The 72,089-nt window shown below is 46.2% G+C and overlaps 1 protein-coding gene across 1 annotated transcript; it reads right to left on the reverse strand.

Annotated features, from left to right (window-relative positions):
• Positions 1 to 13,198: 13,198 nt before the first annotated feature.
• Positions 13,199 to 53,897, reverse strand: LOC146075191 (prostaglandin reductase 1-like). The gene is made up of 10 exons (XM_083184172.1): positions 53,750 to 53,897; positions 33,195 to 33,310; positions 32,374 to 32,419; positions 29,825 to 29,884; positions 27,492 to 27,659; positions 26,520 to 26,637; positions 25,758 to 25,913; positions 24,604 to 24,709; positions 17,402 to 17,520; positions 13,199 to 14,889 (listed from the first exon to the last, which is right to left on the reverse strand). Exons 2-10 carry the CDS (start codon positions 33,298 to 33,300, stop codon positions 14,779 to 14,781), a joined length of 990 nt encoding a protein of 329 aa, XP_083040298.1. The 5' UTR covers positions 33,301 to 33,310; positions 53,750 to 53,897; the 3' UTR covers positions 13,199 to 14,778.
• Between the last annotated feature and the right edge of the window lie 18,192 nt (positions 53,898 to 72,089).

The following is a 72,089-nucleotide window of genomic DNA, read 5'->3' on the forward strand; positions in this document are numbered from 1 at the left end:
AGCAGCCCGGTTCTCATGTGCGTCTCAGTTTCCGTGCGGCGGGGCGACAGGACCCTGTCCGTCTCCGCTTCAGGGAGACGGACATGGTTAGGGGGGGTTGCGGGGAGGCGGTGAGGACCCCGGGTGACTGCCGACAAGCTGGCGGCGACCCGGGGGAACCGTGCGAAAGGGGATGTGTGTGCATCTCGTGTGCGCGCATCCCCTTTCGCAGATACAAATGGCGGGTGGCGGGGGATGGCGGCTGGCGTCGCCATCGCAATCCCCTGCAAAGACAAGCCCGGCTCCATCTGTATGTCTACACTACAGAACATACAGTCATGGCAACATGGACTGATGAGGAGGGGAGGTGGTTGCTTAGAATACAGTAATACCCCTTTCACATCACAACTAATTACCGGGTACAAGCCGGTTTGACCCAGTTATTAGTGCAATGTGAAAGGGGTTACCGTGTTCTGTAAATGGGTAGCAACACGGCAATACTAACTGGTAAAAAAGCAGAGTTCTTACCGGTTCGTTGCCGTGTTGCTTGGTAGTATGAACGGGTAAACGGGTCAAGCATCCCCTTTCCCATTTATACTATGGAGGAGGCAGCGCTTGGAGCAGCGCCAGCTCTAAGCGCTGCCTCCTCCACCACCCCCGATGACGCGCTGACTCCCTGCTGCACCCCTGGATGAAGTCAGCGAACTGGCAATAATGTCGGTTCGCTGTGGGGATGTGAACATCCCAAAATACAAGTTCGTTCCGGGACTGAACAGTTTCAAAGTCCCAATGTGAACCTGCATTTTGCGATGTGAAAGCCGTATGAGAGGCAGGGGCAAACGCAGGATTTGTGGAAGGGGGTTTCCACTGCGCAATCCTGAAAAGGGGGCGTGGCCGTGGTAAAAGGAGGTGTGGCTTTTCGGCAATGCCTCAACCTCGTCTCTTTTTGCAGTCACTGTGGGGGCATGGCCAGTGCTCTGTGTGCTGCTGGCATGTCCCACTGTCATGCTGTGCACATGTACACAGCAACTATTCACTGCTGCGGTCAGGATAGCATGACAAAAAGATGATACGGGCAGCTGGCGATGCGCCAGTAACAATGAAAACAGCCCCATTTATTTATTTATATATATATATATATATATATATACACACACACTTGTTTAAAGCAGGAGTTCAAGTGAGTGCAGACAGGGCCATAAAAGCAGTTACCAAACAACAGGGGGGACATTGGAGACAGTGCACCTGATTGCACATCTCACCATTCGCATGCCTTTGAAGGGGCGGGGCCTAATGCCGGCGGCAGCGTTTTTCTTAGCTTAAAAAGAAAACTCGCCAGTCAGGGGGGGGGTTCTGGGTACTCAGAACCCCCCTGCGGGCGCTAATGAGAGGGGAGGCAGAAATTACCAGACAAATCACTGGCACTGTAAAGGATTCTGTAATATATATAGAAACATTTTCAATTGGCTCAGTACATAAGCATCAACAAACAGGTTTGTTTTTAGCTATAACACATTTATGTGAGCCATAAAAGTCCATTACAAATGACATTACACTGTTTTCTATGGGTGAACCGGGTCCACCATGCAATGTGAAAGGGGTTTGCTCAGACCCATTTCAGAAACATTTTCAAATACCAGGTCAGAGCAGGTTTTGCAATGTGAAAGCAGTATGAGTGACAGGGGGACCCCCAACTGCCACCCTAACTGAGGAACACTGCTGCCCCTGGGTGGGAGAGTCCCTCCCCAAAAAGGGAGGTATACAATTGTATAACAATGATATTCAAGAAATGTGCCAGGTGCATTGCTGCCTCTACAATAATATTACACTTTGGTAATCAGTTTTTAACATTTATAATATGTACAATGGAGTAAAAGTTTTTTTGTGGGATTTTACAAGCTTCATTTTGGGTATCTGCTTTTCTGTCTACATGCACCAAGCATGTAGACATAATCAGACATGTTTTCCTTTGTAGGCGTTTACTTATATTCTTTACAATGAGTGAGTCATGAACTTTGTAGTCACCATGAGAAGGCAACTATTTCAGCAGGCAGCTATTGATATCCTTCACAGGCAAATCATCTAGGCGTGTCAGTGTGCAAGAGAAAAGTGTTGTACAATATGCAGTAGTTAATGGCTATTTGCATTTTGCCTTCTGTGAATTTACAACTGAAGGCAGATAACTTGAGCTCTTGGAAACTGTATCATATCTACATAAGGCGCCTAGAGAATTATGCTGCTTTTATCTTATCTCTATATCTAACACTTAGGCCTAGAAATAACTCACACTGACACCTTAACTAATAAATAAGACACGGACACCAACTGCGTAAGTTTAAAGGTCATCTAGGATATTTATTTAAAGATGGTATGACCCTAAATTGTTTAGGGATGGCAAGAAGAAGCACTTGAGACCAGCACCCTCACAAAACGCGGATGCCCCTCATGGCGGCGACCAGGTCGCCCCACTCGCTGGCATCACTCAACAACTTGTGAGTACAGCCCGCTCCGCAGCGGCATGCCACGCCCCTCCTAGGGCCAGACGCGGGCACTTCCAGGAAGTGTCCAGCGCCCCACCGCGTTGAGTCGGGACTCGCCTACCTTCTTGGCAGAGGGGCGGGCCATACCCCACGGAGACCACCTGACACCACACTTGAGTGCTGGTCGAGAGCGCTCAACCGCCGATTGTAAATTCACACTAAATTCAAATTTGGTGAAGGCTCAAACAGCCATTTAGCACTTTAAAAGGTGTAGGGAGGGTGGGAATCCAGACTCAAAGAGGAAGTCCTTCCTGCTTGCTTTCCTATAAGTACCCCTCTCTAAGCTGACGCCCCCCAGCTACCCGATAGGGCAGATCTAACTGCCACTCAATATTTGCCTCCGGCCTCATCTTGATGTTTACAACTTTATTTAACTTCTGCAAATTCACAGGCTCTTAATTACACTCGGGCCTATGCGGCCCTTGTTACATCTAAGGCGCCTAGAGAATTATGCTGCTTTTATCTTATCTCTATATCTAACACTTAGGCCTAGAAATAACTCACACTGACACCTTAACTAATAAATAAGACACGGACACCAACTGCGTAAGTTTAAAGGTCATCTAGGATATTTATTTAAAGATGGTATGACCCTAAATTGTTTAGGGATGGCAAGAAGAAGCACTTGAGACCAGCACCCTCACAAAACGCGGATGCCCCTCATGGCAGCGACCAGGTCGCCCCACTCGCTGGCATCACTCAACAACTTGTGTGTACAGCCCGCTCTGCAGCGGCATGCCACGCCCCTCCTAGGGCCAGACGCGGGCACTTCCAGGAAGTGTCCAGCGCCCCACCGCGTTGAGTCGGGACTCGCCTACCTTCTTGGCAGAGGGGCGGGCCATACCCCACGGAGACCACCTGACACCACACTTGAGTGCTGGTCGAGAGCGCTCAACCGCCACTGCCTTGGCACCCTTACCCCGCCGGGTTAACCTGTGCCACAAGGCCCGCCACCCCAAAACAACTACCTACGCCCTAACTACACTAGACTAACTAGAATGTCCTGCAGAAAAATAGCCATACCAGGGTCCGATAGGTGAACCCCGTCCGGCCTATACAACTTGGGGTTGGTTTTCACAATGGTGGGATGCCTGACTGCTTTACCACCCTTTGCCACTATGTATCTGGATACGGCGTGGTTCACTTTCTTTCTGGCCTTCTCAACAGCCTCTATGCTCCGACACCCCCGCCATGTGAAACGGGGCACTATGTCAGACCAAACCAGCAATACACCTTGCCAACGCTCCTGTATCCTCGCCATGTCCTTCTCAATTTGAATGGTTAATGCAATGCCTGTCCGCTTGACCAAGTCATTGCCTCCCAGGTGTATGACTAAGACATCAGGTCTGCCTAATCTCCGGGCTTTGGAGACTAGCAGGTCCCACAGGCCATCCCACTGAAAACCTCTAATGCCAAGCCAATGCACCTCCCGTGCCTGAGACAGCACCGGGGCCGTGGCTGCTAATGGGTGCCTAGCAGCCCAATATATGTAGGAGTGCCCCACTAACCAAACCCTGCCCAGAGTCAGTGAGGAAGGGGGAGGGGCTGAAAAAGAGAAAACCTAAGGTTAGCATATAACATTATACTGTAAAACACAACTGGAATGCATTGACTATAGACCCGAGTGAAGGGGAAAAATCTTAAAAAACCTCTGGTGGACTGATGGGGGAAGGCCAATTGTAATTAAGTCCCCTGCAGAGGAAAAAGTAAAAAAATTCCCTTCACACCGTCGATTCCGGAACGCTAAAGTTCCAGAACCGATTGTAAACAGTATGTTTTCGGGTCAGCGCAACAGGCGCTATCTACAACTTATCTAACCTTATATATTTCTTATATGCGGCTGACTTCCACCTCCCCACCGCTTGAACTGAGGATGGTGGAAGCCCCGCTGCGGCTGCGCAAGTTGCCGCCCCGATTCTGAACGAATGCGTTCCGTACTCTTTCTCAGGGAGACCCAAGGCCGCGACACATCTCCGAAACACAGCCGCAAACTGGAATCGGGTAAGTGGCCACACCTCTTTGTGTGCCAGGAACTGTGCCGCGGTACCCGGTCCGCCCGAAACATACTCCTCAGCCAGAGATACAGGACATATTGCCTTATTGCAGTGCGCCCTCAATGTTATCCAGGTGCCCTTACCCGCTTGGTCTGTCTTAGACCTCCCTATCTTGCAAAGTATCTTCCCTTCACGGAAAACTACATTTTCTTTAAGGAGCCCCGAAAGCGCGTGCTTGTTAGCTGCCACTAACTCGCTTACCCTAAAGGCTCCAAAAAATGCGAAGGAAAATGCCACTTTGAAGAGCGCCGCCTCGTATCTATTCTCCGCTACTGTATTTAAACACTGCATAAGGTCACCCAGCATGCCCTCATCCACTGGGCGCCGAGAGTCTGGAACCCCTGGCTGTGCCCTAGCCCACCCTTTTAGGGCTTTGGTCAGTACAAAAGACCTAGTGGGATCTGGTTCGCCTAGCAACTTGGCATGGAAAGCTATCCCCGCCAAAGCCGCCGCCATAGCCGACTTGGACCTGCCGTTTTTATAGTGCTCCCAGAAGAAGGCTAGCAACCGGTCCTCAACCGACTTACCCTCTGCCTCCGGTGAGACCTGAAAGGCTGACCAATCCCTCCAAGCCGCCCCATAAGCTCTACGTGTGGACGGGGCCAAAGATAGCAGGGCCAGTGACTTCATGCCGACTCTATGACCTGCCATACAAAAGGGGGACAGCTGAGCCCTGTGATAGCCGCCTCAGGTGCCAGCTCGCGAAATCTCTCGAACTGGAACCTCGAGAGTGCGTCTGCTATGCTGTTGTCGACACCCGGGACGTGTCGGGCCCTAAAGTGTATATTGTGTTGCAGACAATGTAGCACTAGGTGTCTTAGTAGGCGCAATGCCTCTGGCGATGTGGCCCTCTGGTTGTTAATCGCATGAACAACTCCCATGTTGTCGCACCAGAACACTATGTTCCTGTCCGCCAAATGGCTGGCCCACAACTCGACCGCCACAATTATGGGAAAGAGCTCCAGCAGTAACAGATTGACCGTGAACCCACGGTCGATCCATGACTGTGGCCATGGCGCGCAGCACCATTCCCCCTGCAAGTAGGCCCCGAATCCCGTAGAGCCTGCCGCGTCCGTGTAGAGCTGTAGCTCTACGCTGGAGGCTGGTTCCGCCGGCCACAGCAGCTCCCTGTTAAAATGCTCTAGGAAACTGGACCAGACCGCTAGGTCACCCTTTATCTCTTGCCCTAGCCTAACTGTATGGTGGGGGTCTCTCACCCCCGCTGTGGCCCTCTCCAGCTTCCTGCAGAACACCCTCCCCATCGGAATGATGCGGCAAGCGAAATTGAAAGATCCCAGCAGCGACTGGATCAGCCGCAACCGGACCCTCCCCTTCCGCCGGCACTCCTCAATAAGCGCCTGTAACTTCGCCACCTTATCCTCCGGCAGCCTGCAACATCCGCCCTCAGAGTCTATTTCGATACCCAAATACGATATCACCCTGGTGGGACCCTCTGTCTTGTCAGCTGCTATGGGGACACCCATGGCTGTCAATATGTCTTTGGCCCGTTCCAGAATGCGCTTGCATGTGTCGTCATCTCCTGGTCCCACGAAAAGGAAATCATCCAAATAGTGAGCCACCCCTTTGCAGCTCGCGCCTTCCTGTATGCACCAATGCAGGAAGGTGCTGAATCTCTCAAAGTAGGAACAGGAGACCGAGCATCCCATGGGCAGGCATTTGTCTATATATATGCCCCCTTCTAGCCTAAAACCCATAAATCGGAATGAAGTGGGGTGCAAGGGGAGCAGCCGGAAAGCGGACTCTATGTCCAGTTTCGCCATTAGTGCCCCTTGACCAAAGCCCTTCACAATCTCTAGAACCTCATCGAAGAGCTGGTAATGCACGCTACACTGTCATTCCGGTATGGCATCGTTGATGGACCCTCCGGGGGGGTAAGACAAGTGTTGTATTAACCTGTACTTCCCCGGCGTCTTCTTAGGGACTACGCCTAAAGGGGAAAAGCACATGCGGGGCAAGGGTTCGGCCGCAAAAGGGCCTGCCATCCTTCCCAGTTCTATCTCTGCATACACTTTCTGTCTCACGACCCCCGGAAAGTCCCTCGCCGACTTGAGGTTCTTATGTGACCTCACTAGGACTGACTCAGGTATGGGCAACTGAAAACCGAACTTAAAACCTCTAAATAAGAACTGTGCCGCCTCCCTATCGGGGTAAGAGGCTAGGCGGCGAGCCAACTCGTCCAGGACTATGGGGGAGTGTGCCTTACTTGTTGCCAGGCCCTGCGTCACCCTGCTCCTGGGCTCTCCCAGACTTGCAGACCTTTCCAGAGTGACCTGCCCCGCACCAACGGCACTCGTGTCTGTAGCGGCACTTTGCGCCTCTCTCGCATTTGCCGTCGTTAAAGGCAAAACATCTACCTTTGCCCGGGGTCTTCGCCCCGGGTTTCCCCCCGAGAAAGGGCTTCCTGACAGATTGCTCAGTGGATGGCTGACCTTTTCCTATGACCTCTAGCCATATCTCCACATGCTTGCAACCCATGGGCATGCTTGCTGACCCCTCGTGAGCCCGGCGGAACTTCTCGTCATTGTCCCGCCAGGCCCCGTTCCTGTAGCTGATGAATGTTTCGTTCACCAAAAATAGGTAACGGAGAACATTCAAGTGCTCATCTGGCCTGGTGCTAAGGTAGCACGAGGAGAAGATGAGGAAACCCCTGAGCCAATTGTGGAAGCTCTTGAATGCGAGCTCCCCGTTGGCTGAGGATTTCTTGGCCTTGTCAAATTCCTTTTTCATATCGGCCGTTAAAGTGAAGAGGTCAACAAACTTCCCCTTCTTAATCCTCTCTTTCACTCCCCTGCGGAGCCCCCTGGCTATGGCCGTGTTGGAGCAGTGAACCTTGTCCCCCGCCGTGTCTGTAACGGGGGGGGCGCGTCCCTCTGTTTGCGCTTTGTGCCTCTGACCCCCTTAGCTACAGGTCGCGCAACCAACTTGGCCAGCTTGCGCGGGCGCCCTGACTGCCCCTCGTCCCCGCTACTGGCTGTGGAGTGGTAAGATGAGGATTCACATAACGAATTGTCAGTGTTCTCACCCTCCGTGGATTCAGCCCCGTCCTCAGGCTCTGCCTCTGCCTCTTGTGTCCCGGGTTGTTCTGAAGGCCTGGGCCTCGATGACCCGCCAGCTTGCCCATCTTCCCCGGAGACGCCCCCGGGGTCCCTGCCGCTCGTGACTACTGTGGCGGCCGGGGTAGATGACCTCTGACCCGACCCCGAAACTTGCAGGAGTCCTTGCGTGGCACTCAGTGTCGAGCTCATGGCCCTCATGGCCCGTCCGAACCTGTAGATGTTTCAGGAGACAAAGGCAAGGCATTACCCATGGAGCCTGACGCTGTGGAAAACCCCACATCACCCCTGGGTGCCCTACCCCTTTCTGCACTCCCTGTGGGTGTATAGTGCGGACGCGGAAGGGTGAAGGTTGGCTGTTGCCCATATGGGTGTGGCTGAAACCCGCTCTGATAGGGATGCTGCAACCCTGATGCCCAGCTAGCCGTGGGCTGTTGTTGGAAACCTGGCCAAGCATACCCGTAGGGCCCCTGTGGTGTCCCACTGTGCTGTTGGAAATAGGGGAAAGAGGTATGTTGGCCCCAGGTAGGCTGGTGTGCCATGGGTTGCTGTGCTGGTGGGTACCCCGGGTGGCCGGTCGCTACCGCCGTGGGAAAAGGCCAGACCCCCTGCTGGTGTGGATTGGCCGGGGGCTGCTGAAATTGCTGCAACCCCGGGTAGAATGATGTCTGGCCTAACCCTTGGTGCCCTTGCTGCAAGGGGGCCGAGGGAGGGAACAGCCCCTGTGGTGCCTGGGTTTGCCCAGGGCCCTGGTGCCATGCTGCTTGCTGCCCCTGGTAGAACTGAGCTGTGGTAGGCCCCGTGCCTTCCCCGCCGCCGCGGGTTAACGCTGGCTGCCCCCCAGTAAAAGTTCCCGTCTGCGGGGCGAAACTGCCTGGCAGTAGCGGCTCTACAGTGTGTGCCAGGGAGGCCTGCAGAGTGACTAAGGGTGGCCCCCTGAGTATTGCAGGAAGCCTCGCTGGGCCTCCTGTAATCACTTGCATGGGGCTGGCGCTAGTTGTGGGCGGGGTTGATGCCCCCCCGCTGCCCCCATAAGGCAGCGCATAAACTGGGGCACCAGGAGCTGGAGGAGGTGTACTCATCCCCCTTGGCTCCTCTTCGCGGTGTACCTGTGCTATGTGCACCCCCACCCCGTTACCTGGCGACCTGTCCTGAGCTGCGGGGGCCGCCATCGCCTCGGCCGAGGTGCCTGGCATACCCCCGCGTGTTGGTGTGCTGCTGACATCACCAGCCGCGCTATACGCGGCCTGGTGATGGTATCGCACAGCCGCCGGGGACCGCGTGATCCCCGCGACTGATGCGCCGCTGCTGCTGGGACTGACTGCTGACAAGGGAACAATTCCGCGCTGCAGCGCCGGGGAGAGAGGGCGCACAGAGTCGCGCTGGCGCTCTGTGGCCGCCATATACTGGGCCGCGGCTGGAGTTTTACCACCCCCACGCCCTGCTACAGTGATCAGGGGACGGGCGGCGTCCGCCAGCCAACGGGGGGGGGGGGGAGCGCTGCGCTTAGGACGCCCTGACATCTTTGAGGTATAGTAACTACCCGCTGGACCCGAATAAGTAGAAAGTACCTAGCTTCGTTTGTCCTTGCACTTGGTCACACAGGATTGTCCCAGCAGAAATCCAGACTCAAAGAGGAAGTCCTTCCTGCTTGCTTTCCTATAAGTACCCCTCTCTAAGCTGACGCCCCCCAGCTACCCGATAGGGCAGATCTAACTGCCACTCAATATTTGCCTCCGGCCTCATCTTGATGTTTACAACTTTATTTAACTTCTGCAAATTCACAGGCTCTTAATTACACTCGGGCCTATGCGGCCCTTGTTACATCTTACATGCACATCATATAGAGCATTTGTGGCAATACATTTCCTGTCAGTTAGTTAATAAATGAAGGCACATGGAGTTGACATAAAAAATAGTCACATTTCTTTTGAAAAATTAAAGTATGAATTAACACCTTCAGTGGTACTCCTGAGAATTTTCCAGGCTATGCTCCAGTGCCCAGACTGGCAAACCCAGAAAATTCTGCGCTGCCTAGTGCAGGACAGGGCCGCTGAGCGCTGCACTGAGCGCTGCACTGAGCGCAGAGCTGAGCGCAGAGCTCAGCTTCACCTGCTGCCCGGTTTTGCCTCCTTCTCCCCTCTGTGCAGCGTACCTTGCTAATGTCACACAGCCAGGGGCAGGGCTGGGCAGCGGCTGAGGTAGTGCTCAGCAACGCTGCCCAGCCCCGGGAGACTCAGTGGTTTTGGTGTTTTAGGGATCGCTTCCTAAAAAAAAACCAGGGTCAGTGACAGATTCAAGGGGGTGGGCACCCTATCATTTCTGACATAGCTTTGTAGCTGAGGACCAGGGCTTTCCAACCAGCCTCACGTCGCTAGTCCCCCGGGAACCGGGCAAACCAGGGACGTTTCCCCATAGAATAACATGGGACCCGCTAATTCCGACCCCCACCCGGTTCCAACAGCTGCCAGTAAATCACACACACACACCCTCTGGCATCAAAGAAGCTCGTGGTTGATTTCATTCAAACTCAAATCGCTGGGCCTTCAATCTGATACCAGGCTGGTCCATATAGGTCAATTGGTTCCAGAGATATTGCAGGTGAACTGATTATTTCTGGAATGTAATTTCATGGCTGTTCATGTTCTTTGAGGGCAGATTTCTCTGGAACCAAATAGCATAGTTTCACTGGACCAAAATCATTTGAAGCCCACTCAAAATGTCTTCAATATGATACTGGTCTCATGTAATGGGTCAGTTAGTTCCAAAGATATAGCTGGTTAAACGATATAACTGGTTAAATGCGGGTAGAGGGGGGGGGGGGGTTCTCTCCCCTTTACACCAGAAAATATGCAGGGACTAGGTTGGTGTAAAAGAGGCAAAACCGGGAATCTCACTGCATGATCCTGGACCATATTCTTGGGTAAGTCCCTGCCTTTTCTGGAGTGAAAAGGGGTATTATTTCAAATGGACGGGACCTGCAGTGCTCTGAATGCAGCCGGGCAGTTCCCCGCTTTCTGCCCAGCTGCCGGCTGTCAATGGCTGTTACTTCTGCCCGGCGGCTGCTGTCCCCCAGTTACCATGAGCATGTATTTACCCTTGGCAATGACCATGTAATTCCTCATGGCAACGAGCATGGAACCCCTGATAATGAATATGTAGGAAAGAAGCACTTATGTAGCATCATTTTTAATAGGCATTTTGGTGTTTGGCATAATACATAATGTATATTATAGTGTACATTTTTAATGTCCCTGTTTATGAAGCATATTGTGAATTTTGTCTCAATCACTGTGGCATTATGTTAATTTTTGCTCAATCCGTGTGGCATCATGTGTAAGGGCAAGTATAATGGGGTCTAGTATTTTGTTGCATAATGTGTAGAAGTGGTATATGGTGTGGTACACTACACTCAAGGACACGCCCCCTTTGGAGTGGCCATACCCCCTTTCCTTAACTTTTGACGCCAAGGTGGGTCTGTGTACTTTAAACGCCAGGGCCTTTTTTTAATCCCATTCCCACCCTCTCTCGCCGCTCTCTTAGCATGTACACTGGCACCACTAACACCCCCCTCCCCCTCTTAAAACCTCTCCTATCATGATGCATCCCCCCCTGTAATTTTTTCCTGAATCCGCCCCTGGAAGGGGTTAATAAGTACGGAGCCAGGTATTACAGTGTGTGTGTGTGTGTGTGGGGGGGGGGGGGGGGGGGGGCGGACGATTCAGGCCTGTTCGTTAGGCAGCATTTATTTGTTGCTTAGCAAGCAGGTAAATGCTCGCCCCACCGAATGCCCCCACCCCCCGCCAAGCGAATCCCTGCACTAGCATACGCTTACACATCTGCTCGCATGCAGCCGCAAGATGGAAACACCACTGAATGATTTTTTCATTCATTGATCTGCCCAATTGGTGGCGGCGCTGACATTATGTGATGTCAGCCGCCCACCCCAAGGAAGTATGGGCATGTCTGCATTCGCAGGGTTACTCTCAGCGTTCATAATTCAGCTCTGAATCGCACCCTTAGTTCCAAAAGCACTATTTGCGGGGAGGTGGAGAGTATAGGGGGAAATTTACTAAAGGAAATGTGTAAAAAATAGGTGTAAAAATAGGTGTATTTGTATCCAGAAATAGACTTATTTTTGACATTTTCTATCCCAAAAATATGGCAATTCGTATTGATGTGCTATCAATACGAATTGCCATATTTTCGGGATAGAAAATGTCAAAAATAAGTGTATTTCTGGATACAAATACACCTATTTTTACACCTATTTTTTACACATTTCCTTTAGTAAATTTCCCCCAATATGTCCATTATAAAATCCAAGGGGGGCCGGAGGAATCCAGAACCAACAGGGGTCAGGTTCGGGGGAATATATTTACTGGAGAGGGGAGATGGGTTAAATTCCCCCCTAGATATAATAAAATGTAAATAATAATTTAATATATAATAGTAAGTTCTGTGGATAATGGTGAAGAAAAACGTTATTTATAATACACACTGCAGCATATTAAGACCATCTCTCCAGTGATCATACAGTTCTGATTAAAGTGAAGGATAATCTCACTCCATATTAGGAATTGCATTATGTGAGACAATAATTTCCTTGCAGTTCCTCCAAAACATTATGAGGGTAATGGGTCGACCAACCCAAGGTCGACATGCATTGGGTTGACCACTGAAAGTTGACATAGAGTAGGTCGACACCTGAAATAGGTCAACCTGCCTAAGGTCGACATGGATTAACTTTCTTTTTTCATCATGAATGTCGACATGGTCAATATGGACACTGTATCGGTGTACCACGTCCCCTCGCATGGCTCACCATGCTACGCTTGACACACTATTCTATTCTACCTCCATGCCCTAGTGAATGATAGGGCATGAACTACAGATGGGTCTTGTCCCATCCTTGCTGGCGGGTCGCCAGAACGTCCGCGCTGGCGACCCGCCAGCAGCCACGCCAGCGAATACACTGAGGCGCGTGTGCGTCTCAAGCGCACGCGCGTCTCAGTCTCCGTCGCCAGCACGACGGAAACCCTGTCCGTCTCCGCCTCAGGGAGACGGACAGGGTTAGGGGGGGTTAGGGGGGGGTGCGGCCAGGCGGCGGGGACCCCGGGTTACCGCCGGCAAGCCGGCGGGGACCCGGGGGAACGGATGGAAGCGCCGTCGGAAGGGGACGCGCGCGCCTCTCGTGTGCGCGCGTCCCCTTCTCACCATCGCCATGGCGCTGGCGGGGGATGGCGGCTGGCGACGCCAGCGCCATCCCCTGCCAAGATGGGACAAGACCCATCTGTACTGTCTGTTGGCACATGTCAGCACAAACAAAAAGTGAAAAACCCATGTCGAGCTAGCCATTGTGAACCTAATGCTTGTATCGACCTTCCATCCATGTCGACCTATTTCAGGTGTCGACCCAGCCATGTCAATGCAATGTGTGTCAACCTTAGGTGTGTCGACTGTATATACCTTTTATGAACCATATACAACAAAAAGTGAGTACAACTTTTAATGATTAAAGTATACAATAAATAATGCAATAACTGAAGAGTCTTGTTCTTTACATGTGCATACTGTACTTTATTCACATATTTCTATACATTCACATTTGTCTCTTAGTTTCATGTTTTAAAGACAATGATAACATTCAAAAGTAAAAACCTCCATTTTCTCTATTATGTTTTAGTAATCAAAAGATTGGTCAATGCCCAGTGTCATTATAGGGTTAAATTAATATGATTTTTACATGCTTATGCATGAGATATTTTTGAAAAAGAGGCTTAGGGAAGAGAATCACATTGGCTGCCCACACATAGGCCCTTATTCTGATCGGTGCGGATTTTTCCGCATGCGGTCGTACCGCCGATGGTTTTCGACTGCGCATGTGCAGAGGTCACTCTGCGCATGTGCAAGCGGTTTCGCCGCACGTATTCTTTAGATGCCGCACAGGGGGCGGAGAGGGGCGTGAAGGGCTACTTAGCCTCATTACCCTATGCATACGCCCCGCGTTTCATGGGCGTTCCCATGCAAACGCAGGGCGTATGCATGGTAATGAAGCCGTGATGCATGTGTAGGGGGCGGGCATCTGACATCGCCGGATGTCAGCTGCCCGCCCCCATACATGATTTCATACGGACAAGTGTCCGTGTGGTCTAGGGTGGCGGGCGCTGGTGGAGCGTGCGGCCCTGCATTCGATGTTCGGCGACCATCGAATGCAGGGGCTGCTCCCAAGATGAAGGAGGCGTATCCCCGTCCACTTTCATGCGGACCGCCACATATCCGCGTACGGACGGAGGTGGCGATCCGTATGGAAGGCGGGGATTCGCCTGCACGGTCCTGGCCGCATATTCTGATCTGGCCGCACAGATCAGAATAAGGGCCATAATAACTAGAACAAAGGATGCATACTTACTACTGCTGGTACCAAATGAACTACATTGTAAAAACAGTACTTTGTTGCAGAGGGCGGAATAGAAGAGCATGTTACTTCAGCAGCCTCATTTGGGGCAGGAGAGCTATCATACCAAAAGACAATCTACAATGATCAAAGAATGATCAGCTTTGTTTACTCTCATGGTCCCACTAATTGAGACCCCAAGGCCAATACCCAAAGCACTGGGCCCTACCAGATCTCTATGGCTCTTATTTCCACTACCATCATTCAGTTGAGGAACTTACAGTACTTGTAAAACAATAGTGCCGCATGCCTGACAATTACAGATATGGGTAAACAATGCTCATACAGGCCCTATGGTGGGCAATGTTCTATTAAGTGACTTAAACTGACACTTACCCAATACCATTACAACATCTGTGAGCAATATACATTTTACTATGTTTTAATAGAAGTGCTTTTAACCTCCGTCTTCTTTATGTATCACCATGAATGCATACATTAGTATGAATAAACTTGCCCATTCTGTTTTTTTCTCCAAATTATCGATTACTTGAATATAATATCACCACCAAGTTGCAACACATCATGAAAAGTATGAAAGCTTAAATATCACTGGCAGAATATAAATTTCAACATAAAAAAAAAAAAACAATTGTTTTATAAAAAAAATTTCAGTGCAAACCATGCCATTTTTTTATTAATATAGAGTAAAACAGCAATGATGGTACAAAAAGCTAAACTTTTACTATTGCTTTCCCAATGTTCTCTCCTTTAAGCATCCCCATGAATGCGGCTGGCATGTTCTCAAAACCATTGGTGACGTGTTCATGATATTTCAGTTTGCCCTGGAAAACAAGAGTGATAAGGAACATTTGCCATAATAACACAATAAGAAGTATATTTACTAAGAATCATATTTGTCCGAGTTTGCAATCTCGGGTGTGTTTGTAAAAATGTATTAGAGTTGTACTGTCTAACGTGTGTACAGCTGTTATCATCTCAATATATCTTATACAGGGGAATTATTGCCACAAATTAGTTTTCCCTAATAGGATTAACTCCTTTTCCTCTGTATGTACTTGCTATACCAATCTTTCCCCTCTTCGCACTATAGGCCCCCATACATTATGCGACTTCCCCGAGAAGAAAATTTGCATCCGATCCTCCTTGAGCTGCCCAGGACCTTCTTGGGCGGCAGGAAAGTATGCGGTCCTTTTGCATGTTATGTATCGCAAGCAATCCGATTCCCCGCTGCTGGAGGGGCAACATCTGACCTCCAACTCCGGTCTGATGTGCATGGGACAACGCATGAGATCGGATGTCATACACATGCTATTTGGACGATTTCACATGATTTCTTGGCCGAATCCGCTGGAATCGGGTGAAATCGGGCCCAAGTCGCATAGTGTATGGGGGCCTTATCTTTAATGACGCAGAAAGACAGATGTGAATCTCTGGCCACCACATCTTCCTCACAGCTTTGTAGTTCCCTACACAGACTCACAGAGCAAGATAAACGAAGTGTCCCACCTGCTGTACCTGCAGAGCATGCTGATTAACCACAAACCCATCAGCCACAGTCTGTTCATTCCCTGTCAGGGACTATCAGAGTGCAGACACATTTCATAACTATGTTTTCATTTCAAGAAAATAAAATATGTAATTTTATTCTTTAGTTTTGTTTTGAAGATTTTGATTGTTTGGTACTTTATCTCTCTCCATGCTTTGATAAATTTCCTTCTTAAATCTGTCCACTTTCTCTCTTCAATGGGCCTATGTGCTAAGCCTTGGAGAGAGAGATAGTGTAGATGGAGATAAAGTACCAGCCTATCCACTCCGTACTGTAATTTTTCAAACACAGTCTATAACATGGCAGTCAGGAGCTGATTGGATGGTACTTTATCTCTCTCCTTGAAGCTTAGTACCTCTGGCCCACAGTGTTGTACAGAAAAGGGTGGATTTTCTACAGTAGCAAAGGGTGAGCAAATTTTAATTGCTCACCCTTCCCTATTGCAGAAAGCCCACCCTCTTCATACATCACAAGCACCATTTCAAAATACTGTCCCTTGTTCCCTCTTAGATATACAGGGGGATATTCAATCTCCGGCGAGCACCTCCCATCGGGGAGATGCCCGCCGGGCCCTATTCAATGCTGTCTTCCCCGAGCAGGGTATCTCCCCGAGCAGGGTATCTCGGCAGAACGAGCCCGACATCTCTAGCTGTCGGGCTCGTTCTGCCGAGAACAGCCGGGAAGTGACGAGCTGCCGGCTGCAGCTCGCCTCTTCCTGGCCGCAACTCACGGCCATGCCCCCTTTTCGCTCCCCGGCAGGCGGGACATTGAATCCCGCCTGCGTGTTCTCGGTCAAGCTGACCGAGAACGGGACTGGGTCATGGCGGTCGAGCAAGCTCGACTGCCGTGACCCTGACATTGAATATCCCCCACAGTATCTGATTTGTGCCTGGCTGGGTCTCTGGCAACCATCTCTCTCTCCCACCTACAAGACCTAGTGTCACTACCCACTTCCTACCAGGTCTTATTGGACGATTCTATTGTAATCTGTAAATATACTCTGAAAACTCATCCTCTTAATTAGAGCTTGCTCTTCTCCACCCTATATTACCCACACTAATCCCTGTCTGCTCTGAGATACACCCGCTCCTCTTATTTCAGTTGTGCTCTTTCAATTAGAACAGCCATGTCCAAACTATGGCCCTCCAGCTGTTGTGAAACTATACATCCCAGCATGCCTTGCCATAGTTTTAGCATTCCCTAGAAGCAATGCATGATGGGACTTGTAGTTTCACAACAGCTGGAGGGCCATAGTTTGGACATGCCTGAATTAGAAGCACCAGCCCCACACCAGCATCCAGGTTTAATTTTCATGTCTGCATCTCATAAAGGGCCGGACGCTCTAAATAAAAAATGCGGTAAAAACCCTGTTATCAGTGTTTTTACAGCATTTTCATATGCTCTAAACCTTCTTTGGTGGGGCGGTGGGAATACCTGTAGAAAAATACCCTGTAGAAGCCTATGGGCTTCTCTACGCCCTGCGGCTGGGCAGTCACTGCATGCGCAGAGGGACTCCTAGGTCTCAGACATGGAAGTCCTGGGACGGCGCTGCATTGAAAAGGACAGCTCTTATCACATGAGATGTCCTTTGCATTATTAATCGCATATGTTAGTGCATATGTAATTAGTAAGAATCCGGTAGTTGGCGGAGAGGGGGGGGTGGATGCTAGAGCATCCCGCCTCCAACCTGGTACAGTATATCCCAGTTTTACGTGTTTTATATTTTACCTAAGTAATACAATTATACAGTAATCGAATGATATCAGCCACATATAAATTGCATTTACCTCTAAAACCCACTGCAGGAGTTGCTTCTGTCCCTCTGGATATCTGTCTAGCCAGCGAGTCACAATGAATCCTTGCATGAGGAGTTGTTTAAAAACCATATAGGATTGTATATAGGGTCCTTAGAGATAAATATAAAGCAGAAGAGATATCAGTATATACAGTACTGTAAGAATAATAAACACAGAGATGCAGCATAGCATAGTCCTATAGTCCATTCATTGTTAACTAATAAACAATGACAACAAAATATGTCATCATTATATACAGTAACCGACTATTTGGCCTGTTGGTATCCATCCAGCTCTAAAAGAAGTTCTGCAACAAGGCGAATGTGGTCCTTTATTTCATGCTTGGACTGGAACATTCTAGCACTGTGCTGGAGAGCCAATCAGTTAAGTTAGCAATAGGAAAGTAGTAGACATGGAAAGAAAAAATTCTTTACAGTTAGGGCAGTCAAACTGTGGAACTCTCTTCCAGGTGAGGTGGTGTCGGCTGATACAATAAAATAAGGTTGGACAAACATTTATTGGTTAAAAATATCCAGGGGTACAAATGAGAATCATAACCTGTCTTTAAAAAAAAACAAAAAAAAAACATCTGAATACACTACATATAACAAGGGATAAGCTATAAAAACCTTGATGGACGCAAGTCTTTATTCAGCTTTATCTACTATGTAACTATGTAACTGACTCCGTGGCTTCAAAATCGAATGGAAAAATAGACAGTGCTGGCAACACTTTATAGTACAGATCTGTACTACTATATAGTTAAAGTCTAATGCATTTTGCTTGTCGTGCAATTCAATCTCAATCGAATACGGTATGAATAGCAAGGCAATCGCACCACATGTATACTATACCCCTAATGACTTTTAACTTACACGGGAAATGGAGTTGTGATTCTGTAAGGAGCTTCCTGCTCCTCTTCCTTCGTCAGACTGCATTCATTGAGTGTCCATGCTAGAATTCACTCATGCATGCACAATGGAGCCACTCACTGACAACTCTGAATCACATTAGTGCAGGCATTAAAGTGGGGGAACAGGGTGGAACTCCATTCCAGCACCTGTAATCTTGAGGTGGAACTAGTTCAACCACCACCTTGACCCTGCACGGTAATTGTAACAGAAAGCATTATAGTTTGCAGAGGGGCGCCAAACACCCTACTTCTGGCCTTAACTTTGCCAAATGGGGAAGGGGGGGGGGGGGAGTAACAGTGGCAAACGCAGGATTTTCAGAAGGGGGTTTCCAGAGGGGCGGAGCAAAGCACGGAAATGGACACTTAGGTGACCCAGTATATGCCAGGTCAGTTAAAGTATTATAGATAGACCAAATGTATATAATTAATAATAATAAAAACATATATATATATATATATATATATATATATATATACATACATATATATACATACAGGGGCATCAACAGCAGTGATGCCCAATGTATTGGGGCACCTACCGATCCTCCAGCGGTAGGGGAAGCTTTGATGTCCCACAGGAGGTAGGGAGTATTATATCAACAGCTCAGCATGTAGGGCCTGGATCAGTAATTTCCACTAATTACCCCTTTACTGCACAGATGGTGGGAGATGAGGGCATTGGGCTGAATAAAGGGGCCCTGATACATAACTTCCAGGGTGGTAGAGGATGTTTAATATGCAGAGGAGGGGTGTATAGTGGAGTGGGCTTATTATTCATAATTTTCTGGTGGGAGGACAGCTTGCTTGACTGCAGATATCTCCAGTTCCCGGAAATAGATTTATTAGATTTTAATGGAATTAAAAACTAGAGAATCCCACCTACCAAATGGTATTGGGGACTAGGGAATCAGAGTTCAGTAGGCAGAGGAATCTGCCAACAAGTATATAAAACTACATACCAGGTGTGTGGAGCTGGAGCAGTAACCAGCTGCTGGCAGGCTGATATCTCTGGTTCTGGGAACAATAGAGACAAGCTACTAGTGTCCATCAAAGGGGGAGAATCTCAGCTTTTAGAATATACCCTCAGAAAAACTCTACGTCAGACAGAACCTGAAATATCTGACTGGGAACAGCAATTAACAGGCTTGGATGGGGACCACTGCTTTGAAGTCAGATATCTCCGGTTCCCAAGGGCCGATTTTTAAAATTCTTGTACCCATGGAAAGAGGGGACCCTCAGCTTTCAGACTAGGACTCTTAGACTTCTGGGGAGGGTTTCTGGGTACTCGGAAACCCCCCCTGCGTGCGCTACTGAGTAAATAGGTGGCAGAATTAAATGAATTCCCCCACCTCTTAAAGCTACGCTTATGTGATACAGACAGTCAAGATTTTCACACTCCACCTCTCCATCTACGGAAACTTTGAATACATTTCAGCGCAAACATTCTATATTACAGTCATATATTGCTACAGTAGTAATGGTGTTAGTGCTATTTTTCAGCAGGAACCAGCAGGAATGGAAAATGTACTTTCCATAAGATAAGTTTTATTTTAAAGTCACCTGTGGGTGCCTTTGTTTTTAAATACAATATATACATCTATCTCTCCCTCCCTCTCTTTATTATATATGTTATTTTTTATTTAATTGATCCACCCCCAGACTTGGAGTTCCTGGACCTATTTTTCCAGAAAAATAGTACTGGTGTTAGGTCACTAGAACTAGTGAGCCAACATTGCTGAATTGCAAGGGATACAGTATATGGTTCTTGTTCCCCCCAGCACAAAAAAAATGTGTACAAGCACACAGTATTTGTATTCCTAGTTAAAGCAATGTTTGGTTATACTTTTTCTTTAAGTATATATTTATTGTATAAATATGGGAAATTAACACTAACCAGGAATATAGCTGCGCTATATAAGAAACTGTAAATAAATAATATATAATACACTGGGAGGAGGTGGTGTTAGGGAGTGTCAGGTGCATGGTCTATGCTATTCTATTTAGGGTGTAACTAGGGAAGAAATAGGAACAAATGGCAGAAGCTTGAAGTTTTGTTTAAAAGTTATGTACATAAATGTGACCTTTATTATATATGGCATCCAGGGGCGTAGCTATGGTAAGGCAGCCCCAGCCATCGCGGGGGGGAGCCGGTGTCACTGGGGAGCAACAGGGTCACGGGGCACTCTCAAAGCCGAGCTCTGCTCAGTGCTCTGCTGCTGGGAGGAAGCTGGGTATATACTGTTGAGCCGCCTGTAGGTGGCGCTGCAGCGCACAGCTGAGCTCCTCGGCTGTCAGGAAGAAGCTCCTCTCTCTGTCTCAGGACATGGGGCTGCCTGATACACGGAGCTATGAATAGGTGACATGCTGATTTTACAGGTTTGTGTCCCTTGTTGTGGGTGCCAGTTGCAGGGGCATGGACAGGGGAAGAAAAGTGTGGGCACCATTAATGTAAGCTGGTGGCCCATTGAGTACTATGTCTTGGTAGCTGCAGTGGGAAGGGGGAGGACTGGGTATATGGAAACTGGGTGCCCTCCATTGCTTGTGGGGGTTATTTGCTTGAGTATTGGTGTTTGTAAGTATGCTGTATGTGTGTATGTATGTATACTTTTTGTGTATGCTCTGTGTGTCTATAGCGTGTGTATGTTTCTAAATATGCTGTATGTGTGCATGTTGTATGGTATCTGTGGTTGTATGCCATGTGTGTATGCTGTATGTGTGTGTGTGTGTGTGTGTGTAAATATGCTGTGTGTGTGCATGTATGGTATCTGTACCAGTATGCCATGTGTGTGTCCGTGTATGTCCTTTGTGTCTAAGGTATGTGTGCTTTAATGTCCTGTGTGTGAATGGTATGTGCGTGTGTGTGTGCGTGTCTGTATGGCATGTCCTGTGTGTATGTATGGCATGCGTGTGATTACTGTAGTGTGCATGTATGTTCTGTTTGTATATATGTATGGTATGTGCGTGTATATGATGTGTGTCTGTATGGTATATGTGTGTGTTTGTGATGTGTGTCTGTATATATGGTATGTGTGCATGTATGTCCTGTTTGTATATATATGTATGGTATGTGCGTGTATGGTATGTGTATATATGGTATGTGTGTATGGTATGTGTGCATGTATGCCCTGTGTGTCTGGTATCTATTAGCCCCTGGTCCCTGGATGCCAGCATTCAGTATAGCGTCACTAGCATCCCTAATGCCTTTAGAAGAGCGGCCGCTGAACTTGAAATGAGTCAGGATGCCAATGCCGTAATACTGACAGCTAGAATCCCGATTGGTGAGTATGAAGGAAAGAGCGGAGCGAGACAGCGAAACGCTATGGAGAGAGTGGGGGTGTGAAGGAGAGAGAAATAGAGAGACAGTGATGGAAAGAAAAAGAAAGTGTCAGAGAGAGAGAGAGAGAGAATCAGACCCTTTATATATTTTGCAATGGGACCCACAAGGTTCTAGTTATGCTCCTGCACCCCAATTGTTTGCCCTGAGTTGCTGGCAGCAGCACCAGAGCACCCTGACCTATGATCATCCTTTTTCATCTCCCACAGCAGCAGCGTGTCTCCTGGGCAGCAGAACTTGCTGCTGCAGTGCAGACTCCACCCTTCCTGTCCTAGAGACCAACCAAGCTATCACACGTGCAAAGCCCAGGAGGAGCGGCCATCAAAAAGCACCCGTCGTGACCTTCAAGATAATGGTTGTGACCCACTGCCATCCTTGCGCTTCAGTGTCCTCTCCTGGCTGCAGTTCTAGCATCTGGTAAGATGTGTTTTGCTTGGTTTCGGGTCAGAAGATGGGGTAACTGGCGCTCATTTAGGGCACCCTCATATGTTTGTGTGTCAGGATGGTGCTCTCTTCCCAGAGGCTGCCCCGGTTCCTGCTGCTGGCCGTGCATGGGGTATAGAGGTGGTGTCAATGGTGCCTGCAGCAGCACTGGAAATAACTTTCAATATGCCAGCTTAAAGTGCAATGTATGTACACTTCTAAACCTAGTAGCTTCTATACCCCTTCCCTACCCCCAGTACTGCCTATCCCTAATCCACCTTGGCCTCTCCCTAACCCGTTACAGCATACTTACGGCTAATTGTTGGCTGTTGACATTCCGTTGTTGGCATCCTGATGCGCTTAAATGTTCCAGTTTCAGTGTTCTAATGGCAGTTGGGATGCCAGTGTCGATATACTGAACACCAGCAACCTGATTGCCTGGAAGCTGACCTCATTCAATATATATTGGGTTTCACCATGTGTGCATAATGTGTTATATTCTGTGATGGGCATTACGGTGTGTGGCATAATGTGTAATTGACTTTAAGGTGTGTGGTATAATGTGCAATGGGCATTACGTTGTGGCATAATGTGGCATAACTTTGTGTGGCATAATGTGTTATGAACATTACAATATGTGACATAATGTTTAATGGGCTTTATGGTAAGGGGAATAATGTGTAAGGGTCATTATAGTGTGTAGTATAATATGTAATAGACATTACAGTGTGTGGCATATTGTCTAATAAGCATTGCCACACACCCTTCATGGAATGCTATAGGTTTCAAAAAATGGGAGGGGGCGCCAGATTTTTTTTGGCTGGGGGGAACAAAATTTCTGGTTACCCCACTGATGGCATCTATGTCATGGATGAAGACTGTCCTATAATTGCCACCATAATTAAAACAAATATCTTTCTAGTTGTACGAGAACTTAAAAAAATAATATCTATCACAGCTGTTGATGAAGCTGCAGGGATGGATGGCTCATTGTGTCCACCAAATTAAGGTTGACATGCATTGGGTCAAACACTGAAGATCAACATACCTTAGGTCAACACATGAAATAGGTCGACATGGGTAACAGTGACACGGTCAAAATGTTGACACAAGCATTAGGATGACAATGGGAAGATCGATAATCAAAAAAGAGGCTTTTATGTAGGATGTAGTGACTGCTATTCAATGGACAGCGGTGAAATCATTTTAACAATCCTGAAGGTTTAAAACAACAGGAAAAACCAACTGCAGTTGGTATTCTGTATCAACTTGGCTGTCTTGCTTCTTGCTATGATCTCTGCAAGTACTGTATATCTACGGGATCTGCCGGGAACGCATGTTACATTTATTAAACATATCTGCTGCAATCAAAAAGAGGATAAAAGAAAGTCCCAAGGCGTGATGATAAATCCTTGCAGCCTCAATATTGGTGAGGGACCACTGGAAAGGTCCCTACTAATCGGTTACAGGGCCGGCGCCACCACTAGGCAAATCTAGGCATTTGCCTAGGGCGCCGGCCACTGGAGGGCAGTATTTCGCCTCCCTTGCCGCCCAGGTACCTGTCCTGCGGCACTGTGCGTATATAAAGCTGGCGGCGGCAGCAGCAGGGGGTCCCTGCAGTCAATAAGAAATAACGAGCGCTATCTGCTGGGCTATGCGGAAGCGCTTCTGTTTTGGAAACACTGGCCGTACGCTGATTGGCTGAGATTCAGCCAATCAGCGTGCGCCGTGCGGCCAGTGTTTCCAAAACAGAAGCGCTTCCACATAGCCCGGCGGATAGCGCTCGTTATTTCTTATTGACTGCAGGGACCCCCCGCTGCCGCCGCCGCCGCCAGCATTATATACACACAGCGCCGCAGGACAGGTACCCGGGCGGCAGACACCGGGGGGCCCCCACCCCGACTCGCCTGGGGCGCTCCGGTGCCTTGCACCGGCCCTGATCGTTCATACTTAGCCTACTCCACTGTGAGTTTGGTACACCTCCTATGGTCGTTTATGTTGATCCCATTGATTTATGATCAGTTTTCTAAAACCTACATATTGTTTCATTTTTCATCTTTTATGAAAAAAACATCGTTTGAGCAACATTTCTCAACATTCACCATGAAAATCCAGCGCCATCAATACTGCTTCTCCAGTTTGTATATCCGCTGCAATCGCCATCTTGGGTCAATGATTAATTTTAAGTAAACATCTGTATTCCTGTACAACCATTATTTTATATTTAGTGTTACTGGGAGGTCTACCTGAGGCATGACCTAAGAGAGACTATACCTGGAAATAGATGTTAAAACAAAGCAAGTCGTTTTATAATTGGGCCTATTGGGGATATGGTTCACTTAGGTCCTATGTCTGACATTCCCTATAGCTTTGCCCACTGAATAGTACAACACTCAGCAATAAGACACATTTATAAATTGGAACAGAGTTCTCTATAGTTTGTTTTGAAAGTGTATTGTAGTTTGTGTGAAAGTAACATTTAGATGTAAAGTTTTTGTGTGTATAATTTGATAGAAGGGGTACCTGATGGAGGCACTTCATCATTGTACAGGGAGATGGCACCACATGCCGAAATTCTTCCAAAGTCCTTCATTTGTGGAATAGCGGCATCTGCAAACTTCCCACCCACCTGCAGAGCAGAAAATGCTGATTAACCAATAAGAACCAGCCACAGTCTATATAATGACCAGCCCCTGTCAGTGACTGTCAAAGTGCAGACACATTTCTTAACTATGGTTTTACTTCAAGAAAATAAAATACAAAATGTAGGGGTACATTTACTAAAATGAGCGTTCTATTGAAGATGGGAGGTTGCCCATAGCAACCAATGAGATTCTTTCTATGAATTTATAGAATATACTAATTAAACTAGAATCTTATAGAACTCTTAGTAAATTTACCCCATATATACTTTAGTTTTTATGTTTTTAAAGTGAGATGTATCAAAGACTGGGGATAGAAAGTACCAATCAAATCTGTCCACTTTAACTCTCCAAGGGGTCTATGCACGAAGACTTGGAGAGAGAAAAAGTCGATGAAGATAAAGTCCCAACAAACCAGCTCCTGATTGTATTTTGGGGACTAAATGGGACATGAACACATAGGACCAGATGCACTAAGCTTCAAAGAGTGATAAAATGTAGAGTGATAAACAACCAACCAGCAGCTCCTGTCTGACATTTTTCAAACACAGTCTATGACATGGAAGTCAAGAGCTGATTGGCTGGCTGTTTATCACTCTCCATTTTATCACTTTTGAAGCCTGGCCCATACACTGAAACCTGGGGACAACATGGTGACACACATTGTGGCCTAGAGGGAGAGTGGGAGAGGTTTTCATTCTTTCTGGTGCATTTTGGATACGATGACACATATACCAGGACCAGGGGGAGGATATAGTAATGCACACTCTGGGGCTAAGGTGGACCTACAGATGTATATACTCGGATCTTGGGGGGGCAGGATGACACACACAATGGCCCTGGGACGGTGACAAGTATTCCTGTATCTAAAATCACATATAAAGTTAGCTGGGGCTTAGGAGAATAGTGGAAGGGACACCTTAAGTCCAGCAGCAAACACCCCCAATGTTTCTGGAAGTTCTGCCACTGGTATTACACCAGTCTGTGGAATAGCTACAAGGTAGTATTATCTTTGACTGCAGCATTTAAACTTACATTCTCAAAATAACAGTCATAGCCTTCCGGAGATGCTTTCTTCAGGGCTTCCTCTAAGGAGTCCACGGTCTTGTAGTTAAATGCTTCATCAAAACCAATTTCTTTCAAATATGTGACTTTTTCATTTGAGCCAGCAGATCCAACCACCTTACAGCCCTGATGCAGAAACCGCAAGTTAATATGAAAAAAAATATACATTTTTCTTACAAGAAACTATGCAAAGTATTAAGAAAAGCTGACACTCCCTGATTCTGCAAACAATTGTAAACATTATATGTGTGTAATGGTGGTGTATTAACATCTCAATATCACATCCCAATTCACATGCATTAAGTGCAACTCATTTTTCTAGCCCCTTTGGTGAGTATCACACTTCACATTCACTTCAGAATGGGGCGGGTGCGGGGATGGACAGGGGGCTGGTACAGTGAAACGCTCAATGGTTTTTTTTTTAAACCAGAACCTGGGCATGGATTTTCTTTCATTTATTATTATTATCATCATTATAATCATCCTTTGTTTATATGGCACCACAAGGGATCCGCAATGTTCAATAACAGATTACATAAGCAAATAAGTGAAACAGTTGAATACAAAAGAGAACAAGTGCAGGGTACATAAACATAGCGGCATCAGCAGAGGACACTGACATAAGTATCAGGGTGGCAGAAAACCACAGGATTTTGTGCCATCAAAGATGGTTGAAGTAAGGGAGGAAAAGCACACGAGGTAACTTTAATAAACTTCCTTAAATGTACTTACTTTGATTTTTGCAATTTGTCCAACTACTGACCCAACTGCACCAGCCGCACCATTGACAAGAACCACTTCTCCTTCTTTAGGTTTGCAGATTTCCAATAAGCCAAAATATGCCGTTAAACTGATAATAAAACAATTAGGTGAGAAACACAGCAGTCAATTACATCTCCTAATGCTTTTTCCTACAAAACATTTGTCGGTACTTATGTAGTATCTGGGCTGCCGATTTCTAAATCGGGTCGGATCGGGAGATCGCATCGCATCGCATGCGACCATGCGATTCGATGCGATGCGATGCGATGACCCGATTTTTCCATAGGAATCAATGTTAAAATGGACTGAGTCCATTTTAACATGGAATTCAATGGGAAAAATGGGTCCTTTTCATACCCCTACTATCCAAGTGGGCATGGAGTTGGATATAAACCTGTGGCGAGCGTAGCGAGCCACCGAGCCCGAAGCGTGGCGAGCGAAGCGAGCCCCGCGAGGGGACGAATACCGTCCCCTCGCGGGGCTCGCTTCGCTCGCCACGCTTCGGGCTCGGTGGCTCGCTACGCTCGCCACAGGTTTATATCCAACTCCATGCCCACTTGGATAGTAGGGGTATGAAAAGGACCCATTTTTCCATAGGAATCATTTTAACATTGATTCCTATGGAAAAATCGGGTCATCGCATCCGATATCGGATGCGATGCGATGCGATGCGATGCGATATCGCATCGCATCGCATCTGATTGTATGCCTTAACTTAAGGCATACAATCAAAAAATCGGCAGCCCAGATACTACATAAGTACCCATTTGTCTGAAAGGAGACTACATTACAGGTTTATAATAATTTTAATTTAACAGGGTCTTTCTAATATTGACTACCCTCAGGACAATCCCGTCATCTGTGTATTGCAGGAAATGATATGATCTGTTTAGGCCTACGAGCTAAATTGATGATGGGTTTCTTCTTGCCAATGCAACTTACCCAGGCATGCCTACAGCTCCAAGTGCCAGAGATCTGGGCAGAGATTCAGGCCAGTAGGGAGGTAAAAGGTGCAGTCCTTGGCCATCTGATATGATGTGTGTTCTCCAGCCACAATTTGTAACCAGATATCCTCCCACTGCGAAGGCAGCATTTTTGCTTTCAATTATCCTAAGGAAGACAAAATATAAGAGAAAAGTCAAATGAATTTTGAAGAGTTCAGACTGACACAAACTTATCTTCATGACTATTGGACCAGTTATATCTGTTACAAATAATAGGTTTTGAAAATTAATTTTGTTCATAATAACCAGCGCCAAATAAACCATAGGTTTTATAGGAATTACATTTCTCAGATGCACCGCAAAAGGAGAATCAGCATTAATGTGTTTTCACTGCCTACACAAAGGCTGATTCACTTTTTCGACTACAAACAATGCTCAAAGTGGAAATTAAGAAGTGGGGGTATGGGGATTTCCCTCTCTCACCCCCATGCGGACATCTCACTTATTTACTTAAATACGGGTCTCATTCACCTCTTTCAGCCCCCACACCACTTAAGTTCTCTTTGCGCTGGGACGGAGGCAGGAGCATCAGGTCGTGAATGCTGTGTAGTTTACAGTTGGCCACTTTTTGAATCTGGAGCAGATTGTGCATTCTAATGAGAAGCTTCTGTGAGGTCTGTGAGCCGTGATTAGCTCATGCCATATTTTAAAAAAAGCCATCCCCTTCTTTTGATTGGCTCCTGGTCCGCGAGCCAGGATAGGCTGGCGGCCATGCCAACTTTAATCAGCATATCTGCCGGGACCTGATTCTCACAACTCAGCCTCCTTCCCAAGTTTGGTGCCTCCAATGGAGAGGTGTCTTCCCAGAGGGACACATCTCCACACAATGCCACTGCTGTAAAGGCTTGGATCCCATAGTCGGACCCAGCACTGGTACATTCTCTACTGCAGCAAAAACACAGTGGTGGCAGGAAGTGGCAGTATGTCATACCACCCTAGGTTGATACTGGCTAGAAATTTGACCTTGCTCTCCTCACTGATTTTGTTTATAGTTACCTTGCACCTAAAGGGCTGAGGATCCCTGCCGATTTATACTCCCAAAAGCATTATCATCCGCAATTACTGCAACAGAATACTAAAAAGTGTCCATACACTAATAAAGTTTCAAACAATTTCGACCCATGGGCCAATAAATGGTGTGAAAATTGCCATATTGTATGAGACTTACCTCCAAATCCAATCTGATGCAAGGTCATCATGGCTGTCATAAGGATTTATCTAATTTGACTGGGATTGCATACGATACATAGGAAAAAGGACTGCATAGTTGTAATGCATGTGAACCTGCATGCGACACATCGGAAGAGTGCATGGGCTAAGGATCTCTAGTTTTACATTGCGACACCCACCTCCCCACACAAGTGGCCTGCAAAAGGCTGTAGTCATCCAGATTTTATATATAGTGGCAGAGGCATTATCTGGATTGTTCTGTTTGACCAGGAAGGCTCCCATACACCACATCAGATCCGTAAGTTACTCATTTTCGAGAGACTCACTAATTGGAGTTCCTATACCTTCATGGGGCAATACTAGTAGTGTTTTTTATATGTATTTATTGAACTACTGTACCAAAGCACTGCATATAATACACTGCACTATTGTTTCTACCTATTTATTCACATAATATTTAATCATATAATGAATAAACAGGCAAGTAACATTAAGAATTCTGTAATATTTAAAAGAACATCTTTTTTTTATTTGTGTTTAAAATAAATTATGACAGGGGTAGTATTTATTATATTATGAAGTGTACACCATTTATATTGGGTCTAGTAACAAAGATTAACATGTCAGTTTGATATGGCTTATTTATGACTTTTGCCATTTTTGCATAACCGCTAGTGATTGGCTGACTCATAATGCAGACGCTTCATTGTTGCTTATACATATATCATGCTTTTCTGTATTAGTCCTTTTTGTGTTAAGCATTCTCAAAGCCCTAGTGAGTGTATTTGCACAGCAAAGCAAATGTTTACAAACAAAGGGGGTTATACTGTAAATGTACAGTGTATGGTGTAAGTTTAATGTAAACTTGTTTTATATGCTTCTAGTTTAACCTACACAAATGTTCAGATAGTTGCTACCTTGCATATATCCTCAACAATACATCATGTCCTGGATAGTAGTTTGTTCTAGAAGCTAAACATTCAAAGGGTATTGCACATCAGAACACCTTGTGCACTGTACAACCAGTTGTTGTTTTATATAAAAATCCTTATTTTAATTGTGCATTACAGCTAATTTAACAGACACAATATGGTTTATTACCTGACAAGCTGAGTTCCTATCATAACATCCCCTTCTTTCATCATTCGTCTACTGTATGGTCTGTGAAATATAAAACACAATAGGTTAACCATAAATACAGCAAAGTCACAATATTGAGGATAAACCAGTAATCGGAACCAGTGCTGGCGACCCCTCTGTGTGAGTTTAGTTAATGTGGGATAAATTGACTCCTCACTGTGCAGCTAACCATTGCTTGCCTCTTTTTTATGTCATCCAGTAGTGCATCTAATGATGTCCGCAGCAAAGAACCTTTGCGCAAATACAAATTTGTAGTGTTAACTGTACATGTGCATAACGTAACCGTTGGTGGTTACCTAACAATGACTAAGTACATAGCACCTTACTCTAGACTAAGCCACTGATGGGTATGGTTTCACACCCTTTAAATCCTATATATAGGGAACACACACACACACACATACAGTACTGCAGGCATTCCCAACCTTGGTCCTCTAGGAACATTAAGAGGTAAATTAACCAAGATGGAAGTTTTGTTTAGGATGTGGTGTTGCCCATAGCAACCAATTAGAATCGACTTCTAAATTATGTAAAACCTTCTAGAAGTTAATAAATAGAATCGGATTGGTTGTCCATAGCAACATCCCATCTTCAATAGAACTCCCATATTAGTAAATTTACCCCTTAAGGCGGCCATTCACTAGTCAATATGGCCACTTTTATGCGTTTTCCTACGATCACGTTTCCGTGCACCCCGCATCGCAGTCATAGATCCTACGGGCTGCCATGAATATTCATGGCAGCCCGTAGTCTTTGCCAGGATCGCATACGATACATTGTAAGCGGTCCTTTTGCATACAATGTATCATTTGCAATACTGTTGTCCGGCAGCTGCTGGGTGAGTTGGCTGGATAGTGCATGCAAGGTACCGCATGCGATACCTCACCCTAGTGGAGTTACAGTTCAGGTTTTAGTGATATTCATGCTTGAGCACAGGTGGCTTAATTAGTACCACAGATCAACTATTTGTGCTGAAGCCTGGCTATCTGTAAAACCTTCCATGAAGATGTACCTTGAGGACAGAGGTTGAGAATATTTCCTGTTGATAGATCTACAGTGTCCAGATAGACAGTCAATAGGTCGACACCAAAAAGGTCAACATGGTCAAAAGGTCGACAAAAAAAAACACTTTGCCATCCACGTGGACAAGAGAGAATGGTAAAGTGTGCTGAGCGAAGTGAGGTGCCAAGCCCAAAGCATGGGGAGCCAAGCAAGCCATGTGAGGGTACAAATTATGCTAATTGGGGTTCCACGTCAACAGGTGTCACCATGTGTTGACCTTTTTCATGTCAACCTATTGACTGTTATCCTAGACACTGCCTATCTCAAGCATAGGCAACCCCTCGGCTCTCCAGCTGTTGTTAAAGTCCCAGCATGCCTTGCCACAGTTTTGCTATAAGGAATGCTAAAACTGTGGCCATGCATGCTGAAACTTGTCATTCCAGAACAGCTGGAGAACCACAGGTTGCCCCTGCCTGGTCTACCTGATAAACTACACCCGGTTGTTGCTTGACATACTGTACACAGTTGTACAGTCGAGCTGTAGGGAGGCCCGGCCACCATCACAACATTCATTGACCGCTGCTAGGAATAGGAATAGAGACCATGGCCTTTTCTCATATGCACTTAGGATAAAGCTAGGGATGGCCATTAAATGGTTAACCAAGTCATGGCACATTAGAACCTTAGATTTTTTCCAAGGCTCCCCTAGGCCAGAAGTTTATTATTTGGAAATTTAGAAAAAAAAAAAAAAATGTTGTGTTTGTATGTCATCTAGGGAAGCCAATCCCGGAATTCAGGATTGAAAAATGCTCAATCCCTTCTCTAATATAAAAAATGCCTGAGGCGGGCATAGTGACTGTTCAGCCTGCGAAGCATGACCTCTGACCATCACGCTGCACATTGGCGTAGGCCAGGCATTCGGAACAGCCGGACAGTGTCTGAACGAGTGCTTAGATGCTGCCCGACATTCGACTGTACATGCGCAGTCTAATCCCGAAATCCCAGGATTGGAGACTCCAACCCTGGGGTTTTTGGGGCCAAATCCCAGGATCCCACCGATCCCAGGATTGGCCACCCTGTCATCCTTAGGATCAATTATGTGGACAAGAATAGTATTTACGTTTGTTTGTCCACAAACTTTATAAAGACACAAGCACTGTATTTTGACCGTAAATAATTTAAATTTGTACTGAACCACCAACCCAGAGCACCCCTCTAAGTGTCCAGAGGCAACCCAGGGTGTCTAGGCACACAGTTTGGGAACCACTGGGTTAACCATTAATGTTCCCATCAATTGTGCCAAGAAACAGGTGAGAGGGATGGAAAGTGTCAAAGAGGAGAGAGAGTACACAGATGAGGTGGGGGAGGTGAAAGAAAGAGACGGGGAAGAGGGGGACAGGGATGATAGAGATAAGAAGACGGGGAAAGAGGTGGATGCATTATCCCATTTTGTGTAGCACTCAAAAATCTGAAATTAAACATTGTTTTTAATTATTACTAATATTTACCTCATATAGGGGTCCACACTCAGAAAGACTGATTCCATCAATATTTCTGTAAACAGATATAAAGACTATCAGACAGAGTCCAGACTTGTGGAGTAAAAATTATAATTTCCATAATTTTCAGAGCAGTTATAGTATGTTGATCACATAACGCATTTAGCATTATCATTTTCATGCATACCAGCAAACTTTTACATTCTCACATGTCGGATCTAGAGTAAGTGTGAAAGACAGGGGGTGATTTGCAGAATCGGAACCTTGATGATGCCATTCGATGCAAATGGTATCATCAAACACCCGGACTGTCCACTACAGAGGGACATTCCATGTAAGGGCCTGATTCAGAGATGCTCACAGCCCTGAATTTTTTTCATTGCACTTGAGTGAAATATTGGTAGTCTGCACACACATCTACAATAAGTTAAGGTGCCCATACACGGTACAATTGACGGGTGCAATGAGATGCGTGCTCCCACGCACATCCCATCGCACAGATCTAAAAGTATGTGCTGCACATACTTTTTGTTCTAGATTGCATTGCATTGAAAAACGTTATATAGATATTTGTTTAAAAAAAAAACAAACACATTAATGATATACTGTATAGTAATATAGACTTCCCCTTTATGGATTATAATGAAACGGTACAGTACAGTTTTTGACATAACGATATTAATAAGTGTTAAGAGCCTTAAACACAGAGTACTGCTTTAGTAATACAGTGCATTTGTAAAATATGGGTTCCCCAGCCCCTGCCTCCCCAAAACACATGAGATGTTCTTAAGTATCAAATACTAGAAAAAGAACTGCTTATTATCCATTACCTCCATCTTTCAGGGGTGGCAGCTCTGTCTCTACTAGCTTGAAATCTTCAGGTTTTGGTGCACCATCGAAGTGCTTCACCATAGTCCATGACTTCGCTATAACCATCTTTATTCACCTGTGAATGGGAGAGAGGGATTACTAAAGCAGCCAAGAACAGGAGGAGATCCTACATTTTTACATAGCTAATTAAAAAATAAAAATAAAAATAAAGCGCTGCCACATACAAACACACAAACTACTGTTACAGTAAAGGTGCCCATACACTGCCTGCGACGTCTCGCAGCAGTGTACGGACACCCGACAGAGTGCGATCCGCCGGGACCTTTCCGGCGGCAGGGACACATGCGATCCGTTGTTATAGATCACATGCGTCCCTGCTTCCCACCAGCCGGTCCGACCACCTAGTCGGGTCCGATGCGCACCGGACCGCGCATCGGACCCGACTGCATGTCAGGGAGAGGCAATTTGGTCCAAATTCACGGGCCGATTGGTCGCAATCGGCCGAAATCGGACCAAATCGCCTCAATGTATGGGGGCCTTAAGTCCTGACTCCTCAATGCACAAGTCTCAAGTGAGAGAGATAAGGCTTTCTTAAAAGCGATTAACTGGATGGCAGATATCGACCCAGGTTACCCATTCACACTGCACTGTGACCCATGTTAACCCCCGTGTTCATCCATGGTCACAACTGTTTTTTTTTTTTTTAAAGGATCCTTTCAGACTAAGCTAAATCATTTTTTATTCATTTGTCCTAGTCTGAAAGGGTGTGAATTTCAGTTGTTGTGACATTTGTTGAACTGACTGCCAATATTTTGCCCATTTCTCTTTCAATGGTCCTGGTGACACAGCTCAACACTGGGATGTAGGAGGGTCCGAAGGAGCCAGGCACCTATCCTAAAGCTTTAGAGGGTAGGCTCCTCCCCTACTGCATCCCTGGACTCTTCAGTTCGTGTTAGGTGCCCACTGGAGTGGGTGCTATTCTAAAGGGCTGCAGGAGCAGCCGAAGAATTAGAGTAGTTAGGGGATTTTTATTATTTTATTAACTATTACCCTAGCTAGGTAGGCACAGTGTGAGGATTTTCATAGTGAATCCTCACACTGCTAGCGCAGCAGGAGCTGACAGAAGCGCGTCCTGTCAGCTCTCTGTGCACAGGGTAGACTCTGTCTGGTCTCCCTGTGCTGCGCTTACAGCCTCTATTAAGAGGCTGCCTGGGCTCCGGAGTAGCCTGAAACCGGCTCCACATTTAGGTGGGGATCATGGGGGACAGGCGCTCCGTGATGGCGGCGGCCATTTTATGCGGAGCTTACACGCTGAGCTCCTGACTGAGAGGACAGCAGCGCTGTGACAGGCATGTTCCAAGTGGTCCCCATTTGAGGGGGAGATACTGGAACAAGGAAATCCTACCTAAGGAGCGGCTAGCTGGGGGTGGTTGGCGCCAAAAGGTCACGGACCCCGCAGCAGCAGGGACTTTGGTCTCTTCCTTCACTCTGACTTTGGCGCCTTTCAGAACGCTTGCAGCGGAGCTGAGCTGGCTTATTGATCCTGGCAGAGTGACTTGGATTTCCTGGGCATCGCTTCCCCGCAGTTGAAACCTACAGACAGCTAAGTGATTGGGTGCATTGACTTTGTATAAACGCTTGTACAATTGTTTGCACTGTGTATATTGAGATATATATATATACGCTTCACTTGCATCATGTCTGAGCATCAGGCTGTGGTTTTGGGGGAGGGAGTCCTTAGTGCACTGAGCGCGTGCAATGTTTGCACACAAAAGTTTGTCCCTGAGCAGATGGCCAAGGGGGGCTTATGTATTACTTGCGCTGATGTGAGACCCATGGGCAGTGAACACCATAGGGGAGAGCAGAGTGAACCTGCGTGGGCCAGTGCCCTAGGCAGGTCGGTAAACGCTTTGGTGCAGCTTCTGGACAGGCAGAGTGATGTGCTGGTAGAATCACAGAGACCTATGCCATCATCTCAGCAGTCGTCTGGCTCCTTACCTCTTACCCAGGCAGATCCTGCACTTATTCAGGTGATGCAGGATACTGCTAAGGGGATCAACAGATTCAGTGAAATACTGGACAAAATGGATGATGTTACAGGGACCCCTAAAAGGTCTTATGCTATGCCTAATGTGTTAGAGGAAGAGGAAGGAGAGTATACTGACACACCCTGGGACCAGGGTGATGATTTTGAAGAGACCTCTGCTGCTGGTATAGAGGATCTTATTGTGGCTGTAAAACAGGCGTTAAAACTGTCTGTTGAGGATAAGACCCCTGTTAAGGGTGTTTTTAAGCGACAGCGAAAGGAGGCTGTTACTTTTCCCTCAGATGAGGGGTTACAGGAACTATTGGAAGGGGCTTGGAAAACCCCAGATAAGAGGCTACAGATGCCTAAAAGATTCCTTAGTCTGTACCCCATGCCGGAGTCTCATTCTGAACTCTGGGAAAAGGTGCCTGTTGTGGATGCTTCTGTGGCACGCTTATCAAAAGCTACGGTATTGCCTGTACAGGGTGGTGCAGCTTTTAAAGACGCTGTGGATAAAAAGCTAGAGGGAAACCTCAAGGCTATTTTTGAAGGGGTGGGGTTTACCCTGCGTCCCCTTATTGCTTCAGCCTGGGTCTCTAAGGCCATTATAGAGTGGGCTGGTGAGCTATGCACCATGCTGCAGGCTGACCACGGTGCTTTGCTGGTAGCAGAAAAGATTAAGGCCGCTGCAGAATATGCGGTGGAAGCAGAGGAGGAAGCTCTTAAAATGGCTACCAGAGTATCCACAGTCTCCATAAATGCCAGGAGGGTACTCTGGCTTAAGGCCTGGGAAGCAGACAATGAGTCCAAAAAGGCCTTAGAAATGTTAGCTTTCAAGGGAAAGTTACTTTTTGGTTCTGAGCTTGAGGAGATTATAAAACAAGCCACAGGCGGCAAGAGTACGTTTCTGCCGGCCTCCTCAACAAAGCAGTCATCCAGATTTGCTGCTTTTAGGCCGTCCTTTCGGCCCTCCCCTAGAGGTGGTGCGTCCTTTCGGGGACAATCGTTCAGGGGAAAGTTCCAGAACTCCAGGGGCAAATCCCAAAGGTCCAAGTTTGGCTCTTTCAATAAGAAGCCTGCCTCTAAAGGAGAGGAAAAACCCTCCGCATGACTGCCAGGGGATCAGCCCGGCAGGGATAAAGGTGGGGGGGCGTCTTACACACTTCAGAGACGCTTGGGCTTCTTTAGACCAGGATACCTGGGTCTTAGAGATTATTACCCAGGGTTACAAAATCCCTTTCAGAGGGCGGCCTCCAAAGAGGTTCATCCCCACACCCATACCAAAGCAGGCGCTCCTGCGCACAGCTCTTATGAGAGCGGCTCATTCCCTTTTGGAAAAAGGGGTGGTAGTCCCGGTTCCCAGGGCAGAGTGGAAGAAAGGATTTTACTCCACGCTGTTCCTGGTGCCCAAACCAGACGGGTCTTTCAGACCAATACTAAATTTGAAGTCCTTAAATGTTCACCTTTGGGTAGACCATTTCAAAATGGAGTCTTTGAGAACTGTACTCCTGAGTCTGGACCAGGGAGAATTTTTGGCGTCCATGGATGTCCAGGACGCATATCTGCACGTTCCCATTCACCCGGAACATCAGATGCTGTTGAGATTTGCCATAGGAGACCTGCATTTACAGTTCCGGGCGTTACCTTTTGGCCTAGCAACCGCGCCAAGGGTATTTACAAAAATAATGTCTGTGATGGCGGCAGTGCTGAGGCTCAGGGGAATCACAGTAATACCCTATTTGGACGATCTCCTGTTCAAAGCAGAATCAGCAACACTGCTTCAAAGTCATTTAAAAGAGGCCATCAGTTTTTTGCAGGCTCACGGCTGGATTTTAAACTTACAAAAATCTCAGTTGGTACCATCACAGAGGATCCAGTTCTTGGGAGTCATACTGGATACCCATCTCCATCGGGTATTCCTCCCGGAGATAAAGGCCAGGGACCTGGTCAATCTAGTTCAGGAGATCCTCAGGGCTCCGAGCTTGTCAGTATGGAGGTGCCTCAAACTCCTGGGGAAAATGGTGGCGTCATTCGAAACGCTTCAATTTGCCAGGTTCCACTCTCGAGTATTCCAATGGAACATTTTGTCAGCCTGGTCAGGAAACACTTTGACCATGAAGACGGAGTTGATAGTGCTGTCCGCAGACACTCGGGACTCCTTGAAATGGTGGACAGAGGTAGATTCCCTTCAGTGGGGTCGGTCATTACAGACCTGGGACTGGTTGATAGTAACTACCGATGCCAGTCTCAGGGGCTGGGGGGCAGTAGCCCTGGATCTCAGGCTGCAGGGCCTGTGGACGGCAGAGGAATCAGCGTTGCCAATCAACATCTTGGAGCTGAGAGCTGTCTGGAAAGTGATTTCCTTGGCGGGAGACAGGTTAAGGAACTCCCCCTTGAGGATTCAGACCGACAATGCCACAGCTGTGGCGTATCTGAATCACCAGGGAGGTACACGCAGCAGATTGGCCATGTGGGAGGTGTCCAGAATCTTTCTATGGGCGGAACAGAATGTTCCTGCAGTATCGGCTATATTCATTCCAGGAGTGGAGAATATAGAAGCAGACTTCCTGAGCAGGGAGGAGCTCAAGGAAGGAGAATGGAGCCTACACCCTCAGGTGTTTCACCAGATCACTGCAATGTGGGGAACTCCGGATTTGGACCTAATGGCATCCAGGTTCAACCATCAGGTGCCCAGGTTCTATGCCAGAACGAGAGATCCGCTAGCAGAGGCAGTGGATGCCATGACTACCCATTGGCAGGGAGATCTTCTTTATGCATTCCCTCCTATTCCGATGTTAGCAAGACTGTTAAAGAGGGTACAGGACCAGAAGGTCCCGGTGATCCTTGTGGCCCCAGATTGGCCAAGGAGGTCTTGGTATTCGAGGCTTCAGAGGTTATCAGTGGATTCATGGCGTCTACCTCTGAGACCAGACCTGTTAAGACAAGGCCCATTCAATCATCTGGATTCCGATCGATTGATTTTGACGGCTTGGTTATTGAAACCGCCATTTTGAAAAAGAAAGGATTTTCTGACGCAGTAGTGCAGACTATGATAAAAGCCAGAAAGGCTGTTTCTTCTGCAAATTATTATAGAGTCTGGAAGACTTATATTAGATGGTGTGAGAGGCAAAAAGCTCACACATCTCACTTCAAATTATCAAAAATGTTGGATTTTTTACAAGATGGATTTTCTTCGGGCCTAAGTCTTCAGTCGTTGAAGGTGCAGATTTCGGCCTTGTCCATCTATTTTCAAAAAAAGAATTGCCATTTTACCGGAGATTCAAACTTTTTTACAAGGGGTATCCAAACTGAAACCCCCTTACAAGCAACCAGTAGCACCTTGGGACCTGTCACTGGTTTTGGATTGCCTTCAGAAGGCACCTTTTGAGCCTTTGAGGTCGGCTGACTTTAAGTTTCTCACGTGGAAGTTAGTGTTTTTGTTAGCAGTAGCATCTGCTAAGAGGGTGTCTGAGTTGGGAGCCTTGTCATGCAAATCTCCCTTCTTAATCTTTCACGATGACAGGGCTGTTCTGAGAACAGTGCCGCAATTTTTACCGAAGGTAGTCTCTGCCTTCCATTTAAATCAGGAGATAGTTCTACCTGTGTTTCAACCCCCAGAGGGTTCCAAGAAAAGGGACAAGTTGAAGACTTTGGATGTTGTGCGTGCCTTACGCATATATGTGGACAGAGTGAAGAGTGTTAGAAAGACTGACACTTTATTGGTATTGTATGACGTACATAAAATTGGTTGGCCTGCATCTAAGCAGACCATTGCTAGGTGGTTGCGATCTGTGATAGCTTTTGCATACACCAAAGTGGGTAGGCCTGTACCGGCCAGAATTAATGCGCATACCACCAGGTCAGTTGCTACCTCTTGGGCGGTCCGACATGGGGCCACAGCGGAGCAGGTTTGCAGAGCTGCCACTTGGTCATCTGTTCACACATTTGCCAAATTCTATAGATTCCATGAGTTCGCGTCGGAGGACGCATCATTCGGGCGAGCAGTGCTGAGAGCTGCAGACCTGAGCGTACCCTCCCAAAGGACCGGCTCTGGAACGTCCCAGTGTTGAGCTGTGTCACCAGGACCATTGAAAGAGAAAAAGGGATTTTTGTAAGAACTTACCGTTCGAATCCCTTTCTCTGATATGGTCCTGGTGACACAGCGATCCCTCCCTTACGCTCAGTAAGTATGCCAGAATTTCATGATGTTCATGTTAAAATGGTTAAAAGTTAACAGTTTCTGTTATAAAATGTGCATATAATATGTGCAGGCGTTTGTACTGAGTTAATGTATTCCAGTGGCTTTGAAAGTTGAACTGAAGAGTCCAGGGATGCAGTAGGGGAGGAGCCTACCCTCTAAAGCTTTAGGATAGGTGCCTGGCTCCTTCGGACCCTCCTACATCCCAGTGTTGAGCTGTGTCACCAGGACCATATCAGAGAAAGGGATTCGAACGGTAAGTTCTTACAAAAATCCCTTTTTGGTCATTCCTACTCTAGAAATCAGAATTGTAAACATGCCCAATACTATCACATTACCGTTAAATATAAAACATACTTTATGGTTTAAGGCTCACCTGCACACAGGTTTTATACATTTTTGGGTGCTAGGTACCTTTGAGGGGCCTTTATTATAATCCTTAATAAACCCATTAGACATGCAGACACGCTAGAGTCCACTAGAGATGTGTGCCAGCCTAGTTGTCTTGGTTCTAATTCCTCATCAGGCTCTGGTTTTAGTATTGCTAAAACCACCCTCACATTTTGGTTCTGTATTTATTCAACAATGTATAAAAACAGCTACAAATAACATAATATTGGCCTTTTTAGTTGCCACAGTAGTATCAACCTCAATATCCTAACTTCATATTATTGTTTTCGGTACTTGTTTCCTAGCACGGCCACAAAGATCATGATCGTGGGCATCGTGAGGAAAAATCGGGGGCCATCGCATGCACTAAAAAATCGGGTGCGATGGTACCGACGCGATGCCCGCGATTTCCCCATAGGGAACAATGTTAAATGCCTCAATTTACCCGCGATGCCCCCGATTTCCCATAGGAAACAATGTTAAATGGTTAAATTTACACAAATCATCATAGGGAACAATGGTAAATGGGCCAGAAACCCTCCAAAAGACCCCTGAACAGTGAAATGTCCCCACAAAAGTATTTTATGCCACCCCACGATCAACGTGAACCCGAAGCGTGGCGGTACGTTTCCTCCGACCTTTTCATACCCCCACTATCCACGTCGGTGTGGAGTTGAGAATAGAATAGTGTGGCGAGCGCAGCGAGCCACCGAGCCCGAAGCGTGGCGAGCGCAGCGAGCCCCGCAAGGGGACGCGGATACCTGTGAAGCCCGCGAAGGGACGCGTTTACCTGTGAAGGTATCCGCGTCCCCTCGCGGGGCGCGCTGCGCTCGCCACGCTTCGGGCACGCTGCGCTCGCCACACTATTCTATTCTCAACTGCACGCCAACGTGGATAGTGGGGGTATGAAAAGGTCGGAGGACCGACGCGATTTTGACTTTTTTCAATGCATTTCAATGGGAAAATCGGGGGCATCGCGTTTGTGGCCATGCTAGGAAACAAGTACCTTGTTTTCATCAATATTGGCCAAAGGCTGCAGCAAGCTGGCTGGTTAGTAAGCAAAGAGCAGCGGCACAAACATACAGTTTATAGTACATCTGAGAAACATTGCAAAAACAGCAGTGGTGGAATATAAAATCGGCACAAAATGTATATGTCCTTGTCCCACTTATGTTGGATATTAAAAAGGACTTCCACATTTAAAAAAAAAAACCAAGCACTACTTTGAATTTACTGTATATAACAAATATAAGGGACGCTGGCATTTTTGGGGAATATTTTGCACATCTCTCACAGAGATGTTGGCACTCAAAGGGTTAAGAAACAAGTACAGGAAAAAAACTTCTCCAAGATTTTAAAGTTTAATAAAAAACAGCAATGGTAAATGCTATTTAGAATTTTAGTACATAATGTAAAAGTGCATAGAATATTATTATAATTTTTTTATTTATATGAGGCCACAATGGTTCCCCAGCACCTAAGCACAGTGGGTGCATTAAGATTCGCAGTTACTCTCTGCTGCACATCGTCGGCTACTGAATAGATAATTATCGCATATGTACTAACATATGTGATAATTATTGCAAAGGACAGCTCTTGTGATAAGAGTTGCCCTTTGCGATGTGCCCGGCGATGTGCAGTGTGTCCCCTGTGGCTCCCCAGGGCTGCTGCTGCTGCTCAGCCAGGGACTCAGCCTCCATTTTCCTGCATATCAAAATGGGGTAAAACCCCGATATCGGGGGTTTATCAAATTTTTACGTTAGTGCATCATTCCTAGTTTATTTTCAATTGGTTATGAATATGATATTTTCCAGATGTGAACTTAATTCATGATACACATTGTCAATGTCCTAAGTTTCACATTAACCCGGGGGTCATTTTTGGCGTTATCGCAGCAATTTCTTGATGAAGCTCACTTTGTCTGGCTACATTTTTAATACTTGTAGGAAAACAATCCTCATCATAATGACAGGCCTCTCTACTAGGGATGTGCACCGGCCACTTTTCGTGTTTTGTGTTTTGGATTCTGATTACCTTGAGGTTTTTGGTTCTAATGGGTTTTGCCAAAACACCCCCTAAACGTTTTGTGTTTGGATTTTTTTGGTTTTTGGTTCTAATTTAAAAAAAAAAAAAAGCATAAAAACTGCTAAAATCGCAGAATTTTGTGGGTTTTTTGCTCCTACGCTATTATTGACCTCACTAACATTCATTTCCACTGATTTCGAGCCTATTCGGAACACCTCACACCTCACAATATTGTTTTTAGGGCAAAAGGTTGCACCGAGGTAGCTGGATAACTATGCACAAGACAGGTAGATACTGTACGTCAGCAATACAGGTCGAGTATCCCGTATCCGAATATCCGTTATCCGAATTATTCCGAAATACGGACATTCCAGAAAGTGAAAAAAAAATTTTTTTTTGCTAAAAACTCACTGGGGACATTTGTAACAGCACTACTGAGGACATGATATGTAACTGGCACTATATATGTGCAAGAAAATGATTGCTTGGCATTCAAATTCAGTGCTCAGATAGTACACACATTTTGTTTCACGTTTTGAAACCTTTTTTTTTAACAATTAAAATATATTTGTGTGTATTTTATGTGGTAATAAAATATATTTGTGTGTATATTATGTGTTTATACAGCATAAATGCAAGATACTTCAAAATACATCATTGAAATATTAAAATATTCCGAAATACGGAATAATCCGTTATCCAAAATTCTCCTGGTCCCGAGCATTTTGGATAAGGGATACTCAACCTGTACTAGTATATGTGCACCAGCAGAATTTATAATAATTAATTTTATTATTAGGTACTGCTTGGCACTCAGTGGCACACGTCAGTGCACCAGCAGCATGGAATTATTTTTTACAGACCCACGCAGCACAAGTATTATTTTTTAATTAAATTATATATAGCAGCCTAGTATGTAGTTGTACTAGGTAGGTACACTTAGGCAGTAGCACTGTCAATGGCAACAGTGAACTGAGTAAATAATACTGGCAACCTCTATTCACACAGTATTCAGTGCAGGCAGCACCAGTGGACTATATATAATTAAATTAATGAAGTATTAATAATATAGCAGCCTAGTAGGTAGAGAAACTAAACTACTAGGTAGGTAGGCAGTAGCACTGCCAGTGGCCACCACAAAAGGTAGTTACACAGCACCAGTAGCAGACTATTATGCACCAGCAGAATTTATAATAATTAATTTTATTATTAGGTACTGCTTGGCAGTGGCACTCAGTGGCACACGTCAGTCACCAGCAGCATGGAGTTATTTTTTACAGTCACACGCAGCACAGGTATTATTTTTTAATTAAATTATATATAGCAGCCTAGTATGTACTAGGTAGGTACACTTAGGCAGTAGCACTGCCAGTGGCAACAGTGGACTGAGTAAATAATACTGGCAGATTCGGTGCAGGCAGCACCAGTGGACACTATATTTATAATATAATTAATTATTAATATAATATATATAATATTACAGCACCACACCAGAGGTAGGCCCCAGCACAGAGGAGACAGTAGTACTACAAGTACACAGTTAGACTGTCCTCCTTGCTAGGGAGATCCCACCCTAAGCAGAGAGGAGAACAGAGTACACAGCAGCACTGAGGGAGAGAGCCCCAGTGAATAAAATATTGCGTTCAAGGTCAAGCTCAAGTTTAAGCCCCAGCAGCAGCACCAACACACACTCTCCCAACCCACTACTAGACTGGAGTGAAGATGGCGGGCGCGGCAGCCGCTATTTAAAGCCTTGCGTAATCCGGAGCCGGGCGATGACGTTCTGCCCACGCGGACGGACTAGAGAGGCGGGAATCTCCAAGCACTGCTCGGAACCGGGCTCGGAATGATGACGTCCGTGCAGCCTCGGATCTCTGGAATACGAGTCTGCACATCTCTACTCTCTACACAGCTAATAGGGCCATTTGATAGCCGAGTTCTATAAACATCGACCAAGAACCATATGACAATATCATATTCAAACCGACTGAAAGATTAAGCGAGGGCTGTATAAGCATGAGGGCATTTAAGAGCCTTGGAATTTTTGTGATTGTTCTAATAAAGTTAGTTGAAGAGTTTTCTTACACATAGAATCCAGGATTGTTAGGTGTAGCCAATCAGGTGTAGAATGGGTGGTAGCTTATGCAGGGGTATATAAAAGGTAGTCAGGTGATCCTTCTTCCTCTTTGAGTCTGGATTTCTGCGGGCTGATCGGCTGGCAGCGTACAGGCAGCAGTTAAGTGCTTTTATATTTTACTAATACTCCCTTTTTGTAGCTTCAGCTAGGCACCATGAGGCGCTCCAGCCGTTCCGCTCCCCCACCTAGATGGCTGGCAGAGTCAGCCCGGCCACTGTCATCGGCCGCTGCACGCGGTGGCGGGCGGCGGGCGGGACACGTATCGTCATCCACGGTCCCGGCTCCTGCCTTCCCCGCTCAGAATTCAGTCACCGCCGAGATACTCGGGACCCGGTGGCGGCTGCTGGATCACAAGGCCCCAGGGGCTCCGGGCCTTCAGGCCCCACAGGCAGCTCCCCAGTGCAGACCCCCAGGTCTTCCACCCCAGGGGGGGGGGAGGAATCCGGCATGATAGTCATTCAAGGGGGGTCCAGGACGCCCCTATACCGGGGTTTACTGGATGCTGTCCAGGTTATATATCCCACCAGTTTAGAGGCGCTGCCGCCCTCTGCTGGTGGATTTTCTGCAGGTGTCCCACAGGGCTCCGTGGGCTTCCCATTTGGGGGATTTCTACCCCATCAGGGCCCCTCAGCTACACAGGGTCTGCAGCAGTCCCCCATTCCCCAAACAGGGAGCGCGCAATACCAGTTTCCGCAGCTCGCCCCCTCTGGGCCGGGTGCGGCTTGGCATCCGCAACATAGCGGCATGCCTCCCCAGGGTGTCCAGGCTGGGTATTACCCTGGTTTCAGTCCCCGTTTCCCTCAGGTTTTCCCCCCCATAGTCTGGGCATCAGATACCCCTGACGTTGCCTTACCACACACAGTCGGCCCCGGAACCTCAGTCACATTACCCAACACAAGAGCATTGGGGGTACCCCCAAGCTGCAGGCCAGGGCCTAGGGGGTTTCCAAAACACGGGGCAATACCCCGGCCTTTATGGCCAGGGTTGGTCATTCCCACAATATAGTACAGCGCCCTCATGGAAGCCCGGGACCTAAGCGGGGTTTTCAGCCCATCCCACAGTTCGCAGCACCTTGTCCACAGCCCCTGTGTCTCAGACACAGGGGGAGGTTGGTTTGTCATGTGTACCAAGTGCGTCACTAACTTTTGCCGCTTCTCCCGAGGTCTCAACGATTCAGCGGCCAGCGGCCACAGAGACGGAACATCCTGCCGGGGAAGACAGGGCGGCCAGTTAGACCAGCACAGGAACAAGGTCGGGGGGCCGAAGGACGGTCGTGGCACCCGCTTCACCTGTCAACACAGTCTTGCGGGCCATACCAGCTGCTGCAGGGACGTCCCAGGAGACTGGGTCTCTCGAGGCTGTCGATCTTCTGGGAGATGGTGAGCATGTTGATGATAATGAGGATGATACCTCTGGGTCTTCTTCTGGCCATTCCTCTGATTTCAGCGATGAGTCAGGGACCACTAGGTGCCCCCGTAAATTTGCCAAGCTTGTAGCACGCGCAGTCCCAAAGAAAGTGGGAGAGGGTAAGCGGGCTACTAAAGCTAAGCCCCCGCAGCCTCTTTCCGTCATGGTCCACTGCAGTAACACCGCAGTATCCCGGGGCCTGAGGAAAAAATTGCAATATGGAAGTTCGTAGATGTTTTCACGTTAACAAGTGACATGAAAACGGACTTCGATAAGGTCAAGAAAGCTGCCAGTACCGCCTACCGGAGTTTTCACCACTGGCTCAAGGGGTTCCTGATATTTGCCTCTTGTTATTTAGACACCAGACCCGAGGAACACAGCAATGTCCTCCGTTATATCTTCCTCGTAAACTAGACTTTTCTCACTTACAAGGGCACTGCGTGGAGGGATTATGACGAAAAATTTAGTTTAACCCATGACGGCACCCGGGTCATGCCCATGGGGCTCAAACACATGGAGATATGGTTGGAGGTCATTGGCAAAGGCCATACCGCCGCCGAGGCCCACCCCAAGAAGCCATTTCCCCCCGGTAAAAAGGGATCTAAACCGGCCGCAAAAGGCAAGTGTATTTTACCTTTAACGATTCCAAGTGCGTTAGAGGTGCCAAATGCCATTTTCGCCACGAATGCTGTAATTGTGGGGCCAACCACCCAGCTAAGGCCTGTAAAGCTGCCGGGACTGGTGACGCCTGCACCGGCTCTAAGTAAGGCACCATCTCCCATAGTCCTGGCCGAGTTGGAACCTTGTTTGCATTCCTACCCTAACAGGGAGGATGCCCTGTTTTTGTTACAAGGTTTTAGTTACGGTTTTAGTTTGCCCATCCCCGACGACGTCAGGGTAGTTTCACGCAGTGGCAGTGGATTTTCCTGAGGTGGTGAGACAGAAGGTGCAGGCCGAGGTAGCACTGGGCAGAATGGCTGGCCCATTTGCTTCAGAGCCTTTGCCCGACATGTGCTTTTCTCCCTTGAGAGTAGTACCCAAGTAGGCCCCGGGTAAATACCGGTTGATTCAGCACCTGTCTTACCCTCACAGGGCATCCATTAACGATGCTATTCCTGATGAAGTTTGCAGCGTGCGGTATCAGCTGTTTGATGAGGTACTCGGTTTAGTCCGCAGTTTTGGGCGGGGCGCGCTCATGGCTAAGTTGGACATTGAGTCTGCTTTCCGCCTCCTCCCGTTACACCCTAACTCATTCTGCTTTATGGGCTTTCGTTTAGACGGGGGTATTTTCTTTGACAGGTATTTGCCCATGGGTTGCTCAGTCTCTTGCTCCTATTTCGAGAAGTTTAGCACATTCTTACATTGGTGCGTCCAGGACGTTACGGGGTGCCGGGGCATTGCACACTACCTGGACGACTTTCTCTTTGTAGGACCAAGAGACAGCAACACCTGCTCCTTCATATTGTCCTCGGCAAACAGGGTATTTCAGGTCCTAGGGGTACCGGTTGCCGACGACAAGACCGAGGACCCCACTTGGGTCATATCCTACCTGGGGTTAGAGATTGACACGGCTGCCGGCTGCTGTCACCTTCCGGCTGACAAAGTCGACAAGTTGTTGGGCCTTATACAGGACTGCTTGCCCAGGAGGAAAGCTAAGCTACGTCAGGTCCAGTCATTACTAGCGCAACATACATTTCATGGCGTGGCATGTTCCAGGGTTTGACAACAGCATCGCTGATGCTCTGTCGCGGTTCAACTTTGCAAAATTTTGTGAGTTGGTACAGAGTGCATCGCCCCTGGGGCTCACTTGTCCATGTTCTGTATGGCAGATCGTAGAGCAGACATGATGGGACTAGCCTTGCGATCCCTGGCCCCTTCCACCCGTAGGGCATATGCAGCCGCGCAGCAGGACTGGGCGGTCTTTCAAGAGTCCTCGGTAAACAGCGGTAAGTCGGTTTGCTGGCTTTCGTGTGAGGGCACTATAGCGCTGGCCGGTTGAAATCTGCCATGGCAGCAGCCTTAGCCGGGATAGCGTTCCATGCTAAGTTACGCAGAGAACGGGACCCCACCAAATCCTTTGTGCTAGCAAAGGCTTTGCATGGTTGGGCGAGAGAGCAGCCAGTGGCAGTGGATTCCCACAAGCCAATTGATCTGCAGATGCTGCAAAATTTGATAGCCTGTGTTCAGGGTGTAGCAGAGAGCACAGAAGAGACGTTGCTCTTTCGGGTAGTGTTCTCTTTTGCATTCTTTGGGGCTTTTAGGGTCAGCGAGCTGGTAGCAGCCAGCAAGAGTGCCACTGATTCAGGTTTGCGGTTCAGAGACATGGTCTTCCAGGACGGGCTCGTCCTTTTAAGCTCCGCCGGTCTTTTACCAATCAGTTAGGCAAGGGCCGCTGGATATCCCTTAAGTCTCAGCCGGAAGGGGATGTATGCCCCGTGCAACTGGCCGGGGCGTATCTGCCTCAGAGGACGGCTGCGCCGGTCCAGTTCCTTGCGCATGCTGATGCATCGCCGTTAACGCGATTTAAAGTTCACTACTGTATTTAAGCGTTGTGTAGCTGCTTTGGGTTTGGAGGTCGCAGACTACGGGACGCATTCGTTCCGTATTGGTGTGGCTACCAGCGCAGCTGCGGCAGGACTTCCGGTGAATGCCATACTAGAGCTCGGTTTTTTAAGGTTTTCACCTTCACTTGGGTCCTAGTGGTACTAATTCATGTTGTGTATTATACCTGTCCTAACCTTAAGTTGTGTTATCTTACAGTTTAAGTTTGCGATGCTAACTGGTTAGGTTTTTCTCTTTACAGCCCCTTCCCCTCCCTCAATGACTTATGCCACTGTCTGGTTCGTCGGGCATTCTTTTCTGGGCATCCAAACATCAGCTAGCTGCCAGGGCTCACGTAGCTTTAGGGGCTAAGTCAGTCCATTGGTTTGGTGTTAGGGGGCTCCGGTGGGACGGTTTGTTAGCGTTGCTGTTCGAAAAAAAACGTAGGTGGGGCCGCCCTGATGTGTTAGTGATCCACCTCGGTGGTAACGACTTAGGCCAGGAGACCAGCATTGGCCTCATCTTGAGGATTGAGGCAGATCTCAGGACACTGGTCAGCCGCTGGCCGGAGTTGCGGATTGTTTGGTCTGACATAGTGCCTCGATTTAATTGGAGAGGTTGCTGGGATCCCAAGTCGTAAGAGAAGATCAGGCACAAGGTGAATTTCGCAGTCTCCAAGGTTGTCACGTCATTGGACGGCATTGCGGTCAGGCACCCCTCTTTACTCCGGGAGTCCCCATCTTTCTACAGGAAGGATGGTGTACATTTGTCAGACACAGGCATGACGGTCCTTCTCCAGGACCTGTTTAGTTGTTTCAGTTAGGGTTTTTTCTTCATTTTGGTTTAGCATAGGCTATTGTTAGGGTTGGCGGGCGGTTCTGCAGTAATTACCTTTAGTGGTAATTTTGAACCTAGCTGTGGCGGGAGGGCGCTCTCGATCAGCGGTCAAGTTTGAGGTGCAGGAGGTCAATGTGCAGTATTGCCACCCTCTGCCAGGATGTCTGGTGAGTCCTGCCCCCGCGGGGGGACGATGGCCACTTCCTTGACCTGTCCTCACTATGCAATAGGAGGGACGGTAAGACCGTCACAGTGCAGGCTGTGCCTTAAATTCAGTGGGGTCGGTTCATCGCCCTGGTTATAAGTAGGTGCGTTGTAGTCGCCGCCCATTGTTAACATTTGTGACTTAGCTGGTCTCCAAGCGCTCTCCTAGCCATCCCTTTCAATAGGGTCATACCATCAATAAATACTGTTGACCTTTTTAAACTTATGCAGTTGTGTCCGATTATTTTAAGGATAAGGTGTCCGTGTGATTTATTTCTAGGGGTAATCAGAGTTAACTTAAGGTAAGGGTCAATCGCAATAATTCAATAGGCGCCTTAGATTAAGTGAGGGCTGTATAAGCATGGGATGCAGTTAAAATCCCGGCAGTCGGGATCCCGGCGTTCAGAATCCCGACGCCGGAATCCCGACCGCCGAAATCCCGACACTTTCTCCCTTCGTGGGTGTCCACGACACCCCTGGAGGGAGAATAAATTAGCGTGCCGAGCGTAGAGAGGCACCGGGCCCGCTGCGTGGCGAGCGCAGCGAGCCCGCAAGGGGGGGGGGCGATCCACGTCCCCCCCTTGTCGGGATTTCGGCGGTCGGGATTCCGGCATCGGGATTTTGAATGCCGGGATCCCGACCGCCGGGATTTCATACTGAATCCATAAGCATGAGGGCATTCAAGAGCCTTGGAATTTTTGGGATTATTCTAATAAAGTTAGTTGAAGAGTTTTCTTACCCATAGAATCCAGGGTTGTGAGTCAGGTGATCCTTCTTCCTCTTTGAGTCTGGATTCCCACCCTTTCTCCCTTTCTTTCTTCAATTACCACCTGGCCTTTCGGCCTTCACACAATTTGGCTTCACAAAAATGTATTTCTAATTGGCGGGAGGGCGCTCTCGACCAGCGGTCAAGTTTGAGGTGCAGGAGGTTACTGTGCAGTATTGTCACCCTCTGCCAGGACGGCTGGTGAGTCCTGTTCCTGAGGGGGGGCGATGGCCACTTCCTTGAACTGTCCTCACCATGCAATAGGAGGGACGGTAAGACCGTCACAGTGCGGGCTGTGCCTTAAATTCAATGGGGGGCGGTTCATCGCCCTGGTTACAAGTTGGGGCGTTGTAGTCACCGTCATTGTTAAAATTTGTGACTTAGCTGGTCTCCAAGCGCTCTCCTGGCCATCCATTTCAATAGGGTCATACCATCAATAAATACTGTTGACCTTTTTAAACTTATGCAGTTGTGTCAGTGTGATTATTTTTAGGATAAGGTGTCCATGTGATTTATTTCTAGGGGTAATCAGAGTTAAGTTAAGGTAAAGGTCAATCGCAATAATTCAATAGGCGCCTTAATTAACTGCAATCCATGCACTTTAAATTATGTACTAAAATTTTGAATAGCATGTACTGTACCATGCTTTTTTTGGGGGGGTAATCTTTAAAATCTTGGAGGTTTTTCATTTTTGCCTAATCCTGTATTATATATTTACTAGTTACAACCCAGCAAAATGACAGAGTAACACAACAGTAACATCAAAGCTGGTGGCTGTGCACACCCGTCTGAACGAAGGAATTCTTGTATTGCTCCGTCAACGCAAAACATCCCATAGATGTGAGGAATAGCTTTAGCATTTTTTTTCCGGTGTGTATTTACTGGAAACAAAGGTAAAATCAATGTTTTCACCAGATAATGACATCTACAGTGTGCAAACACTCTCAGCCGCACCCAGGGTAACAAACACTTAGCAGCACCCAGGGTAACAAAAACAGTCACAAGTTTCTGATTGCTTTTTCTGAGGAAAAAAACACTGATAATTCATTCATATGACTTCTTTATAATGAGCCAGGAACACTTACAGTATACACCAGGGGTAGCCAACTTCAGTCTACGAGAGCTACCAACAGTTAACGTTTTGCAGGTCACCTCACAGAATCACAAGTGAAGTGATTCGCTCCACCAGTGGATCATTTATAATGTGTCAGTGAGTAATGAATACACCAGTGCCCCAGCTAGGTGATCTAGAAAATGTGAACTGTTGGTAGCTCTCGAGGACTGGAGTTGGCTACCACTGGTATACACTAATGCAGGAACATAACTCAATTCTACACATATTCGACTATGGTAATTCATAACTCCCAACTTTGAGGGAGAAGGAGGGACGCTGGTGTGGGAGGCGTGGCCTAAAATGGTGGGGCCGTGACCTAGTGGGAAGGGGCATGGCCTATACTCGCAATGCTCCCGCAAGGCCACGCCCCCAGTTTCACCACTGTGGGGGCATGAATAGACTCCCAACTGAGCCCCCCCCCCCCCCCCCCCTGCGGAAAGTGTGACAGTTGGGAGGTATAGTAAGTTCTTATAGGTTAGTCATATCTGCCAACTGTCCCAATTGCTGTGGAACAGTGCCTAGGTCAACCCGAAAATGTCAAGATGCACAATGTCAACATGGCAAAAAGATCAACACAAGCAAGAAGTCAGCATGAAAATGGTAAACATACTGTATGACATGAGTTTTTCACTTTTTTGTGAAATTTTTTACCAATCAGTGTACTTATTCACTCGCCATGCTTCAGGTAAGGTGCCTTGCTGCACTGTTACTGTGCTCAGCACACTTTACTGTTCCCAATCATAGTCAAAATGGATGGTAAAATATGAAAAAAAAAAAAAAATACATGAAAAACTCGTGTTAGAAATTACCATGGCAACCTTTTGCTTGGAGGGAGGGTTTTTGGAGATCTGCACACAAAAAAAGTTTGTTTAGACCCTATGTTTATCAGGGCATGTACCGCTTGTTATTATGGTTAGCGGGGGTGCTATCCTGCCAACTAGATACGTGTAGTTGCAAGAGAAAGAAAAAGATAGTTGTGACGGATGCACTCCTAAGAATTGATTATTTGTATTTCATGTGGACATAGTTCTGAATAGTATCGTGAGTGGGGAATCCTCTTAATCTTTAATATTTCTTGGATTCAGGAGACACCCACTTTGGTTGCGAAATAAGAGGTTAAAATTTTTGGACATACGACATATACTGTACACACTTAAGTGAAAAATAGGTAGAAATTCAGTGTTGGAAAGATTTTAAAATATAGGTCAGTGGGGCTGGGATGAGTGGCGCTTTTTGTATATTTGCTTAGGATTATTATACCCAAGATGTGCTATCAGAGATAATTGGCATAGATTTTCTTTATATTGTTTATATATGTTTTCTCTTTCCAGGTGTGTGTCAGTTTTATGCCTTTATTGGCTTTATTAGACACATATCACACACCAGTGTTAGCCAATATATATCACTTTGCCAGACCCTTATTATGCACTTGTCAGTTAATGTAATACCCCTTATATATAGCTCTAGATTTTAGATACTATATAGTTTGTGGGAGGAGGGGGAGAAGGAGGCAAGTTCCCACAGGAGAGTGTAATTTCCTCTGTGGTCTCTATCTTACAGCCTTATAATGGCTATAACAGTGGTGGTGCTCATACACCTATCCTGTATTTGCCACTGAGATACCAGTTATATGTGAGAGTATCACAATTCAATGTTTATACTCATGAGCCTATATTGGTTTGTTCTGCATGAGATTTATATTTTATACATTTGTGATACACACTGCTTAACATAGATACACTGTGTTGTAATTCAGTGTATGTTTGGCTGTTAAACCATAGTTTGTAGATAGTAACAATGTTGCCTGAGGTCGATACTTTAAAAAAAAAGAACATGAAATACTCATGTTGCCCTTTTCAGTGTCCAACTAAGGCATACTTCCCAACGTGACCCTCTCCAGGAGGGGCAGAATGCTCATTTCTTGGACTTTCCTCTTAATGTATGCTTTCTTACCCATTAACCTGTTTAGAATGGGTGATAGTAGTCATAAATTAAGGGGAAAGTCCAGCAACAGAGCGTTGTGTCCCTCCTGGAATAGATCATGTTGGCAGGTACGCTAATGCATGTCAACCTAGTTCATGTGTCGATCCTATGACCCATACACACACACAGTGTATGGGGGTCTTAACAGTGCAAGGTTTAGGGATATCCAGGTCTCAGATGGTTCATGCAATATAACTGAAGTAATAATTAAGTCACCTGCGCTTATGCATGGACATCACTAAAACCTGGTCTGTCAGCGCGCCTTGAGGACTGAGGTTGGGGTATGGTTAAAAACCGGACCTTGACAAGACCCCGGACTGCCGGACCGGGTATCAAAATCTGCAGTACGGAGCTTGTGGTGTCTGGTACGGAGGGTGTTCTGTCTGGGGAGGGCCTTCACGTGACAGCTGTCACCAGGCAGAGGAGGAGGGGGAGAATAAAGCCTCCCTGTATGGTCCGGGTATGTAGCAAAAACCGGAATGGTCCGGACCACACAGGGAGGCTGTAATCTCCCCTTCCCCATGTCCCTGGTGATACCTGTCACAGGTATCCCCCCGGAAAAGACACCCCAAGGATGGGACACCGCCCAGACCGGACACTACAAGCTCTGGACTGCGGTCCGGGGTCTTGTCCAGGTCCGGTTTTTACACAGTCCCCGGAGGTTGGGAATGCTTGTATTAAACAAATTTGTTATTACTAAAAATCGAAATACTGATTTTAATGCAAAAAGAATCATTCAGTATTCATAGAACCAATCTAACTTTAAAATGCAGTGTTGGGGTTTATAGAGTAATTAATGAATAAAAGACACAGTAATAGTAAAACAGTAAAAGTCTAGCAGTAAAAAAGTCAGCATTGTACTATAAAAACAACAAACATTCCCTTGCACAGAGACTTTCTAGTAATCCTTTCATCTATGGACTTACCTGCTGGAAGTGATCACAGTTGTGTTGTATTTGAAATGTTGTTATGAATGAGTTCCTGTATTTCAACCTTGCAACTTATACAGTAGTTCTGCCTGCAGAGACTTTGCCCAGACAATGTATTCTATCCAGAGAGCGTGACTGGCCTACTACACTCCCCTTCCCCATTTCTGGCCCCTCCTCTGTAATAATGTAGCAATTCCCAGCTCTAACAGAATACGCAATAGTACTGAAAAGGAAGGAATGTGAGAATACTGAGTAATGTGCATCATGCTTCCTGCGCTATGGCAGAACCAGTGTTTCAGAGAAGAGAAGACACATAACCTTTAACTTCTCTGGCGCCTCCTCTGTTGTGAAGCAAAGCCTAGATCTAGAAGTGAATATTATTATTATTATTATTATTATTATTATTATTATTATTATTATCATCATTAGTGATATTATTATTTATTAATATGGCACCACAAAGCAGTTTGAAGTGTAATTCAAATGAGAAGTGTACAAAGGACAATTATAACAAAACAATACAACCAAATGCATACCCAACAATGCTTATGTTCAAATCGGGATCTGCCGCACCGAAAAGGGGGTGGGGCTAAGGGGAGAGTAGACAGGGCCTCTTGTAAAGAAGGAGTGGGCCAATCATTTCTCCTAGTGACTGGGCAGCCTCTTCCCTGTCTTGCATCCCTCTTCCCTGCAGAGAAGAGATGAAGGGCGAGATGCACTAACCAAAAAATGCAGTAAAAACCCCATTTTCGGGGGTTTTACCGCATTCATATGTAGCAAAACCCCACCGTCGGGGCTTCATTGCGGGGGGTTACACAGTTCTAGCTGGCTGTGCTGCCCGGACCAGTAACCTCCTCCTCCCTGTAGTTTTTTTGGGTCCAGGGAGGGAGGAGGAACCCACCGCACATCGCCAGCCAGAATGTAAAGGACAGCTCTTAACGCAAGAGCTGTCCTTTGCTATAATTATCGCATATGTTAGTGCAAATGCCATAATTATTTCTGTGGTAGCCGGCGATGCGCCGTGGAGAGGGGCCGCGGATGTGACTGCATCCTGCCCAAAGTGCGCGGGCACATGGAATCTCCTTAGCGCTCACTACTGCTCTGCAGAGCATAGCAGCGTTGATCTCCTGTTCCCCTCAACTGCCCCCTCCTGCCTGTGGGACATTGCCACCTGTGGGAGGGACAGCGGGAAAGTCTCCAAATAGTGGGACTGTCCCTATGTAATTGAGACAGTTTGGAGGTATACCAAATGCAAGGATAAAATATGTGGGGAGTGAGGGTTAGAGTATAATCAGAGGCAGATTTCGATCTCATGGGGCCCTCGGCAAGATACCGGTTTGGGGCCCTCCTTAAACAATCTATAGAACTATAATTTTGCTGCTGCTTATAGCTGGCATCGTTAGAGTACTTTGGCGCATGGGCAGTCTACCAATAAATGCTCAGCTGCGTTAGAGCCGAAGTAAGGTAAATTGTAAATAAATAAATAAAAATAAAGGTGGGGAGGGGGAGGGCTGGGGGTCAGTACCCCTGGCCCTCACTTTCTGAAAGGGCCCCCCCTGTCACTCGCCACAGATCAGATCTCTATTACAATCCAATCTGCAGTGCTGTAGCTGCACTCCTTGCTCCCTGATTGACAGCCGCGGCCGCAGGAAACTTGCTGCAGAGCAGAACAAGCTGAGCGACAGCTCAGCTGTCCAATAGTGTCTAAAGCAGCAGCCTGCGGCTCAGTAACTGGCTGCACATAAGAAGGAGGCGGGGTCCCACGGAGTGTGGATTCTGCAGCCAGCAGACTGGAGGGATTCGGTATGAAATACCGACGGTCAAAATCCCGACAGCTATTGACCGACGGTCAAAATCCCGACATGGTCAAAATCCCGACATTTAAAATCCCAACAATGTCAAAATGCCGCCAAAGTCAAAATACAGACAAGGTCAAAATCCCGACATTTAAAATCCCGACAAGGTCAAAATACAGACATATAGAATGTAGACAGGTGAAAAAGTCAAAATGACTTTCGGTCAACAGGTCGTGAAGTCGACATGGGTTTTTTCACCTTTTTTTTTTACCCGAATGTCGACACAGTTGACATGGACACAGTTGGAAGTCAACCACAGCCCCTCGCATGCATTCCACCAGGTACCCGACAGCACCTTCCCCCGGGTACCCGGTGGAACGCAGTCCTGCACCAGGTGGAACGCATGAACGCTCCCTGACTTCTGGGATGCGTGTCACAGGAAGTCCAGGGCAGGAGCATTCTGGCTCTCTGGACGCTGGTGCCCGGCGGAGATCGAACGGCGCAGCATGGGGGTATTTATGTTACATCTTATAAAGTTGTTTAAGCTGTGCCCTGAGGAAGAGGTATCACCTTGAAAGCGCTTGGCGCGCAAATACAGCTTTATACTTGATTTACACTACGTTTGTGTCTGAGTGCCTCTATCACATTGGATTGCGATTGGGTTATTCTTGAGTGCACCAGAAAAGTTGTTGCTGATTGCGGAGTGCCGACATACAGTGGACTCTCTTTGTGGGCATTTGGACTCTAGATAGGGGTTCTTATACTAGTTGTATGGTACCGCAGCTCTAAAAATTTCATGTAGTGTATATTTAATCTTGAAGATTGATTTTTGAAATAGTTGGGATTTCCTCACATATACCTGTGTATCCCGTGGTTTATGATCTGTGGATCCAGTCCAGGATTTACCAAGGATCAGGATATAGGCATGTGCCCTATTGTAACTCCGCTGGGAGAAACCTTTAGTTTTTCACAAGAACAAATTAATGAGATCTTGGCACAGGAAGCTGCAGAGCTCCCGGAATTGGCCCCTAATATGGAAGATCTACTTTTCCAATTATTGAAATTGAGACAGAGAGAGACAGTTTTCAAACTGCACAGTACATCTTTGTCAAACTACTTTAAGGAACATAAAATTCCAAGAGGGTTTAGAGTACGTAATGTACATACTATTGGAAGAACAAACCCCAATTTTGTATGTAGATGAATTGCTATCCTCAATAAATGTGCGTTTGACTTAATGATACTCGTCGTTGAGGAGGCCAACAGGGAACTAGCAGTAACCAGAAGCAAGATAGCTACATTATGTTCCATTCTCAACATAAGGAGATATGGAATAATGATAAGAATTCCAGCTGTTTGCAAAAACTTGAAGAAAAGTGTGACAAGTATTATGAGGATCTAGTCAAATTTAAGAATAATAAAAAATCAACAGTGGACACAGATTATGAAGACAACCGAGTGTATCAATGGCTGTATGGAGGTGACTCCTTTCAGTCTAAGGAGCGGACACCGAGGAGACGTAGGCCATGGAATAAAAATGTTAGATCTGGCACTGATCATAGCAGCAGCGACAGTGACTTTAGAATCTCTGAAACGGATGACGCTTCTGCTCCCAAACAAGTCCTTTTAGGAGCTCGTACCAAAACAACAAACGCCTGACCACCCGTAGAGGCAGTGAGGGTAAGAGAGGCTCGCAAAGCAGCCACAATTGGGTCAACAAAATTCAAAGTCTAATTTTTTATCTTTCCAATCGAGTCTTAACAGCCACGGAAGAAAAAGTGCTGAACCTTGGCCTGAGTTTTGTTCCCACTAATGGTTTTGATGAATTTTCTTGGAAGCTAGAACTGCATCAGTTTTCAAGGAGACTAAGATTAAAAGAACACTACCAACATGCTGTGGGTAACGACTCTGTGTCCATATTTGATCCATTTATTTGCAAAGCTGTCAGATCGAACTTTGACCCAATCTCACACAATGGGTCTATTAAATCATTTACTAGACTAATGGATGATTCTGTCAACCGCTATTTGGCGACACCACATGCTATTCGTCCAAACCTTACCAAACAGGAATCCAATGCATTAAGGTCCCTAGAGAAGAATCAATATATCATGATTCGCCCCGCTGATAAATCGAAGTGAACTATTTAGTCAACTTCAAGACCGGGAGGTGTATGAGAAATTGTCCAAGGATCCAACAGTGACATATCAATCTGTCGCTAGCTCCCTGCACCTTCATCTCCAGCGGCACTCTGATCCCACTACCCGCGGTGACATCGTACTGCACGCCGCGAGGACTTCCGGCAACTTCCGGCTGACGGTAGAGACGGAGAAACATCACAGCGGCTACCACGGACGCGTGGTCAGCCAGACTTCTGCAAACAACTCATCTCCATCTCCCGCAGACTATAACAACACGGAACGAAGGTACCACTCACATTTATTCTTAAATTCAGTACCCCAGTATTATTTGAGACGATAACATAACCACATTATATTCTCTCTACCTATCAACTCTAGATAAAATTCACTTTAATAGCGCTTCTTTTTACAATCTATGTTCTAACTATCCCTAATGGCACTATGGATATATTGTAATTAATTCTGCTGGATCATTGTAATAATTCGGTTTATGTCTTTAATGTTGTTTGTTTCTTTATTGTGATATTGAAAATGTCTATGCACTTGTCTTTGTTATTGTTACATGCGTATGCGCTAAGTTTCTTTCCCCAGGGTGCTGGTGGATAAGGTTGTCGGGGACGGCACTGCTGGGTACCCGGTGGAACGCAGTCCTGGACTGGGTGGAATGCATGAATGCTCCCTGACTTCCGGGATGCGCGTCACAGCAAGTCTGGCGCAAGCGCCTTCCGGCTCCCTGGACGCTGGTGCCTGGTGGGGATCGAACGGGGCAGCATGGGGGTATTTATAAAGTTGTTTAAGCTGTGCCCTGAGGAAGAGGTATCACCTTGAAAGCGCTTGGCGCGCAAATACAGCTTTATACTTGATTTACACTACGTCTGTGTCTGAGTGCATTATCACATTGGATTGCTATTGGATTTTTCTTGAGTGCACCAGAAAAGCTGTTGCCGACATACAGTGGACTCTATATCTATCTATCTATCTGCTATACATACCTGACTGGTGTTGAATTTTGTTGCTAAATCCGAGTGAGTGCCGCTTCTCCACTATCTGCATACCCACTCTTGGCGGTTGCACCCCGGTAACTGCATCCCTGGAAACGGCGTGCCGGTCCTGCACATATATATATATATATATATATATAAACAAGTGGATGGAGGGTGCGGCACTCAGCTGGCATAAATAAACGACAATACAGTGTCGACTTGTGTCATCAATGTTTTAGTGCTTTAATGGTGGCACTATCATCAGGACACAAAAGATAAAACATACTTACAATGCTTAAATAACATCACCGATAACATCGACACTGTATTGTCGTTCATTTATGCCAGCTGAGTGCCGCACCCCCCCATCCACTTGTTTGCATTTTGCTCTGATACGAGCTGTGAGGGCACCAGTGAAAGTAACCAGCTTCAGCAGCGAGTGCCAGTCCTTCTATTTATTATATATATATATATATATATATATATATATATATATATATATATATATATGAAAAGCACTTACCCCCCTTGGTTGTAGAAGGATAGGAACCAGCACACGGGTGGATGGTGAAGAAAAGTTGATTTATTGTACAAACATGATTGCACACAACGACAGCTGTACACCTGACAGCTGTTTCAACCGAAATAAACGGTTTTCATTTCGGTTGAAACAGCTGTCAGGTGTACAGCTGTCGTTGTGTGCAATCATGTTTGTACAATAAATCAACTTTTCTTCACCATCCACCCGTGTGCCGGTTCCTATCCTTCTACAACCAAGGGGGGTAAGTGCTTTTCATGTCCTAAAACTTTATGTTCCTGGCACCGGGATTTTTTTCTATTTAGAGTGCCATCCTGCAAACCAAAAGTATATATATATATATATATATATATATATATATATATATATATATATATATATATATATATATATTAGGGCGGAGTGAAAAAACTGAAATTGAGAAATTCAAAATCGGCTAGTGTGGGAAAGTTGTGACTTGACCTGAATAAGAAACGTGCAAAAGCATTTTGATCTGAGTCAACATCTTCTGTTCTGGCAAGAGGCCTAAAGTTTCACTTTTTAGGTGAAAATGACGAAACCTATGAAGATGCTCCAATCTAGTTATAATTATGTCAGGATGTCTTAGAGTGGTTCATTAATATACTTTAGCATAGTAAAAAACAGTACGAGCTTGTCCTAGTGCAAAGTGACTGACTGGCGGGAGAAAAAAATCCCTAATAATCGACCCATTTTCATGGTCACAATTGTGAATATTGTGTGTTTTCTCCTGAACGTGTTTATAATAGAAGAAGCACAAATACTCTAAATGGAATTTCATTGACACTGTGTGAAATATAACACTGCATAATAGCCCTTAATCAGACCTGATCGCAGTACAAATTTGTTCTCAAAATGGGCAAAACAAATGCTGCATTGCAGGTGGGACAGATGTAACGTGCTGAGAGAGTTAAATTTGGGTGGGGTGTGTTGAAACTGAAATCTAAATTGCAGTGTAAAAATAATGCAGCAGGTATTTACCCTGCACAGAAACAAAATAACTCAACACAAATCTAAAGGTGGCCATACATCTACAGATCGATTGTCAGATCTGGCTGGTTGGAACAAATACCTGGTAATATCTGAATGACAGTTTTTGGCAGTTTTCCAGCATTTCAAAGCAAAGTGCTCTCATCCATTACCAGTATTTTCTTCCAAACAGACAGATCGGACAATAAATCTGTAGATGTATGGCCACATTAACTCCCTCTGCACATGTTACATCTGCCCCACCTGCAGCTGCATTACAGTATATAATTATGCCAAAGATAAGCCAATATATTAACAGTTAAATACATTAAAGTGCATTATGCTGTAATAAGTATTGCTGATCAATCCTGCCTAGCAGGGCTGTCTTTTTGTATGGGCTTAATGGGCACTTGCCCGGGGGCCCCAGGCGTATAAGGGCTCTATGTTGATAGCTGAGGATCCCCTTTTTCCAGGGATACCAGAATTTTGAAAATCGGCCCTGGGGAACTGCAGATATCCAACTTCAAAGCAGCAGTCCACATCCGACCTGTTAATTACAATTTCCAGTCATATTTCTCAGGTTCTCTCTGACACTAGCGGCTTGTCTCTATCATGCCCAGAACCAGAGATATCAGCCTTCAAGCAGCCAGTCCCTGCTCCAGCTCCAAATGTCTGGTGTAGTTTTATATTTTTGTCAATGAATTGCTCTGGCTCCTGATCTCTGATACCCAAGATCCCAACACCTACTGAAAGTTGGAACTCTAGGTTTTTATACTAGGCTAAGAAATTTATTTCCAGATAATGGCGATATCTGCAGTCAAACAAGCTGCCCTTCCACCGGAAAATGACGAATATTAAGCCCACTCCATTATCCAACCGTCCCCTGTGTATAAAACACCCCCTACCTCCCTGGAAGTCATTTACAAGGGACCCTTCATTCAGCTCAGTGCCCCCTTCCGCTTTTTAGTGTTCTCCCTCCCACCACCTGTGCAGTAAAGGAGTAATTAGCAGAAGTTACTGCTCCAGGTCCTACATGTTGAATGGAAGATAGAGCACCCCCTGCCACCCGTGGGACATCAAAGCTGCTGCTGATACCACCCCCCACCCCTAGGAGGGGAGAATGGGTAAGGGCCCCAGTGCATTGCTTTGCCCAGGTGCCCACACTGCTGTTAAGACGGCCCTGCTGCCTAGAAATGAACACAGTGATTGGCATATATGTAATGCTGGACACCACTAATAGAATGATTAACCTGTTATTTTTTGAATCAATGTTCTTGTTTTTTTTCCCCAAAACATTAGATGTATTTGTTTATTTATTTATTTACAGTTTCTTATATAGATCAGCAGATTTCTTTACGCTTTACAATAGTAGACAGTGATAAAACAAACTGGGTAATGACAGACAGACTTGGGGGTTAGAGGGCCCTGCTGCAAGCTTACAATTTATTACATCATAATACACTTCAACGTATTTAACAGTTAAATTGGGCTGTAATGCAGCCCAATCGTGTTCCCAGTATAGGGGATGCAACACTGTTTTTCTGTCAATAAACAGAAGTGATATGTAAAATGATACATTAGACAGTTTACACTTACTTGTAATACTTATTGTAACAGTTACTGTTTTTCAATAACAGACTGCAACAGTTATTTCTTATTTATATACACAGGATTGTCTATCTTTGTATATGCACTGCAAAGAGAGCAGCATAAATCCAATTTCATGTATTTCAGTGACACTGTGTGAAATATAACACTGCATAATGGCCCTTAATCAGACCTGATCGCAGTGCAAATTTGTTCTCAAAATGGGCAAAAAAATGCTGGACTGCAGGTGGGGCAGATGTAACATGTGCAGAGAGATTTAAGGTGGCCATACATCTACAGATTTATTGTCCGATCTGTCTGGTTGGAACAAAATCCTGGTAAAAGATGAGAGCAAATGACAGTTGACCATTTGCTTTGAAATGCTGAAAAACTGTCATTCAGATATTACCAGCTGTTTGTTCCAACTGGCCCAATCTGACAATCGATCTGTAGATGTATGGCCACCTTTAGATTTGTGTAAGTTATTTTGTTTCTGTGCAAGGTAAATACCGGCTGCATTATTTTTACACTGTAATTTAGATTTCAGTTTCAACACACCCCACCCAAATTTAACTCTCTCAGCACGTTACATCTGCCCCACCTGCAATGCAGCATTTGTTTTGCCCATTTTGAGAACAAATTTGTACTGGGATCAGGTCTGATTAAGGGCTATTATGCAGTGTTATATTTCACACAGTGTCACCGAAATTCCATTTAAAGTATTTGTGCTTCTTCTATTATAAACACGTTCAGGAGAAAACACACAATATTCACAATTGTGACCATGAAAATGGGTCAATTATTAGGGATTTTTTCTCCCACCAAAGTCATTCACTTTGCACTAGGACAAGCTCGTACTCTCTTTTACTATGCTAAAGTATATTAATGAACCACTCTAAGACATCCTGACATAATTTTAACTAGATCGGAGCATCTTCATAGTTTTCGTCATTTTCACCAAAAAAGTGAAACTTCAGGCCTCTTGCCAGAACAGAAGATGTTGACTCAGATCAAAATGCTTTTGCATGTTTCTTATTCAAGTCAAGTCACAACTTTTCCACACTAGCCGATTTTGAATTTCTCAATTTCAGTTTTTTCACTCCGCCCTAATATATATATATACAGAGGCGTAGCTTGGGTGGCGCCGGCGAAGCTTGTGCTCCGGGCACCAATGGTCTGCAGGGCACCCCCCAGTGGCGGGCTGGGCCGGGGGCAGCGTGTCTGTTACCGAGTCTCTCAGTATGTCCTGTGGATATATGCGTGCGCTCGCCAGCTCCCTTCTCCCCAGACTGTGGTGCTGACAGCGGCAGGGTGCCACTGCTGTAGTCTCTGTCTGTGGTGGCCACTTCAAAGATGGCCGCCGCCTTGCAGGAGACAGACACTAGAGTTTTGCATGACCTCTAGTGTCTGTCAGAGCAGCTTCCCAGCTGGAGCGCTGCTTAAAGGAACACGGCAGAGGTGTAGTCAATCTTCTCTCGCACCACGGGGGAAGCAGCACCTTCCGAAGCTGCACCGTGCATGAAGCAGATCTGTTCTTTGAAGTCCTATTCCGGTGCAGGGGTCGGGTCTGACTTGTACATTCCCCAAGCTGGGCAGCATTGTGATCCCTGGATCCTCAAGCCTTCCTGTCACTCTGCAGCTTCCCCTCACAGAATATTAAGCAAGGCCTGATTAGTACCACTTTATTTACCAAAGCCAATGACTGTAATACTGTATTACATGCGGATAGCTGTCACCCCAAGTCACTCAAGTACACATACGCCGCATTTGTAGTGATATAGAAGAGGAAGAGGGGCAAATTGACATTATGGCCAATACATTTTCTGAGAGAGGTTATTCTTTGCCATTGCGGAGTGCAGCAAAAGGGAAAGCTATGTCTGTTTCCCGAAGTCGATTGCTAACTTACCATGAGAAGGCATTGAGTGACAGTGAAAATAAACGACTCCCATGGGTCAACCACTTTAATACAGTAAGCTCAGATATCAATACGACTGCTAAGAAAAATTGGAAAATGGTGAAAACGGACAAGTCATTGTGTTTGGGTGATACAAACGTTATGTCTAGTTATACACAAGGCCAGAATATCTGGGACCTTGTCGTGAAAACAGATGTAGCCAGACTTCAACAGCAGTGAACAGTTCATGGCAGCCCACCCAGGCTCTTTCCACTGTTTGAACTGTGTTACCTGTAGTAGATCCTTTACTACTTCTGATTCTTTTTGTCATCCGTTTAGTGGTAAATGATATATGATTAGACATAAGTCTCGTGTACAACCAGTGCTATTTTTGTAGGAAAATAGGTTCAGGAACTGTGGGCGGGGGCAGAAAGTGGGCGGTGATGTGGGAGGAGCTACAAAGGGGCGGGGTATTATATAAAAATAGGGGGGGAAAGAAAAACATAATTCCTCACTCCGTCACGCTTATTATACATATGCAACACACAGAGATTCGCATTATACATATGCCACACACCGTGATGCCCATTATACATATGCCCCACACCGTGATGCCCATTATACATATGCCCCACACTGTAACGCTTATTATACATATGCCGCACACAGAGATGCCCGTTATACATAAGGCCCACACAGAGATGCCCGTTATACATATGCCACTCACAGAGATGCTCGTTATACATATGCCACTCACAGAGATGCCCGTTATACATATGCCGCACACAGAGCCTGTTATACATATGCCACACACAGAGATGCCCATTATACATAAGGCCCATACAGAGATGCCCGTTATACATAAGGCCCACACAGAGATGCCCGTTGTACATAAGGGCCACACAGAGATGCCCATTATACATAAGGCCCACACAGAGATGCCCATGTAGCCCATACAGAGATGCCCAGCAAACATATGGCCCACACCAAGATGCCCATGCCACACTGAGATATTTCAGACAGCAACAGCAGTGATAAATATAAAATTGCATTAATGAGTGTTCAGTAAATTACCAGACAATTGAGGCTTGAGGGATCAGATGGGAGAGTAAGCGCCCTCAGGCAGGCGGAGGGAGAGTGTATCCTCGGGCGCTCCAGACAGGTGGGCGGGAGAGAGCAGCAAGAGAGGTGGGCGGGCGCCGGGTGGGACAGCATGTCTCGGCGGGTGCGGGAGTCACCATGGATGCGCACTGACACTGTCGTCAGGTACATCCATGGAGTAGGAGGCCAAGGGGCGGTCGCAGGAAGTACATCTTCCTTGCCACCGCGAAAACAGAGATTGGAGATAATCTCTGTGCTGCAGCCTGCGCCCGGCGTTGAACTTCCGGAACGCCGTTCCTGGTGAGGTCATTTTTCAACTGAACTTCAGGAATGGCGTTCCGGACCGTTCCGCCACAAATATAGCCCTGTGTACAACTAAATGTATAATGTACATGATCTCTTGTCCTTGCAGATTGCATTATATTGGGAAGACCAAAGAACACTTAGGGAGAGGATGATGGCACACAGGTCCTCCTTTAAAAAAGCATTTGAGCAAGGACACAGTGACCAGCCCGTGGCCCGCCATTTTCTCCAAGCTAAGCATATAATCCCTATGTTGAAATATATCATTATAGACTCATATCTCTAGTAATATTAGATGGGGTAATCATCCATTTCAGCTGATGAGATGTGAGATGGAATGGATACAGCATTTAAATAGGCTGGCACTGAGGGGCCTCAATGAAGCAGCTGGCTTACATATCTTTTTCTGATTAGCATATGACATTTGGGATCTGGCGAAATGATTACGTGAAGTTCTTTGTTAGTTTTTTCTGATTATATATCCCATCAAGGTTCAGTTTAATATCTCTAATGTAGAGGTACATTGGTAAGATTTAATTTTTTGTAAACTTGGCTTCACTCCATTATGCATACTAGTACAGGTAGTAGTAGTAGTTTAGGATTCTAACTTTAATATGTGCCGCTGTTATACTCATGGTATTTTATATGTTTTTATACACCTGCTAGATACTGTAACCCGGTGTTGGGAATGCAGTGTCTAATTGTTTATTGTTTCTATGGTGATGGTGGGGGACGTGGAGCATCATCTGGCTGCACAGGCTGATGATGTCAGTATGCCTTGCCACTCTGTCCACACCGCTGTCCGTTAAGCACGTGTACTGAATGTATACATTTTTTTGTTTGCAGCCATCTTGGTTTCAGTGAAGGTTCTCATGGTCTCTCACAGAAGAACGTTAAAGCCCCTACACACTGGTCAACTATCAGCTGAAAGTTTAGTTTACTCATCTGAGTGGCTTTCAACTTGAAAGCTGCCCAGTGTGTACAGGGCAGCGGTGAACTGCCCCAGCCGCTATCTAGTCAGATCTTTCATATTTCTTAACCCCTTCCCGACATTTGACGTACATTTACGTCATGGTCGGGAAGCACTTCCCGACACATGGCGTAAATGTACGTCATGGATTTAAACTGTCACCGCGTCTATAGACGCGGTGACAGTTTCAACATGTCTGCTGTCCCTGACAGCAGACATGTCCGTGCATGCCCAGGGGGGGCTGCGATGCCGCCCCCCCGTCGGCGATCGCTGTGATTGGCTGTTCAGTGTGAACAGCCAATTACAGCGTTTTCCTGTGTCACCGGCGAATAACGTTCGCCGGTGACACGGGATCAGAGGTGATTGGTGCTGTAAAGTACAGCACCAATCACCGCGGGGTGTAAGGGTGACACTGGTGTCACCCCACCTCACCCCGCCCGCCCCCAAAGGCCGTGATTGGTTCGTCGGACCGACGGACCAATCACAGCCAAGGAGGGGGATTTAAACTAACGGTGACTGCACTGCAGACGCCATTCCGGTCTGGAATAGCGTGCAGTGCGGTCACCGTACCCCCCTGCCGCCATACTGACCAGAACCTTGCTCCATACTTGCTCCATACTTACCTGATCGCTGCTTCATCACTGCTTCCTGGATCCTGTTGCTACTTGTGCCTTCCTGTGAAATTGTGCTGCTGCAGTGTACTAGCTAGATAGAGAGAGAGATAGATAGAGAGATAGAGAGAAATAGAGAGAGATAGAGAGAGATAGAGAGAGATAGAGAGAGAGATAGTGTCAGAGAGTGCTATATTTTGTGCTGCTGCAGTGTGATATAGTTATAGATAGAGAGAGAGAGATAGAGAGAGAGAGATAGATAGAGAGGCTTAGTGACAGAGTGCTATATTTTGTGCTGCTGCAGTGTGATAGTTATAGAGAGATAGAGAGAGATAGAGAGAGAGAGATAGAGAGAGAGATAGTGTCAGAGAGTGCTTTATTTTGTGCTGCTGCAGTGTGATATAGTTATAGATAGAGAGAGAGAGATAGAGAGAGAGAGATAGATAGAGAGGCCTAGTGACAGAGTGCTATATTTTGTGCTGCTGCAGTGTGATAGTTATAGAGAGATAGAGAGAGATAGAGAGAGAGAGATAGAGAGAGATAGTGACAGATTGTGCTATATATTTTTGATATAACTGACTGCTGCCCCCTCCTTTTGTGCTGATCAGTATAAATTAACTGATCAGCAACTTTTTGGGGGCGCAGGTTTTTTTTTATATATAGATATACCTGTCAGTGCTGCTGCTGCAGTGTCATAGAGTGATAGATAGTGAGAGATAGAGAGATAGAGAGAGATAGTGACAGAGAGTGATAGAGAGTGCTAAATTTTGTGTCTGCTGCCCCCGCCTTTTGTGCTGATCACTATATCTGAGGTGATCAGCAACTTTTTTGGGGGTACAGAGGTTTTTTTTTTTTTATATATACCTGTCAGTTGCACCAAAGGTTGTGCACCTGCTGCACCTCACTGGTAATCAGTGTCGCATCACTGATCACCTTTTTTTTTTGTGTGTGTGCTGTGGGGTCTTTTTTTAATTTTTTTTTTACACACACTGTGATTTTGTGGGTGTCCTGTGGCCGCTGTGCGCTGATCAGTGACGTACATCACTGATCATCTTTTTCGGCACAGGGTTGATCTATATATTTTTTTTTTTGATCAAATTCCTGTTGCCTTTGAGCGCTGTTCAGTGACAGACGTTACTGACCAACATCTGTGCTCAATTTTTGGCGCAGGACCTTTTTTTTTTTTTTAACCCCTTAAATTTTTTATTTTTAACCCCTTCATTTTTTTTTTTTTATTGGTATAAAGTATTTTTTTTTTTCTGCACCACATACACACTACACACTACATACCCCCCGGATTGAAATAAAGTTTGTACCCCCCCCTACACTATACACGTGTTGAAACATTTCACTACCAGTAACACAAAAATAAAAATGGCATCCCAAATGTCCTCCCAAATGTCCTCCCAAATGTCCTCCCAGTCATCCAGGAGAATGTATTCAGTGGAGGAGGCATATGCCATGCTTGCTTCTGACTCTGACACAGCCAGTGATGCAAGCGGGGAATTTGAAGGATTCGCCTTAAGCTCCTCTTCCTCCTCTGGTGATGAGGGACCCCCTCAAAGACACCCCCGTAGAGCAGCTGAGACCCCCCCCCCCAATAATTGATCTCGTATGGACCCCACCACCAGACAATTTTGAGCCCCAGGTTCCTGAGTTTTTGGCCATGCCAGGAATCCAATTTGATTCCACAGGTCTCAGAGAAATTGACTTTTTCAAATTATTTTTCTCTGATGATTTTATAAATTTAATGGTGGACCAAACTAATTTATATGCCCAGCAGTTTATTGCTCAAAACCCCACGTCATCATTTGCTAGGTGGACCCCTGTAGATGCAGTAGAGATGATGACGTTTTGGGGTCTGGTGTTTCATATGGGCATAGTAAAAAAGCCAGAAATTAGGCAATATTGGAGTACAGATGTTCTGTACAGTACTCCATTTTACCGTATGGCCATGACCCGGACTCGATTTGAGACAATTCTTAAATTTATACATTTCACCGATAATGCACAGTGCCCACCCAGAGATGATCCCACCTTTGACCGGCTATTCAAAGTCAGGCCGGTCATTGATCATTTCAGTGCCAAATTTGAAGAGGTGTACATCCCTGAAAAATTTATTTGTATCGACGAGTCCCTTATACATTTTAAAGGAAGGGTTAAATTCCGCCAGTACCTTCCCAGTAAGAGGGCAAGGTATGGCATAAAAATGTATAAACTGTGTGAAAGCACCTCAGGGTACACCCACAGGTTTAGGGTTTATGAAGGGAAGGATTCAAGAATTGAACCGCCAGAATGCCCCCCCTCCCTCGTAGGTGTTAGTGGGAAAATTGTCTGGGATTTAGTGCACCCCTTCCTGGATAAAGGTTATCACCTCTATGTGGATAACTTTTACACCAGCATCCCCCTGTTTAAGGCCCTTGGTTCAAGAGGTACAGCAGCTTGCGGTACTGTGCGCAAGAACCAAAGAGGCCTCCCAAAAACGCACATTGCCCAAGTAATGAGAAGGGGTGAAAGCAGGGGAATATGCAACGAAAATATGTTGTTGGTCAAATATAAGGACAAGAGGGATGTCCTTATACTGACAACAATTCACGGAGACAGTACCACCTCCGTCCCTGTACGAGGTACCAGTACCCACACCTCAAAACCTAATTGTATCCTGGATTACAATAGGTACATGGGCGGAGTGGATCTTTCAGATCAGGTACTGAAGCCGTACAGTGCCCTGCGGAAAACAAAAATCTGGTACAAGAAGGTGGCCGTGTATATCATCCAGATGGCACTGTATAACGCTTACGTGCTATTCCGTTCTACCGGCCAGAGGGGGACATTTATGCACTTTCAAGAGGAAGTCATAAAGGGCCTAATATTTGGGAACCAGCAGGCAGAGGGCCCCAGTACTTCTAGTACTGGCCCCCGTATTGTACCAGGGCAGCATTTTCCTGATGAAATCCCCTCCACTGGAAAAAAGGGCAGGACACAAAAAAGGTGCAAAGTTTGCTATAAAAAGGGAATAAGAAAGCAAACTATTTTCCAGTGTGACACTTGAACCGACAAACCCGGCCTATGTATAAAGGAGTGTTTTAAAATATACCAAACATCTATGGAATATTAGGTTCATAATTTCACCGTGCTTCGGGGGTCTTGCTAATGCCACATAGCACCCACCATTCATTCCACCAGAATCTGAGCCGCAAAATCCAAAAATCACTCCTTCCCTTCAGAGTCCTGCCATGCACCCAACTGGTATTTTTTGGTCACATGTGAGGCATTGCCGTACTCGGGAGAAATTGGGGCACAGATTTTGGGGTGCTTTGTCTCCTTCATTCCTTGTGAAAATGAAAAATTTTGAGCCAGAACTGCATTTTTGTGTAAAAAAATGTAATTTTTCATGTTCACTGCCCACTTGTATCAAAATTGGTGAAACCCCTGGGGGTTTGAAATGTACACTATACCCCTAGATGAATTCCCTGAGGGGTGTAGTTTGCAAAATGGGGTCACTTGTGGGGGGGTTCCACTGTATTGGTGCTTTGGGGGTCTTGCTAATGCGACATAGCACCCACCATCATTCCACCAGAATTTGTGCTGCAAAATCCAAATATCACTCCTTCCCTTCTGAGTCCTGCCACTTTTTGGTCACACATGAGGCATTGCCGTACTCGGGAGAAATTGGGGCACAGATTTTGGGGTGCTTTTTCTCCTTCATACCTTCTGAAAATGAAAAATTTCGAGCCAGAACTGCATTTTTGTGTAAAAAAATGTAATTTTTCATTTTCACTGCCCACTTGTATCAAAATTGGTGAAACCCCTGGGGGTTTGAAATGTACACTATACCCCTAGATGAATTCCCTGAGGGGTGTAGTTTGCAAAATGGGGTGACTTGTGGGGGGGTTCCACTGTATTGGTGCAACATAGCACCCACCATTCATTCCACCAGAATCTGTGCTGCAAAATCCAAAAATCACTCCTTCCCTTCTGAGTCCTGCCATGCACCCAACTGGTATTTTTTGGTCACATGTGAGGCATTGCCGTACTCGGGAGAAATTGGGGCACAGATTTTGGGGTGCTTTTTCTCCTTCATACCTTCTGAAAATGAAAAATTTTGAGCCAGAACTGCATTTTTGTGTAAAAAATGTAATTTTTCATGTTCACTGCCCACTTGTATCAAAATTGGTGAAACCCCTGGGGGTTTGAAATGTACACTATACCCCTAGATGAATTCCCTGAGGGGTGTAGTTTGCAAAATGGGGTCACTTGTGGGGGGGTTCCACTGTATTGGTGCTTGGGGGGTCTTGCTAATGCAACATAGCACCCACCAAAATTCCACCAGAATCTGAGCTGCAAAATCCAAAAATCACTCCTTCCCTTCTGAGTCCTGCCATGCACCCAACTGGTATTTTTTGGTCACATGTGAGGCATTGCCGTACTCGGGAGAAATTGGGGCACAGATTTTGGGGTGCTTTGTCTCCTTCATACCTTCTGAAAATGAAAAATTTTGAGCCAGAACTGCATTTTTGTGTAAAAAAATGTAATTTTTCATTTTCACTGCCCACTTGTATCAAAATTGGTGAAACCCCTGGGGGTTTGAAATGTACACTATACCCCTAGATGAATTCCCTGAGGGGTGTACTTTGCAAAATGGGGTGACTTGTGGGGGGGTTCCACTGTATTGGTGCAACATAGCACCCACCATTCATTCCACCAAAATCTGTGCTGCAAAATCCAAAAATCACTCCTTCCGTTCTGAGTCCTGCCATGCACCCAACTGGTATTTTTTGGTCACATGTGAGGCATTGCCGTACTCGGGAGAAATTGGGGCACAGATTTTGGGGTGCTTTTTCTCCTTCATACCTTCTGAAAATGAAAAATTTTGAGCCAGAACTGCATTTTTGTGTAAAAAAATGTAATTTTTCATTTTCACTGCCCACTTGTATCAAAATTGGTGAAACCCCTGGGGGTTTGAAATGTACACTATACCCCTAGATGAATTCCCTGAGGGGTGTAGTTTTCAAAATGGGGTGACTTGTGGGGGGGTTCCACTGTATTGGTGCTTGGGGGGTCTTGCTAATGCGACATAGCACCCACCATTCATTCCACCAGAATCTGTGCTGCAAAATCCAAAAATCACTCCTTCCCTTCTGAGTCCTGCCATGCACCCAACTGGTATTTTTTGGTCACATGTGAGGCATTGCCGTACTCGGGAGAAATTGGGGCACAGATTTTGGGGTGCTTTTTCTCCTTCATACCTTCTGAAAATGAAAAATTTTGAGCCAGAACTGCATTTTTGTGTAAAAAAATGTAATTTTTCATTTTCACTGCCCACTTGTATCAAAATTGGTGAAACCCCTGGGGGTTTGAAATGTACACTATACCCCTAGATGAATTCCCTGAGGGGTGTAGTTTTCAAAATGGGGTGACTTGTG

The sequence above is a fragment of the Crinia signifera genome, chromosome 1 (genome assembly GCF_055691185.1).
Source record: "Crinia signifera chromosome 1, ASM5569118v1, whole genome shotgun sequence".
Lineage (NCBI taxonomy): Eukaryota > Metazoa > Chordata > Amphibia > Anura > Myobatrachidae > Crinia > Crinia signifera.

Bases quoted from the DNA above. Each gene is read 5' to 3' on its own strand.
- LOC146075191 (XM_083184172.1), bottom strand. From the start codon at position 33,300: ATGGTTATAGCGAAGTCATGGACTATGGTGAAGCACTTCGATGGTGCA. The intron at 27,660-29,824 runs GTAATAAACCAT...TGTCTTCCTTAG, and splicing joins ATAGGAACTCAGCTTGTCAG to GATAATTGAAAGCAAAAATG. The intron at 14,890-17,401 runs GTAAATGCAATT...CTTGTTTTCCAG, and splicing joins TCCTGCAGTGGGTTTTAGAG to GGCAAACTGAAATATCATGA.